The following is a 72,089-nucleotide window of genomic DNA, read 5'->3' as shown; positions in this document are numbered from 1 at the left end:
GTACATGACACCATGCTGTTATAGTCCCTATCTACAAGAAGGGGGTTAGGGACTCACCCTCCATTACAGACAAATCTCTGTTCTGGATAGTAGCAGGAGATATTTGCCAAGGCCATCTTACACCATCTACTGGTCGGATTTAAAAAACATAAAAGTACTGTGGATCAGAGTTTTAGGCTTTTTTTTGCTGATCCAAAAGTATACTGTACTTAATGGGATGAATCTGTATGCTGTATTTGTGGACCTTATGACCTTACGACCACCTTTGATGCAGTCCCAAATAGATACCCTTTGGCAGGTCTTGCATAAAGGAAAAGATCCCCCTATTTAATTTCAACTATCCAGGAGATTTACCACAATAACAAAGCTGTGGTACGTTATGGGTTGGCTTCTGCCCCTTTCAATGTAGGTAGGGGTGTGAGACAAGGCTGTGTCCTTGTGCCACTTTTATTTATTATATATATATATATATGTTACACGGCCCACGGTAGCAGCCGTGTAGTTATGGTTAAGTTGCTAAACTCATAGGAAGAGCACTTTTTTGGTGGCTTATAACTTTGCTTCTCCTGGACAAATCCTCACCAAACTTTGGAAAAAAAGTATATGGGCGGTTCTGACTTTTTTGACCAAGATGGGTGAGGTTTTGTGTGGGAGGGGTCAGGGGGAACTTACAAGGGGGGTCCCAAATGTGCACCAGGGGCGGGGGCTTGGGCCAGAAAGCGTGCTTTAGTGTGTTCGGAGAAAATCAGACAGGTCAATTTTTTGTAAAACACTGAAATGTAGCTCCCAAAAAATTAGTTATATCTGGGTCAGCTCTGCTGACCCATTTTCCTGTTCGCTACGCAGACAGAAGTGTCATTGGATCGCGGTACGGCATGCTGTCGGAGAAGTTTGGATGTGGCAGGTGGTTGGCTGGAGGGAAGCTTACTGTGCGTCAACATATTTTGGGAAAGTCGCCATGATGTATCGGAGCACAGTGCGGCAACAGAAGAGTCTGGAAAATGTACCGTGCACATTGTGTTGGTGGCAATAAGGGAGGGAATGGCTGGGGGAGTGAGAAGTGATTTATATGTGACATATGTGGGGTAGTATTTTCTGTGGTGATTGAGGCAGCTGTCGCAATGGTCCCTTAACTTCTGCCGCAAGCTGTTTGCGGCAAACTCTTTTCGTGGTGAGTGGTGGCAGGTCATTTGCAGATGGGGAGTGAATTGCACATGACATAGGTTGGGTGGGAGCACGGGTGGCGGTGCGCTGCGGATGGAATGCAGTAGTTGGGCACATGGAGGCATGCATGGGTGAATAAAGGTGCAGTGAGTCTGTGGAAGGATTACCCTATTGGGTGCGTGGCTGAAGCCCGTAGGCTGTAGGGCATGCACTGAGGAGCATAGGGCTGCAAATTTCACACTGCAGAAAGGCATTTTTGAATCTGCATCCAGTACAGGGTGGTGCTTGGATAGTGTGTTGTGTGCAGATTGGTTGCAGTAGCGTTAGTACTGCAAACTGAATGTGGGTAGGTTGGCAGTGGCACAGTACTTTGTGAATGGGAGTGGGTACACCTATAGTATGTGAATTAAAGTGTGTATGGGTGCAGGAGAGAGTGTTTTCTTTCCACATTGTGTTAACTATTGCAATTTGTTGCTGCATAGCTACATGGTGGTTTGCAGGTTGGGTAGGACTGCTGGTGGCAGTGGTCTGTATGTCAATGTTCGTAGTTGGTGAAATGGTGAAATGCATGGTGGCATTACGTTGCCGTGAGTGTGTTCAGGGCCTAGACTAATGGATGCTTGGCCGAAGGCCGTAGGCCATGCATTCGAGAGCCTAGGCCTTGAGGACACGAACGGCAGTAATGCATTTTCGATATGCATGAGATAGAGTGTGGTGACATGTAAGGAATGGGTGTGGAGCACATTTAAGCCATTGTAGGCTACTGTTGCAAACAGATTGTGGGTAGGTTGGTAGTGGCACAATACTTTGTAAATGGTAGTGGGTATGCCCATAGTATGTGATTGAAAGGCACAGAGATGCAAGAGAGAGTGTCTTGTTTGTACATTATGGTAACTGTTGCAATTTGTTACTGCATAGCTCCATGGCGGTGCCAGTTGGTTGGAGATGCTGTAGTGAAAAGGCATGCTGTGTGGGCACTGGGTGCAATGCTTGTATACTGTCAGTATGTTAAAGGGTATGGTTGAAGGGCAGCTTATATGTGCTTGGATAGTGTGATGTGTGCACAATGCTTGCAGTATGGGCAATGTTGTAAACATGTTGTGTTTACGTTGCCAGTGAAACAATCCTTTCTGAGTGGAAGTGGGTAAGACAATAGTATGTGAATGAAAGGGCGTAGGGGTGCTGGAGACAGTGTAATGTTTATACATTATGGTAACAGTTGTATGTAATGATGTGTATGCATATGTGCATAGTGGTAGTTGGTGATATGCTGACATGTATTGTTGAATTACGGTACAGGGAATGAGTGCAAGGAGCAGACCCACTGGAGCAATGCAGGTTTGGCAGTGTGTGAGGCACAGGGTGGTGATCTTTGGAGAATGCGTGTGGAACACATTGTCGACATCCTACAGTAGCACAAGTGAGTTGCAAAGCGTGTATTGTGCATTCTATGGTTGTGGTGATAGTTGGAACATGCTAGAGTATTTGGTGTGTGTCAGGAGATGGTGCAGTGGGAAGTTGGGTATTGTGGCCATAGGGTGCAGAGCCTACGTAATGTGACTATGGAAGTGGGTATGGTTGAAGGGCAGTTTATATGTGGTTGGTTACTCTGCTGTGTGCTGATTTATTGAAGTAGGCCCAATGTTGTGAGAGGTGGTGTGCATAGGTTGGCAGTGACATAATAGCGTGTGAATGGTACTGCGTAGGGTTGGTGCAGGCTGCGCTATGTTTGTGGCTTCTGCTAAGTGTGACATATTTTTTCATAAATGGGTGTTTTATGGTTTGGGGGAGATGGGTAGAACTGCTGCTACGTATGTAAAGCTTGCGCACAATGTTAGGTGCCCAGATGGTCGCTTGCTTCGATGTGTAGTTTTGTGGCGGGTGTGGCAATGGTTGCAATGTTGTGTGCATAGCTAAAGGTGTGCTGGGGGCATGTTAGAATGTTTGTGGATGCTGCAATAGTGCCTTCTTTAGCAGCCGTTTCTGGTGGAGGGGCTTTGCAATGAAACAGAACGTGTACTAATAGTGTTTAAAGGTAAATAAGGAGTGGTGTATAGAAATGACAGTGTGCAATGAAGAGGTTTTTTTATGTGATTGGTGCATGCGTGTTTTGAAATATGACAGCACCCAATTGTGGGAGTGCTGCAAAACGTGACCGTGCAAAGGGAAGAAGTATTGTCAGAGCTTTAATGGACCATGGTCCTCACTGTAGATGGGAAAGCGCATGTGCACATCCTCCCATTATGAGCAGGGTGGAAATGGAAATGGAATTGTGGGAAATAGGCAATTAGGAGTTTAGGACGTGGTTCATAGGAAGGGGTGGTACCATTTCATCACAATACTGTGTTGTGGGGGTGGTCGACATGGAGAGACGCACAGTGCTTATCGTCGGTAATACCTTTGTGTACCATCTGCACAGGTGTTGCATGCAAAGAGGTGTTGCTGGTAATTTCGGGTTGGAAGGAGTGGATGATTTCTGGGCCTGTCAGGGTGACTGAAGTTTCAGCGGGATGGTTTGCCTTTGCAGATATGTGGCATCCATAACAAACGTGGACTGTGTCGTTGTGCACTATGGAAGTGTGCATTTGGGTTACATGTTGTGTGGACGATTAATCTGTCTACTGATGAGGTTGCTGACCCCAGTGATGCATATTTTTCCTACTGCCAAGGTGGTTTTCTCATGCATAACACCAAGAGCAGTGTGGGTCCATGATGGTGTAATTTGTCCCCAGCCAGCGGTCGGAAGGTGTGTTATAAACAGAATTATGCAGCAGTTTATGCAGACTGCTGGCATGTTCTCCACCCACTATGAGATCACAAAATATGCAGTGGTCCGTAGAAATGGCATTTATTTGAGCGCCATTGGCAATGCCATTTTCTTTCACACTGTGCAAGAAGCATTGTCCAGAATGTTGTGAAAATGTGAGGACAGGCAAATAGAAAAACATATAAAGAGAAAATACAAAAAAAAGTGCTCGCACGCACGTAAAAAACAAAAGAAATAGCACTTTATACATATACTATATTTACCACCCCCCCACCTTCACTATCATGAAAAGGTAGTGGATTACGTAGTACTTTCCGGATGGCATGTGCCACATCCTGGGTGGCTATGTGGATGTATACGGATGGAGAAATTGTGAATACTTTAATTGAACTTTGTATTGGACGTACTTTGGAATGGCACGACATTTGTACTCTAAATGTGTAACGGTACATTTAAAGTGTTGTACAGCAGTGAAAGTATTCGATGATGGCAGCTTTAATGCGATTGGTGGATTGTGTGTGCCTATTTACCAGTAACCTCATGAAGTGGAGCTGAAGAGAAGGGAAGAAGGACTGTTCCAGTTTTACAAGGGTGCGGCCCATGCGCTTCTTTTGAGAGGCACACATGCCAAAATCTACCTTTTACACCACCTTGCCCAATTGCCATGGCAGTGTGGGGATTAGCCAATCAGGTAGTGTGCGTGTGGTTAACAGGAAGGGGAGGTGAAACGGTTGCACATTATACTCTGCGTAACGAGGGTGGCTGACATTGCGAAACATATTGTGTTGACTGTAGGTGATCCCTTTATCATAGATCTGCACAACTATGCCCTGCAAAGAAACTTTGACGGCAATTTTGGTTCAGAAGGAGTGGATGCATTGTGGAACACGGTGTATGAGTGCCATTTCATCGATATGCATGCACTTTGTACAGACTTCACCATGTTTCCAGTAGTCGATGTTATACATTACAGCGGCATGCATATGGGTTACCTGTCTTGCTTAAATTTGTTCCGCAGACTGAGGAGGTTGCTGGATGTTGTGAGGATGCTTTTTCCCACCGCCAAGGTGCTTTTCTCATCTATAGTACTGCAGAGAATATGGCCTACTCCTCATGGATGTTGTTCTGAGCCAAACAAAGGAAGGAGTCTCATCAACAGTAGCATGTACACTTTTTTTCTCAGCTCGTGGAATGTTCTTCTGCAATAATTACCTTATTATTTGTGGAAATGCAGAGTTTTTCCAAGAAAATTGCATTTTCTTGTCATCCATTGGTAATGTAGTTTTGTTTGCTCGTCTACAGGATGCGGTGAAGAGTTTACTGAACTAATGTCCATAGAAGAAAACACAAAAGCTAGTAAAAACAGACAAAAAAGGTCTTTTTGTAGAAGGATCTACACAAAAAAATAAACAGACTCTTTTAAGAGTCGCCCCTTACTACGAACTTCCCCTGCCCTGGTTGCAAGTTATTCCCATACGACTGCAAGCAGCACAAAAGTCACATGCAGGGATTTTGCAGGTGGCGGCCACGAAAATGGAACAGTGGGGATGGTCCAATGAGTTGCTTAGGATGTGTGTCAATAGGAAGAGGGACTCCTGCTGCACTGGGGACCGGCCCTCGATGTACTTGGGTCCTGCACGTGTCACATTCGACACTCCTCACCATGCTGGCCTATGGAAATGGGACTGTAACGATTGTCCTATCATGTACTGCTCAGGGTGTGTGTCAGAGGAAAGCACGCCAATAGGAAGAAGGGCTCCTCCTGCTTTACTGGAGCGTGGCCTTGGTGGTACTTGGAGAAAGGCACGTGCCACATTATGTGTTTGTGAGCATGCTGGCCAATAGAAATGGGAGTATGGCCTTTGGCCAATTAGGAGCTTTGGCGGTGCGTCACAGGAAAGGGAGTGTACTGCGGCTGGCAAACATGGCAAGACGTCCAGTTTTCATTGTGGGTGATCACTTTGTGGAAGATCTGTGCGTGTATGCCTTCCAAGAAGACATGTCTGGCAATTTCGGTTTGGAGGGAGTGGACGCTTCGTGGAGTAGTGTTGAATCGTGCTGTTTCGGCAGACTGGTTCTAGAATGTCGACGCCTGGCCTCTTTGTCAACTGTACATGTAGTGATCGTGCACTTTGGAGCCTTCTTTAAGGGTTACATGCCTTGATCCCGTGTATTCCGTCATGTGAAGATTATGATGAAAGCAGTGCAGCGTTTTTTTCCTACTGCCAAGGTGCTTTTCTCATGTATAACCCGAGAATAGTGTGGAAGTATTCCAATGATTCCTGTCGCCAGCCAGAGGTCGGAAGTGGTCTCATCAACAGAAGCATGTGTGACTTCTTAAGTGCTGCTGGGATGTTCTACTGTGAGAATGAGAACATCGGTTCGCGATACATACACCTTTTCACGACAAATGGCATGTCTTTGTCGTACAGTGGCAATGAAGTGTTGTTTCGCAATCTACAAACTGCACTGAAGATACTATTGTAAGAATGTGAGCTAACGTTGAAAAGGCACATTTACATATGCAAACGGCGAAAACTGTGTTTCTAGGGCAGCACCTTTAAACAAAACAAATAAAACACAAACAAAGACCCCAAAGTTTCTTTTCAGAGCCAGCACAACTAACGGCGTCCGCTCCCCAAGTTCAAAGTTATTCGCCCAATACCGCGTGCGCACAGCACACAAAGTCCACGAATATCACGATAGTTGCAGGGTGGCGCGTGTTATATATGCGCCTTTTGCAGATGATGCTCATAGAACTGGGCCTGCAGATTCTATGGGATTGGGTAACAACGTTTGTGTATCTGGTGTGTACGGACAGACTGTGCTACACAGTGTATTTGTATATGATGTGAATGTGTGCTATGGAGTAGCTACAATGAAGTGCATGATTTTGGTTTCTCTGTGTGACACTTTGGTGGCAAGCAATCATGCCGATAGTATTGTTGTTGATTGTGCAGGGAAAATTCTACAGCGTATTACACGATTTTCAGTGCCGTTTGCGATGAAGGAGGCACTTGTCCAGTTAATGCTTTTGTTTCCAATCTTTTGCATAAGTTTTTACCGCATTAAGCAGCCTGTGATGTGGGAGCGTCATTTTCTATTTGGTCATGTGCCAATGAAATGCTTTGCCACTGGGAATATGACTTTTCACAGCACAAATACTTTTCATCAGCTATAACGTTCATCTTAGTATGAAAGCCATGGTGATTTTTGTACAATGCCTCTACATTGGTTTGGTGCCCTTCTTGAAAGTATTCATACTTATTTGTAGTTAGTGTTGCACTTTGACTCTCTTGAAAACGCTCTGAAACACGTAAACAAACCTATTTGTACAGCGACCCCATTTCTAACCGATTCCATTACAGTGTTTCCCACACTGCCACACGTCTAGCCGTGCATGTGTGCATTGGCATTTCCATTGTTGATCTGTGCAAGGTGCTTTCTTTATTTACCTTTTGTTCCTTTCCAAGTTCATTTTTTATCTATCACGCTGTTCTCACACACGCCACCGAAGGAACGACAGCAAAGGTCTGGTACAGAAGGTGCAGCACCTACCTGGGTACTATAGGGCATGTGCCAGTAGACAGAATCATTTGGTGGCCCTCACGTACATAGGTGCCACTCATTGCGCTGCTCCCGTAAGGACTGTTCCGACGCACTTCGAAGTACCTTCCCTCTGTACAGTAGCACGTTCCATTACTTGCACAATACAATGCCCTTTGCCGGGTAAGGGACTGTAGTGTGGCACATGGTTTGCTAAGGTTGTTTTACAGCTCTGTTGCCCTACAGGAGTTTCCCTCTTGTTGCCTGTAGCAGTTGTGGGCAGTGCTGTACATGAAAGTAGGATGTGTAATTGTTGGAAGGGCGGTAGCCTACCCACTGGTCCCCTGTGCTTTCATTTCAGTTGACGTCACATACAGTATAACCAATTTATGCTACGCCGTTAGTGTTAGGGGTAGCATTCACGGATATACATACATTGTAGAATACAAGAATGATTACAACAATGGGAAACACAGCTTCATTTATTGTGTGCGACCCATGCAGCTATCGCGCTTTTCTAACCACCACTAAGGTTGTTTGCGCTCTGCATATTCTGCTGTTTTTCTATTTGCCTTTACATGCACTAGTATGTGCATGAGGAAGGCGCACAAGCTTTGCCATTTTGCAGACTTAGTACAAACTGTCCCACCTGCAGTTACATGTTTTCTTCAACTGCACGACCGGCAGGCGACCTCTTGATACTTTCAGTTGCACTGCTGATTGCACACACACTGTATCTGTTTAACGGGTCATGGAAAGGCAACCAGCAGATAAATCAAAGTATTGTGACATTTACCACACCCATGTGACATTGCAGGTTGCTGTTCATTGTTTACCAGTGCCGCAGTTAGGAGTACTTTAGCCACACATGTGTAGGTTTGCAGAGCCACCAAGGAAGTCGGCAGCGGTACTTTAAATGCGGTAGCCTACTGCATGAATCCGTAGGGCTAGCAACAGGGGCGGTGTTACCAGCATACAGTGGATGACCTATGCATGGGACTAGGTGTGGAACGGAAACACGTGCCCTTCCCCCAACTACTTCATTCATTCGAAGATGCAGACATGCAGCCAGTAATGAAGTCCTACAGACAGCTGCAGTGTGACAACTAGCGCAGTGTCCCAGGGAAGGTCCATATTGCTCATCTGTAGTTATCTCGGCCAGTAGTGTGTGGTACAGATTTATCATGCACTGTTAACAGAAAAAGAGTGCCTCCTGACACACTAAACAACATTTACTATGTACATCTGTAATTGCTACGATACACCAACTCCATTCTGAAAAGTAAGGTGTACCACAAATGGATAATACACCAGACAATTTGCCCTTTCCACACGTTTATCATGAGGGCAGGCAAGGAATCAGTGACAAAGTATTGTTAAGGGGACTTTATGGTTATGTTGCCCTACCAAATACCTATCCTCTTTACATAAAACGTTATGCTAAAGCAATGTTCTGCTTACAGTACCATACTAAAAACCTATGAAATTCACTAACAAAAACATTGTTAAAGGAATGTTATGGTTAAGTTGCACCAGCAAAAACCTATGAAATTCGGAGGAAAACGTTTTTCACAGTGTCGTTATGGTTACAGGTAAAACCAAAAAACTCACGAAATTCGACAGTTATGGTAAGCTAAGCAACCATAACTCTATATAAATATATATATATATATATGGAAGAAAGTATTATTTCTTTACTGCAGGACTGTATGGATTGACCAAGAATGGGCCAGGACAGATATCCTTCACTGCAGATGATGCAGTACTTTTGTCCACAACCCCTCACGGACTAAACATTTTGCTGGCTGTTTTCCTGAAGAAATGTGCAGACCTTCACCTAAGTCCAAACGTTGACAAGACAAAAGTCATGGTTGTCAAACCGCAATTTGCAAAAAGATGCAAATTGAATATCGCAGTGGCAGGGCGTACTTTGGAACCAAGTCCTATTTTATGATTATTTAGGTACTAGATCCAGTAAAAATGGACATTGAACTGCACAAGTTGTAATGGCCTGTGCTACTTTGTGGAGGTCTGGTGGGACTGCGCAATATTTTTTCAACAGGCAAAGGAGAGGGTCATCTCTTCTAGCCATTGAACTCTTAAGTGAACAAGCCATTACCGGTCCCCTTTATTGAGCAGAGCATCGGGGCTATGCCAATATAATACAATAAAATAGGATAAAACATTTTTTGAAGCAGCTTATACAGCTCTCTTGAGGCAAACCCAATGCCAATATAGACCTTGATGTAATTTTAGTAGGTGAAAACGCATCCCTCATCCCGATTCTATACTGGGTTAGGCTCTGGAGTACTGAGTGGCTGGAGACATACAGAGACACACTGAAGAATTTCTTGAGCCTGGAGGTCAGGGGTGGACTGGGAACCAAAAGAGGCCCTGGAAATAATTCTCAAAGTGGCCCCATATTGCACATTTTCAGCAAGCCAGACCCTTTTCCTATGGGGACATTTAGAAATGCCACACAAAAGTGGCCCAGGGCGCAGAGGTCTACCGGGAAATCTCCAGAGTTCCCTATAGGCCAGTCCACCCCTGCTGGAGGTGGGGAAAAAATCCCTTTGGTGGAACATGTTAAAACAAACTGCTTATTTTGGATGAATCTAGTCTGAGGAAAGATCCCCACAGTGCGGATAAGAAAACCTTAAATAGAATTAGGAAAGCAGGCATTGTTATGACTAGAACAAAAATGATTTGAAAAGCTGAAATTGGGATCAGATATTTTTGGGTGCAAACTTGAGTTTGGTGCGGAAAGTTACCTTAATTATTTAACACCAGCCTATGCAAGATGGCTTTATGCCAGCTTTAGGTTTGGGGCATTACAGAAACTTTACACATTGTTGGGGGCAGAGCGGGTGCACCTTTTGCCCTTTATGTGGTTTGGGAGAGGAGGCAGCCATTCATTTTATATTGATTTGTGATAAATTGGATGTCTCCTGTTGAGGGAGCAGGGAGCCGCACAACCACTGATCCTCTAGAATTTTGTAAACGGAGCACAATCCCAAACACAGTGATCTGTACTGCCCGTTGCAGAAAAAAAAATATTAAACTGGCTATTGATTTAAACATACATTGATTAAGGAGAAATTGGTTATCAGGTATTCTGCACTATGGGTAAGGATAACCAGTGGGGATGCGAGTATACCCCCCCCAACTATATTGCATTTTGGTTCATTTGTATTACTTGTCATTTTATAAATGGAGCTTTAGGAATTAACCAAATGCATTAAATTGCTCTCTCGATAGATTGCTCATAGAAGAGAAGATGTAACAGTAACATCAGCGACCGATGAACTGCATTTTGTCACTGCTACAGTTAATTCTAACAGAGAAGATCTGCATGCAGACATCCCAGGGGCCCTTCACCGTAGTATTTGCAATGCCTTTCGCGGTGTAGGTGAAGGAATTGTGGTATTGGGTCCACCTATCAGACATTCGGAAGGCACCCAATACCGCAATAATTGTTGACCCAGAATAAGCTGCATGTTACATTCCGGTCCCATTGCCTGAACAGAGAGAGTTATTGACCCACTATCAGTTGCATAGTGTAGAACATCCCCAATCCATGTATTATTGTGCACCACATTCCCTTTCAACCCAGTCCTTCATTGACATTAAAGTGCTTTAGCTGTCAAGGTCCTTTTTCTTATATTTGAAACTCATTCTGGTACCTCTTCTATAATGATAGATGTGCGATTATTTGCACGGATGTCTATTTTTTCTCTCCCTCTGTAGGTGCAACACCACAGACATAATGTAATATATATGTTATGTTGTATATGTTGTTTTTTCCTTGCAGGTTGTATATTGTTTCTATTGATTATTTCGTAGTGGGGTCATATAAAGGGAGGATTAAGGGGATTAGGAAATGTTTTGAGAATGAACACACTTGGGGATAACATGTATTAAGAGGGAAACTGAGAATGAAATAGAGTACAATCAGTTCAAGGGTGTTATATTTGACGGCGTGACCGATGTGCACCCAGAATACCCACATTGATCGAATATTTTTGTATGAATGGTACATTTAACTGAATTCTGCCAGTACCATTTATACGAAGGCAGAAATACTGAACATGAGGAGCGGGGTTTGCAGGGATGTCCCTTGCTCCCCATGTTCGGTAATTTCAGCTTCCGGGGTTGCAGTGGTGCCCCCTGCTTCCGTGACATTGGAAGCGGGGGACACAAAAAAAAGAGCATAAATAGAAAAGGGATCCTGTGGCGAACCGATCCAATCCAACCTGTGTTAGACGAAACTGACGCTGGCCAGAAAAACGGTAAGTAGGTGTTTGGGGGTTGAATTTGGATTGTTTAATCATTTTGGGTTGTTTTACTGAAGTCGAATTGCAGTGAAATCGACTACAGTCAATTCTGCTGCCATTATTTTGACTTCGGTAGAACAACCCAAATCTATGTGCACCACCTTGAATTGGATAACATGTGGTATAATGACATGCGCGATGAGGGGATGGAGAGGTCAAACAAGAGCTGCTATGTATGCTCTTTAATATCTCATGCGATGGGCGCACCCACATTGTTTATACCCCAAGAAATGCTGCCTCTTATAGCCCAGTGCCTGGTATACTTAGCCTCTTGTAGAGTATGGAGCTTACTCCAAGGGCACACTGTCCAAGCAGTAATCATTGACAAGGACGATGAAGAATGTGCTAAGAAGAAAGAACAGGTGGAGTGTAAGGTGCGACCATTGCTGAAGATGGAAGGAACATTGTATTCTAACAATAGATGGATAACATGATTAGTGAGCTGTGCACCGGGGGATTACTGAGGTTTTCTGAAGATGAAAACTGACATGGATTGTACTAAATGAAACACAAGTCAAAGTAAAGAGGCCAGCAGAGTACTCCTTTTGCTTTTGAGGAATTGGCACTGTACCCATAGGAATGAACAGCCATTGCAATAAAACATTATTGATCCCTGATCTAACTGAGGGCACAGCAGCATTAATGGACATGTACTGGCTATGTGGACAATATATATGTTTACACCTCCCTCAATCATGGAGCAGTGTATGCTCACTGACTATCCTACACACTGTGATTCTAGTAGTTCCTGATTCTCATCTATCAGTTATAAATGTGCCGTCCCCAGAACCAACTAAGCCCCCGACCGTTAAGCATGTTTGTCGATCACTACAAGGTCGTCATCAGAAGAGATCTAATTACCTGTCCTAAGACTCATCTGGGAAGCTAAAAGAGATTCCGGATCGACACCAGTTGTTTACCAAGACAAAAAACCTTTTTTGCCTCCCTTCTGGTGCCAGATATCCAGATGACAGCTAACATAAAATGGCTGCAAATAACTAGATGGGACATTATTTGCATGGTGAACCAGACTCTGCAGGACCTCAATCCAATAAAGAGCGAGTTGAGAGCCGTTAGCATCATGACTCTCCAGAATCAATATGTTCTGGACTTGCTCACAGCTTTGGAGGGGAGCGTTTGCAAGAAAATTGCACTCTCTTGCTGCACACACCCCTCCAAATGATGCTGACCATGGATAATTATCCCATGCGACTGGCACCCTCCATAATTTGAGAATTGCCAGGGAGAAAGAATCTGGAGTGAATGCAGATGACTGGTTTGGTACCATGATTTCATGGGCCCCATCGTTGTTAGAAATGGTTATGAAAATGCTGGTTCCCATCATAGTATTTTTGCTGGTCATCTTTTCCTCCTGGCAGATGATCCTAAATTGCTGCACAAAGTCTCTGCCAATGCTTTCGATTAGGGCAGGTGAAGCTTCTCCTCTCACAAACCATAAGCACACCTAGCCTGATAGATGGGAAAGAGTTTTAAGGCCAAGAACTGTAAAAATAGAGCAGCCTTTGGAACCCCAAAAAACAATTGACCTGTACGGCAAAACCTGGACATTCAACACTTTTACAAATTGTAGGAGTAAATTGTCAGTTTATGCAATCCAGTGCCCATGCAAACTACTTTATATAGACAAAAGTGATCACAAAATCAGACAAAGGATCTGTGGTATATTTTCAAGCAAAAAATCATAGCCATAATGACATTTTTTGGTTTATTCTCCAAACTGCCAATAACCCTTTTAGAGGTGGCAACAGAGACCTAGCCCTTCGTAAACTAGAACGATAGTGGATTTATCAGCTAAATTCAGTGAAACAATGCCTAAATGTGTCTATTGAGTAGAATCTCTTTTTTAAGTGAATCCCCCCTTTTTCTCGACCTTTATTTCCTAGATACCAGCATGCTCTTTGTTCCAGAAACTGCCAAAAAGACAACATCAAGTACTAAGTGACATGCTCTCTCTCTATTGTTCTGATTTAGATGTCACCATATGTCCACCTGATGACATGCAATGCAATGGACCTTTCATAAATGTAAAGACAAAGTCAACCTACGCCATGAAAATGATTGTTTGAGCCAAACCACCGTTCTAGAGGCGACCTAAAAGACTTTAACATTAACTTCAGTTTTTTTGTTACATAACAACTCAAAGTGCCACACTATGAATAAGCATTCTCCTGTGTTCACCATTTGTCGAACTATGTTTTGAAGGAGTACTGTATCGTGGCACAACATGTTTGTACACCAACTGAAAAGGAAATACTGGTCCAAGTGTGGTATGTATTAATAAGGTATAACGTTATACCAACAGAAAAATATCCCATTGTGCTCTTATTTTGCATTTTTTGTTGTAATGTTACTCGATGCAAATACACGTTTTAAATACCAAATTGCAAGGGTTCCAGTAATGACTTTTTCAATTGACCCCTCAGTACTTGCAACACAACAACCAGCTCCTATTCACCCATTTATGGTTTTACCCCATTCCCAAGTAGTCACCCCTCCTCGAGTAATACATTGCGGCAAAATAAGCTGTCTCCATCAATATGGCCTTTCCTAACACAGAAGCGCCAGAGTACACGCGCGATACGCATGCATGTACCTTTTTCCACTACCCGTCAGCACAATAAAGTTTTCTCCATTCAATTGGCCTTTCCCAACAAAGTAGCGCCAGAGTACACTCGTGAAACGCATGCGCATACTGTTTTCCACTACCTGTGAGCCGATCAAACTACAGCTCTCTAGCCCCCTGAACCAGATAAGCCGCTCCCAGTGCTTCCCACACTCGTTCTCTAACCCACACTTTGGTAAGACCGCAACTCGGGCCCGACTTAACTGTCATAATCCACATGCAGATCGCCAAGTCTATACGTATCCGCCATTAAGCACCTTCACTGCCCCATGCATTTCTAACCACCGCTCTTCTTATCGGCAACCTGGCAGGTTTTCTACTCGGGTTCCAATGTCACTCATAGAACCGCTCCCGCTCTAGCACAGCCACTCATTGTTAACAGTCTCCTTCACGTCGGCATTTTCAGGTCTAAGTTGATCCCTCAAGGAATTACCCATATTAGTAATTCACTACTCACAACCTAGTGATCACGGTGCACTCTTTCTGGCACAACAATCACTGCTATCCATAGTGATACATTAAACCATATCACTCCGTCTCTTCTTTCTCAGCTGACTTCCACTTTGATTTTAGATGGTAAAGTGGATCTACATGCATAACGCTGTGATCTAATCCACCGTGGCATTAACTCCCACCCTGGTGAAATGTTCCATACTCACATTTCTACTATGATTCACTCATTAACATCCACCAATCAGGTAATCATGTACCTTTTTCCTAGATCCCAGCCACAGCAGGATCAACTATCAATTTCAGCAGTACCAAGAACGGTGCCCGTCCATTCAATCTGTTTCTTGGGATGACATTACTAAGGTAGGTCCCGGTCCTGCCAAATTTCTATACCAGTAACATCCTTGGTCACTCCTCCCTGACACACATCATGTCATCCCTCTCTGCAGCAACCTCACACTACCTGCCTTCCACCAACTTTGTCCTGATGACAGTACGGTCCCTTCAGACAAATGGCCCCACTACAGCATCATCTATTGGCTATTTGCATTCTGAACCAGAAACACCTATTGTGCATTGTGTCAACAACAATTGCGTACAACTATTAATGAGTAGTACATGAAATTGCACAAATAATCCTGCTACTAACCCTTACAACAATGTGTAGCTAATTGTGTCTTTATTATTTTTCCTTTTGGTCTATGCTTTTAAGGCCTCATGTTGAGTTATAGGCCTACATTTTTTAGATGTTTGTCCATTATTAATTAAAGCCTGTTTTTTGGATTCATCATCCTTATTCCGTGACCTCTTTTCCTGGCTAGTATTTGTTAAGCCTAGCTTTGCTGCTTCCCGTACCTAGCTTCAATGCGTTCTTAAACAGGGGTAGCTTTTGACTTTCTGTTTCTCCTTTGTGTAAACCCAACCTCTAAAGTCAGGCCCCCCTCCAACAAAAAAGAGGGTACCCCCTTTTTGCCCCTCCTATCTTTTACCATTATGAACAGTGCAGGTGCTACAGGCATCCCCATTCCCACTGAGCCCTATGGGGCTCAGATGGGAATGGGGATCATCCGATTCCGGGACCCACGAAAGGGCAATTACTGGGTCCGGCAGGGCCAGAATACCCTGGTAATTGCCCATTCGGGGGTGCCGGGCTTTCTTACAAGTTTGGAGGTAGCCTTGCCAGTTTTACCGGTAATGCTACCTCCAACCTTGTAATGAGGCCCAGTTGCCTTAGTTAGGTCTGACACATATTAGCTACTCACATATAGCAACATAGAAAGAGCCACACATATATTATTGTTGTGGTTGCAGAGGTCATAGATAGGGCAGTACTATAGGCCTAGTATTTAGTCGATGTATTGTAGTGACGTAGGATAGCGTGATGTGTGGGATGGATTGAAATAAGTGGAAGATGGAGTCAGTAATGTAGTATGGTAGAAGTGAGGTAATTTATTAGCTTGGTGTAAGTATCACTTTTTCTGGTGTTAAGGCCGAATACACAACGAAAAGCAGAGAACACATGCCTTTGTGTGGAGCTGCGGCTCTGGTAGTTCCGCTCCAAAGACAAATCCCCTTTCCATTCCCCAGGAGAGAAGTTGGATCAGAGACATTCATGGTGCGCAGATAAGCACTAATTGTATCCAGCTGCAGGTCCTGAACATGAAGGGAATGCAATGTTAGTTGGTAAAAGAGAAGGAAGGGATACACCCTTTGAAAGACACATGTATTAGAATAGGGCATGAAACTTTGTAATGCCAACGAGCCAGGCAAAGATTTGGAAACACTACTGGCCCACCCCGGTGCAGACACTCCATATGATTTACACATAGACACACAACTTAAACCATCAAATCCTTGAAATTAGAGCGGTACCCTGGTCACGTCATCCCATGCCACATGGAGTTGGGAGGAGATAAGGTGGGCCATGTGTGGAGCATCTTGTGATTTGGGATAGAAGGAGCAGAGGTCATGCCAATACATTTAGTACAAGGTCGGGGGTGCAGTTTATGTGTGCAATGTTGTCTGGGTTAATGAAGAAGTCTATTGTCTTATCAAAAGCAGGGTTGACCTCACCAAGTTAGTTTGATTGCATCTGGAACAGGAGGGTGCACATCACGTGATGGTTCCATATTTATGAACATATTTCTCCGGTTTTTGGGCTGCAATCCTTTCAATTGTAAATGTAGGACAGCACCATAACAGGGCAAAGGCAGCAGAGCAGAAAGAGCATGAGCCTGCCACAGTAGGATAGCATGCCAGAGTCAGAGCAGGCTAGAGGGTGCAGGGCTATTGCAATAGCAGGAGAGGAAGTGGGGTCTGGTTATGTTCTCATCAGAGCAAGTGCAGGGCAGAGGCATGACAGCATTGAGGCAGAGTCATAGCAGCATCTTGTAAGGGCACTGCAGAACATGGCGAAGAGATTAAGGCGGAGGTGACAGGAACATTGCAGGACAGGAACAGGAGCAGAAACTCATAATAAAAATAGGTCAATTACATGGAAACAATGTGACCACCGGTCCCTGCCAACTCTTAGGCAATAGAGAAAGCATCCCATCCTCCAATCAGCACTGCTCATCCTTTCCTAAGCACTGAGAGCAGCCCGAGGTCATGAAGAGCTCATTACGGATGCTCTAGTTGCTCTTGGCAGTGGGAAGACAAGTCTCCTCGGGCCAAGCTTGAGTGTGCTGAACTAGACCAGCTGCCTACCTCGATGATGGGACATTTCATGCATCTTAATGGAGTAATGAAAAACCAGTACATGAGTTTCAGATAAGACATGGAAAAAAATGGCAGAACCCTATAAACTGTGGGACCCATGGAGCCATCCTCAACAATCACTGGTAATTCCATAATGCTCCTTTGTTTGGTGCTGTCTAGTTGTGTTTGGTAATATCATTCACTGAAATGACTTTTTAAAGGAGTTGTCCATTAAACAATGTCACAGTACCCAACCAGGCATCATCGAACAAGGGAACATTGGCTTACTTAAACAAGTTGTACTGGCAAGGTGGGCTTTACCAGCTGATTACGACCTGGGTTTCAGGCGGGCAGAGGCTTGCTGGTAAAACCTGCTCAGTATTGCAGGTGCCCACTCCGTATTGAATGTGCCCACTGTTAAGTATTTCAATCAGGCGATACACCCTGGTCTTAGCTTAGTATGCAGCGCGCAGCTAAAATGATTATTTTATTATGTCTATAGGTTCAATATTCGGAGTGATATACCACTCATATCACTCCCCTTCTCAAAATACCCCAGGTCACAATGGACCAGGAATCAGGCTGGTTGGTAAAGGTAATATTTATTTATTTACAATTCATATCAAACATATGCTTTATAATAGGGAGCAGCAATCACCAATGTGGTGAAAATAACGGATAAGAAGGTATGTAGTGCACTTAAATTCACTCTTTAGTAACACAAAATATAAAACACAGAGAAATGAACACTTTTGGTTTGTTTGGAAGGATAGCACTTAAGTTAGGATTTCCCCCTGCAATATTCCTCAACCCTCAAATAAGCAATTCTAAACAGATATAAGGAAGCAGCAGGTATTGAGGAGTAAAGAACAGTAAACAGAATTTGAGTAAAATCTTCCCTCCCCAAACAAGAGAGAAAAACGGGTTTTAAATCTGACACTTTTAAAATGACATTTGAAAATCCTTAAAGCAGTATACATTTCTATGGGAGCAACATTGACAAGATGTGAACAATCATGAGCTGTAGTTTGAGCAAAAGGAAACACTTTACATCTTAATGGAAGTTTGAAAATAATTTAAATTGAAAATCACACGTGGAAAACTTTGCAGGATTGCGGATTTCCGCCTAAATTTAACCAAACGGTTTTTAAGAAGAACGGGTTGGCATGTAGCTATAGGTCTTAAGTACACTCCTGAGTTGAAATTAAGTCTCTATCTGTTAAATTGAGTGAGTTATGTAATGTTGAATGAGAGGCGTTTTTGGAAAATGAAGGTGCGAAAAAGAAAACAGAAATCAATTTTTACAAGGATAGTTATGCTCTTCACTAGGGCATTCAGGCCAGATTGAAACGCAGTAAGCTCAAGAATTGATCTGCGGAACCAACCCCAGCAACTCTGCTCTGGTGGACTCAGTCCGATTACCCGAGGGAGGATTAAGGGTTTGGGATTTCACAATTATTTAATTATTTAAAGAAGTTACCACTAGCGCAAAGAATCAAAGGCAAGGTTTCAAGAATGGTTCTGATAATGTTACAAGTTCTTAAGGTAAGGATAGGATGACTCCGAGATTGGGGTGGAACAAAACAAGGCAAGGTATGCTATGATTTTCTATGCTTCCTATTAATACTTACAGTCCACTTTAATTTAGGATTTTGGACCGTCAAGGGTTCTGGTCATGACACGGATCGGGTCTAACCAAGGACAGCAAGGCACATCTGGCGGGATAGGGTCTGGTGGGCGGGTCTGCTCACCGGACTGCTCTGGTCTGGAGACTGCACTGGACTGCACTGGTTACTGGAGACTGGAGATTAGTGGGATGGCATGCATTAGTTTGCAGTAGGCACACATTTATTAGTAGCAAGCCAGCTGGATCGGAATGCTTCCCTTAGGTTTTGGGGATTTTTAGATTTTGAGGACTAGCCGAAAAAGAGTTCAGCAATGCAGAGGCCTTGGCTTGGTAATGAAATCAGGAGTCAGGAACAAACAGGATGGAGAAATCCAGAACAGGGAGCCACGATGAAAATCAGGATGAAGTCAGGAATCAGTGTCTGTGTGCTGTGAGATTGCCTTATTTATCATGCCAAATGACATCACTAAATTATATGGCAGGGGCAGGTTTACTGTCCACACCCCTAATGCTAGGATTGGGCAAAAGCATAACCTCTGCCTTGCTTTTCGCTGATTGGATGACAGAGAAGTATGTCATGTTTATGGGATGATTTTTACAATGTCTGGAAACCTCCCATAGCTATTGGGACCAAAATCTAACTTTCCCACAAATACATATTTATGTAGTTATGACCTCTAGGAAAATCAGATGCACAGGTTACATATTTTATGGGTTACATTTCAATCCAATTCCCAAGTCTGTAGGACCTGGTTTAGTCTTTCTGCGACATTTTGACAATTTTAACCATGAAAGATTTGGCCTAACATTTCCCAATTTTGTACCTAGATGCGCAATTACCCCTGGGATATGTGTACACAATGTTATGTTTGCAATATATTAATACTTCCCACACAATCGGTCTTTCTTCATAACTTCTTTTCCTTATGCAGTACTGAGTCCTACCAAGTCTTCAAATGAACAGCATAAAATTAGATTTAAAACAACCAACTTTCAGATTTTTCTTCACATTCTTGTGGCAAGGTTAAATGTCTTTAAAGTTCAGTTACAAATAGGCTTTTTAAACACCAAATGTCACTTGTCGGGTTATTTTTTCTTTTTCCCAAGTGAAATCAGTTGTCAATCCCTTTGAAGTAGAATGAGTGGCCTCTCCCTTGTGATTGAAGTTTCCTGCCCCTCCCACTGGAAGGGTTGGTCTGAGCCTGCTATTGTCTTAGCCTGTGGCAAAGACGAATGTCTAATGTGACTTGAAAAGCTCAATTTTCCTGGGTATTCAAAGCCTCCAAGCTAGCAATTAGCCTTTCCTGTGCCAGCAGTTTGAGGTGTCACCCTTTTTCAGGGCCAGCAACTGCCAGAGCAGGTTTTCTTTCTTTTAAGTATAGTTTACCAACTCAGAATGGGTTGAGCTTTGAGTTTCGCCTTTTACATTTTTACTTTAAACCTATGGAATTATACAGTTTATAGGTGGATTTTGAACAGTAGCAAATCCTTTTACATTCTTAAATAATCAAGCCTTTACACAAAAATATACTTTAAAAATAGGCGATTTTGCTCTTCATTCAGGAAAAAGCACATTAAACATATTTCTTTAAATTTGGTTTTCATCTGCAGCCAATACACATCAGCTCTAGTCCTTTCCTTGAGTGCTGGAGTTGTTTGTAGCATGGATAAATGTATCAAGCATCTGTTTACAGTTTTTCTCTGGGCATCTGATTCTTTAGATACTTGTTTCAAAGAAATAGCTGTGTTCCCCATGGAAAATGAAAAACACAGGGCCTGGTTGATTTCTCAAGGATACATTTGTCAGTAGCTGTCATTCAAACGAGGCCCAGTTCCTCTGAGACTCAAGACTGATCCTGGGCATTGCAGGGCTCTTTTACCACAGTGGTTCATAAGAATTGAATGGATTTAGCGCCAAAACAGCACTTAAAGGTTGAAAAGATGACATTTTAAAGAGGCATTTTGGGTTTTCAGCACACTGATGCTGCCTCTTTTACTTCACTCCATGTAAAAGGTTGCAGAGCACTCTGGCATACTCCTGCAGTTCCACCCCACCTGAAATGTGTGTTGGCAGGGCAGAGTAGCCATTTTCTGGTTATTGCCAAGCGCAGTTTGGAGATCTTGGCGCGCACAGGTGTCAGCGCAGCCATTTTGTGCTGTTTCTGGCATTAATGAGTGGGTCAAAATATCCCACACCACTCTGGATAAATGGGTTGATTCACCTGAGCGCTTTGCTTGAATTTTTGTTTTTAAGGGAGTTGGGCTTTGTATAGAATGCATCCACTGCATGCCCCTAAAAATCTTATAAAGATGGTGCAGAGTGAGAGGAAGAAGGCCGGACGGTGCAGCCACAAATACATGGTGGTTAGCTTGAGAGATGCCAGTGGCCTTTATGGAATGGTGTATTTTCCATACAGTAAATGTTGCATTCCTGGCCACATGGCTACCCGTCACCAATCTTGCAGATGCTAATGTTGTATATTGTTGGTTTCATATATATCATTTGTTTAAGACATTTGCTAGAGCACAAACTGCATTTGAAGTGCTTTACAGCAGTTTTAACAAATTATAACACTACATGAAAATACATGCATAAAACAAGTAAAAGATACACTGCAATAATTACAACACAAATAGAGCACCTAAATCTCTGAGACGAAACTGCTTACCAATTAGGGTTGATGTGAGATGCAAATAAACTTGTAGTGTACCCCAGATCCATGAAACAACACAGGAGAAGGCTTGAATGTCTTTCAGAGACTTCTCGACCAATGGAATTTCCAATCTGGCGACAGAATTGCTGGTTGCTTCATGAACACTGTCACAAAAGATCCATTTACAGGAAAGATATATGTGGTATTCAGTCAATAAGCTTAGAAGTAATAAAACATATTTTAACCTCTTAAGTGCCAAGGACGAGTATGCTCGTCCAATGATAGCCTGGCACTTATTAAAATGTATTTGAAAATCAAGGTTATGCCAATAAAGACAATATAATATTGGGGAAATGTGTTCACGCAACTGCAAAGTGGGCAGCAGTATTAAATGCTTAACCAATGGTTAGAGTGCATCTAGGAACTCCCATGAGGAGAGAATTGCCCATATCAATGCGAGATAAACGCCGATGCTTGCACTACTGAGAGATAAAGATCAGAGGGAATACAAGGTTCCATAGGGAACTATTGGAGCATAAACTCACCATAGAACCTGTTCTATGTTGGCTACGATTAAGGAAAAATCCAGGCACTATTTTATGTCATGTTATTATTAGAACTTGCTTAGCCAACCCACCTTCAAACTCCATCCCATAGCTCCAATATATTCAATCCTCCATTTTTAGCAGATTAGTGCACTCAACCACTTTAACAATCCAACCTCTGGTGGTAAGAAACATTTTTGAAGTTTAAAAGAGCACCTTTTGACTTTTTGAGAAGATTCTAAAGAAAAAAGAGTTGTTAAACATCTCTAATCGCCATCATATTAATGTAACATTTCATGTTTTTCAAGATTATCTGACATGGACCTATTGGTCAAAGGAGAGGTGCCTTATTAAGAGGGCAAGATTTAACATACAGTCTTTGCGGACAGTGCCTATTTCATGGACCAACGCGAACGGCATGAGTAGCTGTGGATTGCTCTGGGCTTTAGAGGAGGACCGGTTGCATTTCCTCCTTCTCTACCCAGCATATCCCTAATGTAGAGGCAGAACTTAGACGCAGAATGCTGGCCCCAATTTTGGCTGCATCTTGTATCCGTCAATGTCGTGTCACTTTATATTATTTATTAAAAGCGATGTCCCCACGAGTAGACTGGGCACCATTGACATATTTTAAGCAAACTTTATATTTTAAAGGTAAACGTTTAACATAATTCTGTTTTTTTCAAATTCATTTTTTTACATTTTTCTTTATAGGACATTGAGCTATATCTGGGATATGGACAGCGGGCAGATTCCTGGTAAGGCAGGACAAAAGCGTGTCTTTCGGTCTCTCTATGTTGTCATGATATTTTAAATACAACGTGATGTTTTTTTATTGTCATGCGTTTCTTGCAGGCATTTATTTGTGTATTTTGAGTATTCAAGGGGGGTCTGGGAATCTCTCTACCAGCACGAACACAGCCTATTGGCCTGTTCTTGGTTCTACCAGGTCTTTAGCTCACTGTCCCTTTCCCTTCCCTTTCACAGAGAAGAAATGTCCCCGCATATCAGTCTTTCACCTGCCCAGGGGCAGTCCAGCACCGAAATGCTAGGCAATTCTCCTCTGAACAAGAGTACCAACAGCAACCCCATACACATGTTTCAGCCTTGTTGGGCATCATCAGTAAGGTGAAGCTGTGTCTCTTTAAGAACAATGAGCAAGGGGTCCACGTCTGGATCGTCCTGGTAACTTAGGGTGAGACCCAAAATTAATTTATGCAAAACAAGGGGGGGTCTGGGAATCTCTCTACCAGCACAAACACAGCCCAATGACCTGTTCTTGAGTGAATAACCTCTGGGAGAGACTCTACCAAGTCTTTAGCTCACTGTCCCTTTCACAGAGTAGACATTTCCCCGCATATCAGTCTTTGTCCTGCCCAGAGGCAGTCCAGCACCGAAATGCTAGGCAATTCTCCTCTGAACAAGAGTACCAACAGCAACCCCCCCTCCTCTTCTCCGAACCATTGACCTGTCCTTAACTTTACAGGGATTATATTAATTAAAAGCAACAGCAGGGTATTCCAACCCCATACATGCGCCCCCAGCATATAGTGAGTGTATAAGTGAGCATGCACAGTCCAGTGCTATTACATGAAAATGGGGCGCATTGCACAGGGTGCAAGCGAATTTAACAGAAGTGGATGAAGAGCATCAGAACGTAAAAGGCATGCAGGGCGAGAGACGAGACAATAATTGTTCCTGACAAATGGATAGAAGGGCAAATATTATTGAAACTTAATGCAAAGGGTATCAATGAATGTAAAGAAAAGGCAAGCAAAGGTAGAGATAGATCAGAAGCAGAGAAGGAGAAGAAGTTGGAGGAAGAGAGAGAACAGGAAAAATGAAGAAAGAAAAAGGAAAGAAGGAGCAGATGAGAGGAAGACAGGGAAAGAGAAAAGACAGGGGAAGAGAGAGAAATAGCAAAGAAAAGAGAGGAAGGAAAAGAAAGAGAAAGACGCTGAAATGAAGAGAGAGAAAAGGAGAGGAGTTTAGAAAGACCCAGTATGGAAGTTGATAATCTCCTTAGTAGCCACACATTATTGGACACGGGAGAAGATGACATTATGAGAAGGAATAGTGACAGCCTAAGCAGGAACAGAAGTGATGGCACAAGTATAAGAGAGAGTTGGGGAAGTGGTAAAGGTATTTGCTAGAGGAGGTCAGGGATGTATTAGAAGAGGTAATGAGTGGGACATATGGGATAGATCCCCTTAGAAGACTAGAGTTTGAGGATAGAGAGGAAGAAGAAGAAACACTGTCTGTCGGAAGAGGAAGATGATGAAGAGAGCAGGGAAGAGGAAGCTATACAAGCCCCATCCACGGGCACGTGTGAAGGGAGAGAGGTAGCTTGGTCTGATTTACGGGAACCAGCAATAAGGCCAAAGCATATTAAATACCCATGACTCCCGGGGACGACATCCAGAACCCCAGAATGAAAAACACCTAAACAGGCTAAGAGATTTGCCAGGATGCAATGACGAACATGCCAAAAAAGAAAAAGGGTGCATTTGCACCCGCACGCAGAACAGGACTGACACAATTCCCATTGTTACAGAACGGTAAAGGACTGGTCACAAACAGATACAAATAATTTAATTAGCAAATCACCATTGCTTACAGCAGGTGCTGGGAAGTGGTTTTACGAGTTAGAACAAGAGACAGCTGGCATGACATTAGCTGTGGGAGACATGAAAAGCTTGTTTGCTGCTCTATTGAGCATACAATCAGGTGACATTTGGAAATGAACAAGGTATGCTCGGGTGACATTCCAATTATCACACAGCATAAATTAGATTTTTTATTGGGTAAAGCATAAATGTTAATGGACTTGTTCAGGTTCAGAGCAGAGGGCGCCAAACATTTGCATTGCATCAGGTGTGGCTAGTTACGCTCATGTGTCTCCTCCCCCATGCTGAGGGCCGTTTAGCTGGATTCGGTTGGTGTCACGTTGCCTGTTATTCACTGGAAATGTAGGGAGAAAAGGTGGATTGTGAACATTTGGGTTAGAATCTGGGTAAGGAAGGATGTGTATTGCATACTAGAAGCACTTTTTAGCAGAGTGCAATTCCGTGGATGGAATTATTGACCTATGTTTTACATATTATCTGTTATATATTTGGTTAAAAAATCGTATAGTACTATTACAAATATCTGTACTCTCCAATTTGTAATTGGCGAGTATAGTAACAAAACCGGAAAGACTCTGTATTGTTGCTTTGTTGATTTCTGTAAAGCTTTAATTTATATATCCCGACCCATTTTATGTCAAAATTATTTTCAAAACTGGGAATTTATCCAAAATGGCTGTATTATATATATATATATATATATATATATATATATATATATATATATATATATATATATATATATATGTATATATATATATAGCATATATATATATGATATATATCTATATATATATACCATATATATATATATATCTATATTCAGTAAAAAAACTTTGTTAAAGGGACGTTATGGTTCAAAGTAAAACCGAAAAACCCCTGAAATTCGGCAGTTATGGTAAGATAAGCAACCATTACTCGCCCCGCCACCGTGCACTGCAAACACTAACACCCAGGACATCAAAGATGACATCACAAATGTCATTGATGACATCACTGATGACATCACGTGGCTGGCTCTCCCTTTTTTTCCTTTCCTGACATATCTAGGCCACATGATTTTCTTCAGTAACAGTCAGGAACTAAAAATTGTAAATTACTATATTCGTAGACTTATCTTTCAAGTATGTTCTTAGAATAATTCCCTTATGGTCCAGTCATATCATATGAAACAGATACATAGGAGAAGTCACAACCTTGAAAGACAGCAATCCTTTTTGTGCATTAAAATTATCAGTAGATTTATCAGCACTTTCTGATACTTTTGATGTTTTTTTTATTTCTGTACTTTCCCTGTATATGCTCATATTTTTATATGTTGTACTCACACTATTTTCCTTAGGGTCCAGACACATCATGTGATATATATAGATAGGGTAAGTAACGGCTTTGAAACAGAGCAATCATTTCTCTCCATAAAGGTAATCAGTTAGCTTATGAACACTTTCTGCTACTATTGCTGTTTCTTTTTCCTACTTTAATTCCCTTGTATATATTCATATTTGTATGTGGTGTTGTCTCTTTGTGATTTGTGTATAATAATGCAATTATGTAGTAAGTGGGTTTTATTACCTACTTATTACAAGTTTCACTGTACGCAAAACTCTAATATGAAAACAGTTATCATTTCAATATTCAACATGGCAAGCTTATGAATATTGCACCTCCATCATGTATGCTGCACACAATGCCTATGTTTCTACATGAGTACCTTAGTATACTGGATTGAAGTTAATAATAGAATGCTATTTATATCAATGCATAGCTTAATGCACTGATTAGCACTTGATATTTATTCCAATAATCTTTGACACTTTTTTTATTAACATTACACTAAGAATCCCTTGTACAGACTTTTCATGAAAGGTAAATGCACATGTGATGTCATCAGTGATGTCATCAATGACATTTGTGATGTCATCTTTGATGTCCTGGGTGTTAGTGTTAGCAGTGCACGGTGGCGGCGCGAGGTTGCTTATCTTACCATAACTGCCGAATTTCAGGGGTTTTTCGGTTTTACTTTGAACCATAACGCCCCTTTAACAAAGTTTTTTCACTGAATTTCATAGGTTTTTAGTAGCACAACTTAACCATAATATCCCTGACTTCATATACATGTAACATAGAACATACTAACCCCCTCGTAGTGATTTTCATGTCCGCGGACTACCACCATGTCCGCGGACATTTCGAAAATCTGAGCGTGGTGAATGTAAATTTAAATAGTGTGCCCCATTTCCACTTTGAAGTTGGCTCTGCAAAGCAACCCTCACATTCCAAAATAGAAAGGCATTTCCCGTAAAAGATAAAGAAATACCATCTTCTTTAAAATTAACAGCATTACTGGCATCAATATTCTCATTGTTACAGAAGAACTGTAACGCTCACCTGATTCTCGCAGAGGCGCCGGTCTTGACTGGGCGACTACCGTATCTTCAAAGGTGATGTGCAGCACCCGGTTGGCTCTTTGGGCTGGACCTCTGTGCCCTGTATGCCTGACGTGCAGAGTAAGATGTCTTAGGTAAGTGAATGCCGAGCTCTCCATCTGCCTCGGGGCAGGGTGCTGTAACCAGTTTCTTCACTGGATAGGTAGCGCAGGCCTCTTGACTTCAGAGGACTGCTGTCCGTCGTTTACTGCACGAACGGTAAGTTTCGAGCAACTCAAATGTCTTTAAAGTCTTTAATAATGATGTCTCTTGTTTTGCAGGGTTCCGGCGATGTCGGATGACGGGCTGAAGTGAGTTGAAGATGGAGCCCGTGTGATGAATAGAAGCGCCTGGAAGCACGTAAGTAAGCGCTTGTTGCCAGCTTCACGATGCGCTCTAACTGTCTCTTTATTTTGCAGGTACAAGTTCGGAGCGGCTGCAGGGTGCTGGGATACCCACTGGGTTAGATGTGGAAAGGAGTAATGGCACGTGAGTATTAAAGTTCCCCAATGTCTTTAAACGCACCTTGTTTTGTCTTTCAGATGCGGGATGCAGCGCCGACGGCCTCCGGAGCGTGCGAAGAGTTGGTAAGCTTTTGTCTTTCAGATGCCGAAATGCAGTGTGAAGACCTCCGGAGCGCACGAAGAGTAGGTAAGCCTTTGCCTTTCAGATGCCGGAATGCTAACCTGTTCTTTCTTGTCTTTATAGGTGTTGCTGAAGACTGGATTCAGGATGGTAAGCCTTTTTCTTTCAGATGCCGGAATGCTAACCTGTTCTTTCTTGTCTTTATAGGTGTTGCTGAAGACTGGATTCAGGATGGTAAGCCTTTTTCCTTAGGCCCAGGACCGGATGCAGAAGACACGATGAGCGTTCTGCTGCAGAGGGTGCAGAATAACGCAAAGCAAGATTCATCCACCGGGTGTGGTTTAAATAGCCTCCTGTAGTGCTTAGGTGTCTCCTTCCACAGCCACGCCTAAGTAAGAAAAGAGTTCCTGGTAAGAAAAGAGTTCCTGCCTTCCAGAAGAGTTCCAGTGTTCTGAATCTAGGGAGTGGCTCCAGCCCCACCCAACAGGAAAAGTAGTTCCAAACAGAAGAGGATCAGAGGCTCAACTGGCAGGCAAGTAAGCAGCATGGTCTGCTGCAGGTAAGTCCACCCAAGCATTATGAGCCCGGCGCTTCCAGCGCTGGGACTGGGCACATTTATGAGCCTGGTGCCACTGGCGCCAGGACTGGGTCCAAAAGGTCCCAATTGGGACTGGTTGGCACTCGGAACCTGGGTTATGGATCTGCTTCCAAGGGAGTTGGGAAAACCCTGACCTTTTGGAAGCAGAGATCATGACAAGAACATACCAGCTGTAAGCATGAAGGCACACATGCCTCGGTTGATGACACACCTAGCAATGTTTTGCTGAGGACAAAAAACGGAACTATTGTCCCATATTGCCCTAGGTAGTAATCCAGAAAAAATTACTTTCGCATTTGGAAGGATCTTTATTACGGCTTGAACCAAGCGTTCCAAATCAGCCAACAAAGTAGGGGCACTGACGTTGCCCAAATGGAAAGAACCATAGTGCAAAACTACCACATGCGGACTGTTCATCGTGGCCATATCCTCACAAATTTGTACAATTCCCTGTACATTGCAATCAGGCACAGTGCTCCTTACCACCTCCACTCCTTTGACATCAAAGTTCTTAAGAACGTGCCTGCATTCAGCGTACTGCTGTAAACCATGCACAAACATATCTCCGAGCACCAACACCCTGACTTTCTCCACTTCTGCCATCTTCACCACACACAGTCTCTTTCAACACAAATCCACAACCTCAACATCTGATTGGCTGATCCGTTCAGTCTTCTTTCCATGTTGGATTTCCTGCAAAAACCCGGATGTAGCACGCCCTGTCCACGAACAGCCGTGGTGTCCGCGGACGGCGTCCACTTTACTCTCTGTGCCATTCCCTCATTGCATACAGCTAAGTAATCACACAATACGAATAACGTCCTCAGAACATCCCCATTTTGTGAATTTTTGAACATTTTAGGACAATTATCATTTCGTTATTCAACATATTAACATTACAAATATTATACTTTCATCTTGTACTCTGCACACAATGCTATCTTTCTCCATTAGTAGCTCAGTATACTAGATAGAATCCCATAATACAATGCTATTTATATCAATGCATCGTTCAAAGCACTAATAACGGAATGATATTTATTGCAATATCCTTGACACTTTTTTCGGAACATTATAATAAAAATCCCTAGTACACAAATTCCATGAAAAGTACATACACATGTGATGTCATCAGTGATTTCATCAATACCATTTGCGATGTCATCTTTGATGTCCTGGGTGTTAGTCTTAGCAGTGCACGGTGGTGGCGCGAGTTATTTTTCATAGCTTACCATAACTTGCTATTTTCAGGGGTCTTTCGGATGTACTTAGAACCATAAAGTCCTTTAAACAAACTTTTTTTAATATCACGCAACCAATATACAAACATGCCGTGCAAAAACCAACTTCTACAGGTGGCTTTACACAGAATGTTGCAAAGTAAGAATTTATGCTCGTTCACAGTGAAGGTCCGCTGCTACCATTTTTTTCTCGGGCCCCGGAGAGGCTCACGAAGCGGACTATAAGATTGTATTGTGTTTTGACCTTGACAGACAGAGATTTTGATGAAAGACTTCTCTTGAAGTAGTGTTGCTAAAACGTAAGAGAAGATAAGTATGAAATTTCTGAAACGAAACCACTTTTATATATTATATCACTATGTGAAAGATCGTTGGCACACGCAGAGTCATACTTTGGGTCTGCACCACTCGTAGACAATGGAAATTGCAATTTTACTGAAAGCAACCCTTTAGATTATTTTATACCAAATATAATTACAATAGCGTAGCATTAAAGACTGCTCAAGTTGAACTTGTTCGTTGAAAGTGGCATAATGTTTTCTACCGCGCACTATCACCGCCGAATTGATCCCCTGTCATTTAGAGGGCTCTGAAAAAGGCAGACGACACAGGGTGGGTTAATATAAATAATTTAACTGGTCTATAGGCGGTCAAGCGCTCTACTCGCTGTGCCACTTCACTGTAGCCTGTCAAGTGGCACAGCGAGTACAACGCTCGCTTTGACATCCGTGCACAGCTTGCTAACGCAAGTTCGAATCCCGGCATGACCAAACTCAGCCTTTCATCCTTCCGTGGTCAATAAATGAGCACCACACACCGTGGTTAATAATAAGCACTGCTTAGATACCTCACAGTTCCTAGCGCTATATGAATGGGAAAATATTATTATTTTATTACTAACATACTCCGTTGCACTATCTTCGATAGCAAATAGTTTCACGCCCTAATAAATAAAATGATGATTTTTAATGAAGATCGGCTGGTGAGACTAATTTATGTTTTTTAAAACAGATATGTGGCCCCATTTTGCCTATGGCACGATTTACAGACTCCAGCGGATGGGGTGTGCAGGTCCAAATATGCGCCTTCATGACCCTCACCATTTTATGGGACAATCGCCAAGGACCAATATGCCCTTACGCAGAACTAGCGGCTACAAACAACATACCAACCAATAGGGTGGTCTAATGGCTCGTTGTTGGAGCAACCTTCCGATTATCAGAGCGACCATTTACTGCTTTTCTCATAAACCAACAGCCTATCTACCGCAAAGGAACAACGCGTGGCTCCAAATAAACTTTTGCTGATCGACAGCAGAGACAATAGCAAATCGCTAAATATTCACTAAACATTTCATGTGAAATAAATGTACTTTACCAAATGTACAATCCTGCTGTTTACTTTTAAACCACAGTTTCATATTCCAAATTGTGGCGCACTGAGTTGTAAGCTGATCTAACACCCTCTGTACTGCAAAGGAACATCGCGTGCCTCAACATGAACTTTTGCGGATCGACAACAAAGACAAATGCAAATTGCTGAATATTCTCTAAACATTTGATGTCAAATAAATGTACTTTACAAAATTCCCAATCTTGCTGTTTGCTTTTAAATCACTGTTTCATATTCCGAATTGTGTCGCGCTGTGTTGTGACATAATGTGTGTTGTCTTCCGGGTTCAGTGTAAAGTCACTTAGGACTGGAGAGGACTGGGCGCGTTCGATGACACACCCTGTAACGTCACGGAGAGAGGTGGGGATTATGAATGCTTTGGTAATATCAGGCTTAGGGGCGGGAGATATGATTTAGTGTCGCAAAAGCAAGTCAGCCAGGTTAATAGCGCCAGTCATAGGATTATCACATAATGTTGGCGCACACCAGCCGGATTTATCGTTTCTTTAGTGGACAAAAAGTCGGTTGACGCCCATAGGAAATTGTACTATTAGCGGACAAAAGGAGTGGTCTTAAAACACTTTCACCCTGACAACGAACAATACAAACAACGTTCTCAGAACACCCCCATTTTGTGTAATTGCAACCATTTCGGGACACCGCGAGTGTTCTTAGAACACATTCAACTAGACAGATTACAATACGGACAGCGTCCTGAGGACACCCCCAGTTTGTGTATTTACGAACAATTAAGTACACCGCAAGTGTTCGTAGCTCATTTTTACCTTCCTTGCGAACACGAACAAAAATGACACATACTCCGTCCTCTAAACACCCCACCATTTAGTTTATTTACAAAATGTCAGAACAGCCATGTTCTCCGCGGACAAATCGAACGCAAAAAAAACGTCTATCACATAAAAAAACAAAACATTGAACCTATCTCATACTCCCCCACTCTCCCCAAACACTCTTACACACACACACAGGGCACTAAATACAATTTTTTATCCACGTTTCACCGCGCTGTACGCGGTCGACAGCGAATACAAGATGGCGGCGCCACAGAAAATCTGACGCGCTCCACACCCCTCGCTGTCCAATCAGCGAACACGTCACATGTCCGCGGACATGACGCAAGGCCATGGGTCAATCGGGGTGCTGTCCGCGGAGCGAACAGGGAAGTCCGTCCACGAAAAACACAGATATCACTAATTTTTTTGCCTTACATTTTGGTCATTTTTTTAAAAACTACTGGACGGATTTACACTAAATTTGCAAAAGCACGCTTTTGGGACCAGGCCGCCGCTCCTGCCACAAATTTGGTGTAAATCCGTCCAGCGGTTCGGGCTGTAGCCGTGCGCAAAGTTTTTTCCCATTCAATTTTTATAGGAAAAAAAAAGTTTTGGGACCCCCCCTATATCTTTTCCCCCCCTGGATGAATCCTCACCAAACTTTGCAAAACAATTCAGAGTGGGCCATATACTTTTTTTGCAAAGTTTGGTGAGGATTCGTCCAGGGGGAGCGAAGTTATAAGCCGCCCAAAAATTGCTCTTCCTATGGAAACACCAACTTAACCATAACTACATGGCCGCTAACGCGGCCATGTAATATATATACCATATATATTATATAAAGTATTTGTATACAAATACATCTGAATTCAACTGGCGACCATACTGACCACTTTCAAGCCAACAGAGGCTTAAAACAAGGATGTGTCCGGGGCCCGATCCTATATAACCTTTACACAGCTGACCTGGAGCAAGAATTGCAACAGGCCAAAAACGTCCGTGCCAAAATGAATGGCGAACAAATTTTGTGCCTATTGTAGGCAGATGACACAATACTTTTGATCAAACACCAATTGGGCTTCAGAGGACGATAGACACCTTGGTAGAATACGCAAAGAAAAGTGGATGACCATCAACATCACAAAAATGATGACCATGTGTCTGAGTAACAGTACATTAGGAAAAAACCTGTTTGTATGGAAATTACAGAATAGCGAATTGGGGAGCACCAATGCTTTTACATACCTGGGATTTTCCTGTAAAAATAAACCCATCAAAACTGTATTATGCAGAAATCATCATGGAAAAAATTTGGAAAAAATGGTTGGCCTTGAAAAATTATGTAGCACATTATGGGGGTCATAACATCGAGGATTTGCTTGAAATCTATCGTATTAGCATAGTTCTGACAATATTGAGGCCCTTTTCATATGCATATGCACGCTAGCTGGACACATTTGAAGGCAAATTACTTCGCTCTGTAATGAATTTACCAAATGCAGTCCCAGTGGAAGCATTAAGACTGGAGTGTGGCTTAATGTCACTAATAACAACATGCCTAATACGCAGAACATTATTATATGCCAAATGCCTAAAAACAAATAACTCAAAGGAATTATATAAAACCTTGGGTGGGCATGACGATGGAGGTAGGAGCAAAAATGTGCTCTTCACTGAATTACAATCCACTGTGCTGGCACATTTAACTACATTGGACTACGAGCCCAATATATTCGACTTTGGACCCAATCATGAATACAAAATTTAAAACAAGTCGAAGCGTTGGGACCGAGCCAAGAATGTTGATAGGCTTCATGACAAAAATAATTACAGGGAATTCTCATATAAGAGTTTCCCCTTTTTTATCATGCACAGCTATTTGATTAAGCACTGCTTTATTGGGATAAAGCGTTTTATTTTGCTTTTGCAGCTAAATTTTCTCCCAACAAAAGCGGTGACAAGACCTTGGGAAAATTCTCCATTGTCTGAATGTTACTGTCGACTGTGTAGGGTTCAAGTTGAGAATAGTCGTCATTTACTGTCGGCTTACCAAGTGTTGATGTCTAGCTATATGAAAGGATATTCGAGATTTGTTTCTAAAATCGAGGATTTGTCTGGTGTCAATTTTGGTCGACTATCCTTGGAGCCAAATATGTAGTAATTACTGCTGCAGCATATGCAGTATGGAAGGATTTATCGAGGAAAATTGACCAAACTTGAAAACTAAGAAGAACACGGAATAGTAATGTAAATACAAGCTGATTGTTTTATATATTTTATAGTGATGAAATTTAGCAACATTGATCTTATATTTGTATTTGTAATCACTTTTTATACATGTGGTTTTATGTGACTTATGTGCCAAAAGTTGTTTTATAATAACGCAGTGCACAATAAAATAAAATTAAACATTAAAAAAGAATTGGTTAAAAAGGATGAGAATGAAATCTCTGCAGTTCAAATATATCACAGTAGTTGTTGTGACCACGTCAATAGCAGAGTGGTGGCCAGGTACAACACATTCACAAGCATCACATGTGTGTTATAGACCAATATTTCATAACTACTAAATTCATGTTTTTTTATCATGGCAATTGCCCTGCACACATTTCTTTAGTAACTTCCGCCAAAATAGAGTGATTAATACTTCTCTCTCGTTGTTGGTTCCTACCTGTAGCTTATTGTGTTAAGGGGTGGGGAGGCCTGCACTCACTTGTATCCTGTTCCGTTTGATTAGTCACTCACGAGTCAGGCCACCTGATAACAAAAACAGATGGCCTTCACCCGTATCTTTATCTAAGACCCCATAGGGAACCATTGTGAATGTTACCATGCCACATGGCAGGCTGTGTGTACAATTACAATTAAACACTGTGTCGGGCAGCTTATATTTGTGATTGTAACCACTGTTTGCCATGCACGCATTGGTAAACATTGTTCACAATGAAAATTGAACTCTGTCCAACATGTGAGAATGGCGGGCAGCGTTTAATTGTAATTGTGAGTGCAGCGTGCCATGCCTGCATGGCAAGCAGTGCTCACAATTAAAAGTAAACGCTGCCTGGCATGCAAGCATGCCAGGTAGCGTTTACTCACATTTTCAGGCAGAGTGCAAGAGTGCAAGGCAAAAGGTGGTATTCTCACGTGTACACCACCTTTTGCCCTGCACTATTTAACTCCACTGTGCAAATTACCAATATATGGCAGGGGTTTGCCTCCTATGCGTATGTCAACACACCACGGTTCCCACCAACAAATTACGCATTTCAAGGACATGAACAGCAGGGTGGTTTAGCAACGGATAAAAGATGCAGAGATTGAGAGTAAAGATGGCTCTGCAGCGAATGTAAAGTAACCAGGGAGGAGAGGTAAGAGTGAGCGACACCATGGATAGTATACCCTTTACATAGATAGTGAAAGAGAAGACAAGAGTCAAAGGATAGTAAAAAGTGACAGAAGAGAGGAAGAAATAGAGGAGCATCCAGGCAAAGAGAAAAGAAGACAAATAGCCGAGTTGTAGAACTAGGGAATAATAGTAGGATATGAAACTGGGTGACCCATCAGAAGTGCAGAACAGCAGTCCAGATGATAGAAGATTAAAGAGGTCTTTAGAAGTTTTTTAGCATGAAAAGAAAGATATACCTGCAGGGCAGGGTTGGAAATGCCGACCTGTTGAAATGTTCAAGTGTGATGGATATTTAATGGCTAACTAGCATGTCTAAAATATCCTCACCTGTCTTGTTGGATGAACTGCCTGCTACTGTTTAAGTCACAGATCATAAGGGACCCCGGGGGGCATCCCAAAAAGACAACAATGGTGCACAGTAGAACTGAACAAAACCAAAGTCCCCACTCATGTTAGAGCTACGGCGCCAGTTCACTTGGTCTTCTGTAATTGCTGGTGATACAGAATGTGCAGTTTGCTTTAATGCAATGCCCTGTTTCTCAACGAGCCGTCTGCCACCCAGTGCATTGTGCCTTATAAATATTCAATACAAATTTAAAATGTTTCTGTCATGGAAAAATACGCAACGAAAATGCTCTACTGTGCTGTACTGCAGTGTACAGCACCATTATCTGCCAATGCATAACAAAGTCTGACTTACACTGCATTGCACCATTTCTAACCAAGAGTTTGCCGAGCACACGATGTTACTCCACTGCTAATGTCACCCCATGGAGTGAGGACAGTGGAGATGTCAGCTTTCCTGTGAAATGCTTCAATGATCTCACACGGAATTTAAATGGTCTGCAAAGCAAATAAAGAGCACTCTTCAGTATGCACGTGTCTTGATCCTTAAAGGAAAGGAATGGTTCGCCCAAAAATTTGTATTTCAAAAATAGATCGGCAACATTAAAAAAAAACGATTGGCGTTTTTTTTTTCGAAGTCCCTATGTAAAATTTTGAGCAATTCAAGCTCAAAGATAGCACATGGGGGCATCCATTTTGTGAAATCGAGGCCCGACGCTGTGCTCGCTTTGGCTTTTGCGGCACTAATGAAGGAAAAGCCAGCCAGCTGTAGTAAACAAAAGCTACCACTGGGTGGCTTTTCCTTCATTGGTGCTGTACGCGGAGCACGGGGACCGGAGACTACAGGCAGAAAAGCTGCAGCTGCATCTCGTTTTCCGGGCTGGAGGAGCCCGAAGTCCCTATGTCAAATTTTACATAGGGACTTCGAAAAAAAAAAACGCCAATCTTTTTTTTTTTATGTTGCCTATCTATTTTTGAAATAACATTTTTTGGGCGAACCATTCCTTTAATGACCCTGTTCTGTGGGTGCACTTCCCTTCCGTGTTTTAATAGATGATGTTCCCAATGGCAAAGCGACCTCAGCCTGGAGCTCATCATTTTAACTACTGTTCAGTACTAGAATACTGGAGAGTGTTGTGTGTTGGTCTAGTGATTTTGGTGCGTGAGCGTCATCCCCTTTAATAAAAGGGGCTCTGTTGGCACGTGGGAGGCAGTGCAGCAGAGCCCCAGGAAGCGGCAACTCGTGTCTGTGTCAGTGGTTGGTGGGCTTGGGTGCCACGTGATCGTGGCCTGGTGCTGCATCGCGGCCCAAGTGCTCTTGGAGCCGCGACTGCAGACACGTGGGGTGATCCCCAGACCGTGGAGATCCGGCCCGATGATCCCGGCCGGGCCTGGTAGGATGTTCCCTACTCTTGGACTGCTGGGTGCCCCCAGCGTGCCTACCCTGTCGGGTGATCCCGACAGCATCAGTGGCCCGCCCCGGTGACCGGAGGCGGGCCACCACAGAGAGTACTCCTGCACGAAGAAAGAACATGGTCCTTAATAAGGGTCCCTTGGAGGAGCACAGGAATCAGTGAATTAAGTCTGGACACCTAAATTATCAAGGCCACTTGGCTTTTGCTTCCTAAGTGCCCATGAATCGCCAAACTGAAAATTGCCTGTCTGCGGATTGAAAGAGGTCAGAGCCCAGTGGCAATAGAACCGCACATGCAGCAAAGTGCACTTTGAAGGAGGTAAACATGATTCCATTTCAGTGAACCCTCCAATCAGAATTATTAAAAGATGAGAGGAAGACATCACTGTAAATGTACATGCAACAACCGAGAGGATGTAGAATAACTTTGACTACTGAATCAATATTTGTATGTGTCATGTTGAGAATATGGGCTAAGCACCCTCTCACATCATTATGTGGGAAGGCCCATGTTTGGGCCGGGACAAAGGAAATGACGTTGGCTAGCGAGGGGGTGGGGGTGAAAAGGAAAGTTAGTTATCGCAATGACGGTGTGCAATAAAGAAACAAGTTTCCACCGGTCGTCGTGTGTGCATTTTATTTGAATAGTGAGGGCCTCGGAGCAGGTGAGGCAAAGTCTTACATTGGTGACGAGGTGCTACACCCAAGCAACAGTAAAACTAATAGGAGGGTAGAGGGTAGATCCCCCCCTCCATCACTGAAGCGGTACAGTGCTACTAGAGCACCACCATCATGTCCGGAGACCACGTAGCATCCACGCCAGGCGGAGGGCCAGCGGGACCCACCCTTCCTTCCAGGGACGTCATTTCACCCAAATGCCAGGGGTAGCGGAAGTGACATCACATGACCTTTGGCCTCTGATGACATCACAGGAAGTAATGTAATTTACCCCACACACACACCTCGAAGTGATACCCCCCCACATCTCGAAGTGGCATCACGAGAAGCGATGGAACACTACCTTTCACCCCTTGACAAAACAGGAAGGGACATCACTTATTGTCCCTAAGTACACTACGAGAAATATGGTTGCAATATCACTATAATGTTATGTACATTTCATAGAAGAATGGATCACCATATGTATCATTAATATCAGTGTGTATAGGACCATATTACCAAATTATTGTGAATGCAAGCAGACGTTCAAGGCGAAATGATAATGATATGTTATTATATAGCACTTACGCTTAAGCGCTTATACATTCAAAATCACCCAACCTGTGTTGGTTCTCATTTATCGACCTCAGAAGGATGAAAGGCTGAGTTGAGGTGTTTATGAACAGGCTAGATCAGTGACTCACCACCTGAAATGTGCCTGAAATAAACCTTAATGAATCTGCCAATTATTGGATAGAAATCCAGAAAGACAAATTATGTGTTATTCCTATTCTCCCTTATTTAGCATCACTGCTCTAAATGGCACACTTGTGGAACCCCGTTTTTTTTTGTTGAGAGGCCTGAACAAGGATGCCACTGGCCACAACCCATGAGTTTACATTAAAAAAAGTTAAACAAAAAAGTTTTTTTAAAAAATCTTTTTTTTCTAGGGGTAGCAATGGAGACCACAGGGGTAGCAAGGAAGACATCAGGGGTCGCAACTGTGACCCCTGGTTACCCCCAAATGACGTCCCTGCTTCCTTCGAGCGGATGCTCCCAAATAATACATATACCACATTCTATGTAGGAGCCATAGGGCTCACTGATGACGAGAGATTAAAAAATACACACATGTTTCACAGATAGTTGTTTATTTCTCACATCCAATATAGCAGAGCTCAACAGAAGCAATGAAATTCAGCTCTATAGATATATGGCAGCAGCTTACAGGCATGATGCACACATTCCAATCACAAAGTTTGGGTTGGAGGTTTACAGGTACACTCTCTGTACCCTTGGTAATAGTGATTTATCTACTTAGGAGTGGCCAATGCTTTAATACAGGGGTCTGAAACCTGCGGTTCTTCCGATGTTTTGGACTATGAGTTCCTTGATCCCTCACGGTTGGCTATACAGGATAGAGTGGATGGTAAATATGGTGCAAAACATCTGGAGAGTCGAAGGTTGCAGACCCATGTTTATGTTATACAGGACGCCCGTATTTTCATAATTCTAAAACACATGAAAACATTAACTCTGGAAAGGTAATGTTGCCTTAACTCCCTCCCTCTCCCTCCCCCATGCCATACAATAATATGTGTGAGTGAGACAGTAGGGGCACTCCATCAGTTGTGGTGGAACCGTGTTAATGTTGACAAGTTGGTCTATTCAAAGGCTAACAATGTATTCCATATGCATTCCAAGGTCTGATGTAGTAACTGAACTTCTTGAGATGTCTTTCTTTTCTATTTAAACAATATTCCAATTACCAAACTCACATGTTCTGACAGCCAACTGAAGATGCAGGTAAGTGTGTCAGATCTTCGTAATATGCACTCAGCTGGACTGCAGTCATTTGGAATGAGGGGTCTTCAGCATTTGACAATCAGCGGTCTATAAATATTGATGCATTGGAGAACTAAATAATTGTCTGGAAGCCAGAGCGTGTGCAAGGCCATTGATCCACATATCGATTGCTCGGATAAGTACCTCCCGTTCGGTGCTGATGACGTCAAACCGTACAACAAGGACTAATGCCGGCCTCATCAATTGCAGAGATGAATGTGAGGTGCAATTGGGCGATGGAAAAAGAAATTATAGTGGGAAGAATTGAGAACAACCATTGACAAAGCCAGTCGTTTTGGTGTTCACTGCTGTTCTTTGCATTTTGCATTGACAAGCCCCAGGGTGCAAGGAGAAGAGTGCAGAGTTTGAAAGAGGAATGTGAGAGGGGATACAGGTGTGCAAGAGAATGAGAAGGGGAATAGAGCAAGGGCGGAAGCCATTGATAGAGGCTGCCAATGATGTGGAGAAAGAGGAAATATGAGCCAGAAAAGTTGAGAGTGAGAGGGCAAGAAATAAAGCGAGAGTGTGAGAGGAAGGATGAGAGGGGTAGAGAGATGTGTTATGGTGGGTGGGGTTAGAGAGAGTAGGGCTGGCTCTGACTAGAGCGAGGGGCAAGGGTTGGTGGTGTTAGAGTGGAGGTATGGTGGGTTGTTAGGGGTTGACAGAGTGGGCGGGTAGGTCGCGCTAGAGAGAGTTATGTTAGGGTGGATGATAAGGGGCACGGAGCATGGGGGTAGGGTGGGTGGTTGAGGATAGGGAGTGTGGGGGTAAAGAGCATGCAGGTAGGGTGGGTGTCGGAGGTAGATAGAGTGGAGGTGTGGAATTGGGTGAAATGAGGAGCCTGGAATTGTTATCATTAGGAGAATCATAACACCCATTATTAGAATCATAAGTACTATCTGTAGAGAACCATTACCCATTATAAGACTCACTGTTAGAGAATCATTAGAATTACCATTGCCTACATTGTTACTCTTTGCTATGGAATTGCTATCCATTATTGCATTCTGTTTAGTTCTATTTAGTACATTATTGAAGCAGACACCATCCACATATTAGACTGTCACCTTTGTATGCATTTGCAATATGCTTTTAGAATCATATTGTATGCATATAGTGCTTGCCATTTAGAATGATGAGAAACATGCTGCCACTTTGCACTTTGCCATTTGAAATAGAATGACACTTGCATATATTTCAAGTGGCATGATTATGCTTTAGAGACACGGTATATTTGCACCGTGATATGCTATGCATCTATTTTTGCATTAGAAATAGCGCTTAGGCTGTGAGAGAAACTAGAGCAGAACGAATGAGGCCTGGAATGACACACACAGGGCCTCATTACACGATAGGCGGTGAACCATGGCGCAATTAGCGCCATGGTTCATGCCGGTAAAATACCGGCACCGCCTTGGTGGAAAGGGGAATTACCGCCCCATTCCAAGGTTGGAGGGGCGGTAATTCCTCCTTCCACCATTGCCCTTCCCCATTCCCATTTTTGCCCCATAGGGCATAATGGGAATGGGGAAGGCGCTAATTACAGCACCGGAAATTGTGGTACCATAATTAGCTCCCTGGGTCCCTTTGCGGGTTGGTTTTTAACGCCTGCAAAAAGCAGGCGTTAAAATTCCCAACCCGCAAAGGGACCTAGTAGTAAGGCGGTAAGGATTTACCGGTACCGGTAAAATACCGGTACCGGTAAACCCTTACCGCCTACCGTGTAATGAGGCCCACAGTGTCATATTTGGAAATGCACGTAGAGACATTTAGAATGACACATATGTATGCTTTGTAGAGACACATTTAGAGACTGACACGTATGTATGTATGTTGAGTATGTACTTAGAATGAGTCTGCAATTTGTTAGTGCTTGCATTGCGAGAATAGTGTAAACGATAGAAAGCATTAGGCTGGCATTCAAGAGCCATTTTCTGATGGAGAGAGACAGAAGCGCACTGGGCTCAGTGCGGAGAATTGTTATGAATTACACTGAGAAAGTATTCGTACGGGGCCTAAAAGAGCATTTCGTGATGCCCACAGAGCCTACAGTGGAGAGAATGGGGTATGAATGGGAAAATAGATGGTGTTTTTCGCACCAGACTCAGATGGCCATGGGAGAGATACGATGTTGCTTTGACACAGAACATGCCGTGAAAGTACCCGCGACAAGAACACGACAGGAACACATAACACAGACAGGCAGGCATAGCTATATGCTGACACAGAGAGATACATTCTTAGTAGAGTAACCATAGAGATATGTGCGTCAATTGAAGAGTATAACCGAGTGGGGAGAGGAGACTGCACTAGAGATCGAGAGAGGCAGAGAGTTGGCTGGAGATGGTGCTTGGTGCAGCAGACTGATGGGCCTTGATGAGATCGATGAGGCAGAGAGAGAGCTTGAGAGAGCTTGGCAGTTGGCAGTTACCAGATCTTGAGGCCTGGCAAAGACAGAGCTGGAAACAGAATGGGAAGTATGGTTTTGGCCTACACTAAATTGATTGATTAGGACAGACACTCACATAAGGGGAGAAGGGGAAACCAGACAGGGATTTGTAGAGTGAGAGTGGGAAGGATGGTGTGGATTGGTCGTAGGGATTTGTCCATAGAGGTGATGGATGCTAGTGCTTGCATTAGATTGCATTAGAACCACACACTTGCAGCACAGGCTTGCATTAGAAACCTAAAAGGCTTATAGTCATTGCATGATAGCTTTGCACCAGAAGTATAAAAGGTGAAAATTAGTCATAGCATTAGAACTGCCTGCATTGTCATGCATTATGCTTAGCTGTGTGTGTATAAATAAATGTATCCCATTGTTATAATTGAATCGATTCATGTGTTATCTTTGTGTTGTGTCTCATGTTATTTGTTATTCTGTTGTTAGAAGTAATTTAGGAATAAACACAGTGCACATAGACCAGAGGGGGGCAACACGATGGTTAGGGATTTGGTTTTTACAGGCTGACAGAGGAAGTGTGGGTGGCATGGGGTAGAGGGGGTGGGGTAGGGTGGGTGGTTGTAGAGAGAGCAGGGTAGGCAGGTTTGCTGTAGATACAGTGGGGGTAGGGTGCGTGGGGGTAGATAGAGTGGGGATATGGTGGTTGGGTGTGGTAGAGAGTGTGGGCAGGCTGGTTGGGGGGTAGAGAGAGTGGGGCAATGGTGGGTTAGGTAGAGAGAGTTGGGGAGGGTCAGTGGTTGGGGTGGAGAAAGAGGGGGTAAGGCAGGATGTTCTAGAGAGAGTGGGGGTTGGGTGCATTGGTGGAGGTAGAGAGAGCAGTGTTAGGGTGGGTGGGTGATGGTAGAGAGTGGGATAGGGTGGACGGGGTTAGAGTGTGTGAGGGTTGGGTGGGTGATGGTTAGAAAGAGTGGGAAAAGGGTGAGTAGCTATGTGTAGGAAAAGTGGGGATAGGGTAGATGGGGTTAGAGACAGTGGAGGTAGAGTGGGTGGGGGTTAGTGCAAGTGGATGTAGGATGGGTGGGGGTAGAGGGCATGGGTTTAAGCTGGGTGGGTAGAGGTAGAGAGAGCAGGGTTAGGCTGAGGGGGGGGAGAGTGAGTGGGGCTATGGTGGGTGGGGTAGAGAGAGCAGGGGTAAGGTGGGTTAGTGGGAGTAGAGAGAGTAGGGAATGGGTGCATGGGTGGGGGAGACAGTGGGGGTGGTATGGGTGGATGCTGGGTGGGTGGGAGAGATGGAGTAGGGGTACGGTGGGTGGGTGTAGAGAGAGTAGGGATAGGGTGGATGTGATTGGGTAGAGGGTAAGGGAGTAGGGTGTGTGGTGTATAGAGCATGGGGGATGAGTGGGTAGCTAGTGGTATGAAGTAAAGTAGGGATAAGTGGGTGGTTGTAGAGAAAATGTGGGTAGAGTGGGTGGGGGTAGAAAGAGTGGGGGTAGAAGGAGTGGGGATAGGATGGGTGGTTTTGGTTAGCAAGAGTGGGGTTAGCGGGTGTGGGGGTAGGGAGGGTGGGTGGGTTGGGATAGAGGGTGAAGTTGCACAGTTGGTGTGGTTAGAGAAGGAGAGTGGGTTTAGAGAGTGTGGGGTGGGGATAGGCCAAGAGTAACAGTAGAACAATTGAAGAGATGTGAAATAAGTAGATTGGGTGGTAAGAAATAGGCGAGACCTGCTAATTTCATAAAGCTGAAAGCTACAGGATCTAGATAAAGTGGAGATGTAAGCAGAAAGAGATCAGGAAGAGTCAAAGGTAACCAAATTATGGGCAGCAGAGAATGGAGGGAAAGGGATGAAAGGAGGAGTAATGGGAGGAGGAGTAGCAGAGGCAGGGAAGAAGATAATCCCGGTTTTGACAGATTCAGATGAAGGTAGTGAGCAGACACCCAACCTTGGTTAGCAAGGAGACATGAAGAAAGGGTAGATTGCAGTAACGGGGTGAATGAAGAAAAGGATAGGAAGATCTGGGAGTCAGCCACACAAAGAAAGGAAGTCCAAAGGTAGAAATTATAGAAGCAAGTGGGGATAGTAAACAGAGAAAAGAGTAAGCAACCTAAGAGTAAGGAACCTTAGACCTAAGGGACCCCTAATGGAGTACACCATAGGTAAGACAGTAAGCAGAAGATTGCCCACACCAAGAAACAGAGAGAGGAGTTTTGAGCAGAACTTTGCATGTGCACATGTACATGTCTCTTGTACATTGGAGTGAACTGCCTTTCATGCAACACCAGTCCTCAAGTGCCGTAACTTATGTGTTTCTGGTAGACCAAGGAGTTGTACTTTAGTATGAAAACATGTATTATATTACAAGGTCCAGATGAAGATTTTGGGCCACTTTATTTTTTTCATGTCTCTTCACCCTCGCATTTACTTATGTATGAGTGGTGTTGATCACTATAAATCTTTGTTTGCTATGAACGCATACTTTAATTCAGGAATTAGGATGGCAATTCAGGAATTAGGATGGCTTGGGAGATTGCCTACTTTCACTGAGGTCTCCTTGGAGTTTGTGTCATCTGATTCCCCCTGAGGCAGTTTAGGAGAGTGGTGCTGCACACGACGCATGATGGGCCTCCATTGTTGGGCAGGTGTTTTGGTCTTTCAAGTGGAATTCTATTCTGGAGTCCCCATCCGTTTCCCTGGGTGATTTGTTCCAGGTGGGTCATGGCTGCGAGAGGCACCATCGGGTCTTCGGCGTGGATGCATCCTCTGCTGGTGGTTATAGGGAGTCCTGCTCAGAACGTAGGATATGGCTCACCAGAAGTGTTTGATCCAGCAGTTAGTTAGGGCAGTGAGGGTTCCCCATGTGCTTGTAGGCCGTTGGTGAGGTGTATTATGGCTCGTGCCCAGCTGTCGCAAGCCCATTGTAAGGCGAGAGCTGAGGTCCACCAGGTGTCAGCCATAGTTTGAATGGTGTCAGATGAGTAACCGAGTAGCACTTTTCTCATCCTCAGCAGGGCATAGGATATCTGAAATTGGTTAGCCTTAAAGAGGTCAGCCACACGTGGGCGCGTGAGGAAAGTTGGCGTTTGTCACAGTGTGATTTCAGCACTTCAGAGGCTGCGCATTCTGGGCATGAATGGGGAAAGAGTGAGGTAAATAGTTTTGGCATCAGATAGAAGGCCAGGAACTGAAACGAGAGTCCATAGCCCACCACTGGAAAAAAGAGTAGTCAGCTAGGTCTAGGCCCAGGTGAAGATGGCAGAAGAGAGAAGAGGTGTTATTGCATTTATCTATAGATGAAGATGGAGATGGGCAGTTGACTGTGTGGATAAAAGATGAAGGGCAGCTATGGAGGGAGAAGGTGGTATTTGGTCAATAGGGGCACAGATGGGGGAACAGGTCCAGGTTTATGTAGTTGTAGGTGTGGAGAAGGAGAGTGTAGGCAATATAGGTAGGTTTGGGGCAGGAATACGTGGTGGGGATGCCAAGGGTGGGCATGGCTACAAGCACACAGAAGAATGGTAGTGAGAAGGAAGTGGATGGTAGCATGTGTGTTGATATGAGTGGGGTTGCACCTAAAGGAAAAGAGGGTGAGGAGGTTATGAATGAGTTGAAAGTGAACCGTTTTCATTATATGGGCATTCAAAAGCCTTTAAGGACACACTTGATGCTATCAGTGAAGGAGAAGAATTGCAAAGGGAAATCTATGGAGGTGTGTGAACTCTGTCACATGGAAATGAGGTACAAAAAGGAGGAAGAGAAGGACCTGTCCAAGGGTCCCAAAGTCCCATTGACAATATATAAATCTGTAGAGGAGCAGCTGCACACCACGGCAGGAGACCCCACCACCTTCCTTGAAGGAATATGAAAAAGATTAAAGAAGAATATCTAGTGATGTCATGAGAAAGTGTGCAACATGTTTCAAGATACTGGATGAAGAACAATGTACGGATTGTGAAAGGCGAGTAGTGAAGTAAGTATTAATTGAACTTTCAAGTATAATGAAGAAGATTACATGCGCATGAAGCATAACAGAAAATAACCATTCAATAAATGACAGATGCTGAAACGCTAGGTAGATTAAGTCATCATAGAAGCTAGCTATAAGTAGTGAATAGAATGCAGGCAAAGCTGCTATTGCACAGAAACTGGACACTGGTATCATGAATTTAGTAAGCCAGAGCCCATGAAGTGGGAATGGAAAACTGTGTCGCAGCAAGAATAATAGGGTCATGGAGTTACATGGCAAGGCTGTCTGGCCTGAATTCAAGACTGAAACAACCAAAGTCATTTAGCTACTCTGAAGAAGAACAAGTATGCAGTGGATGAACCTTCTCACGTTAAGGTGCACGAAAAATACAAGGGATGCCAAGCATTAATTCATTTAAAGCATTTGAAAGTTGCAAAATGGACCAAATCGTGGTCTCCTGTCACGTGAACCAAGGATGAAAATAGAGTTTGAACATGGTGTTCCAGACACGATAGCGAGTGCCCTCTCTCCCATGCATTCTCAAAGGCAAAGATACTCTGCAACGCCAAGTACAAAGACAATTTTATGGCAGGAGGCATGGGCGATGAGAGATGCTGGGCTAATTGGGTGGTGAGGTAGCTACATGTCCTATCTGCTTGCAACTGGGTCTGGGCTTACGTGTTGCTAAATGAACCAAATGTTCCAGGCATGGCACAAGCATGCTAAACAATTGTATTAGTCCATATAATGAAGGACCTTATAGTTTGAAGACCAATGAGAAACTGTGTAGCTAATGTTTCTGAAATTACATGTTCTTCGAGGTAGGAATAAGTTGTTCACCTGATAATGAACAACCAATAAAAATCCTAGCTCCTACAGAAAAGAATACTTAGATGTCTCCCTTTACCAATTCTGACTCTTGATAGGTTTTTTCACTATTACCGTTTAGTGTGACGTCACTCTGACGTGATGTGTTTTTCACATAAAAACAATAATCTGTGTATAGATCATTGAGAGACTGAATGTACAGCCATTGATGTTCATTGTAACCTCCCTGTTATAGATAATTGTTAATAAAACAGTATGGTTCCGTTATTTGGACTCAGAATTATTCTGCTGTGATCTCATCCATTACATATTGTGGGATGTTCTGACCCAGTAGGCTGTGCCCCACAACTTCACTGTGTGCTGTTTTCATCAAAAACAACAGAATGGCCGCTGAAAAGCCTTATATGCGCTAAAAATCTCTGAGAAGTGCGCAGGGAAACCTGAAAAATAGGCTGCCAAATCTATTTTTGCCTATGTCAGTGGTAAACAGGAGACCACACTGCCAAAACCTATCATTGGGTTGCCCGCAGAGTGAAATGAAACTACTTGAAAAGGCAGGGCTACATTCCAAGGAAATCCCAGAAGTGCTTTAAAATCCATTTTTCCTTGGCCGTTGAAAGTGCAAAATCATGGTTCCCAAACAGCAGAGAAGAGCCAACATCCTTGTGGGGTGTTCACCATCACCTTATTTAAGGAATCCCCATAAGCACAATGTCAGGAGAAACACCTTTCATCATAAAAAAATCCACGTTCAAAAGGTGCTTGCCTGGGAAAAATATGTCAGATATGGGCTTAGTACCGCCGCTCGCCTGTGTCCAAGCTGTCATTACTTATACTGTCAGTTTAAAACTTGTGTCTTAAAATCATATTGTGGAAAAGAAAAGACTTGCCATCAAAAGCCATATAGGTTGTTACAATTCATTCTCTATGTTTTAAAAAGGCTGGAATGAAGAGATTTGTGTGTATATTTGTTGAAAATGTGAATTGTATTTTAGAAAAGACCATTTTAAACAGTGTTTTAAAAGTGAACTAATGCCAGTCACACTGGACTTCAAAGACATTCCACAGCTTCTCCCAAACAAAGGAATCTTCCTCCTGCTCTCTGCTCAGGAACTGGCATTGAGTTGCTAATGGAGGTGGGAGGGGATTTTTGCCTGTTGCTCTGAGTAGAGACAAAAGACTCCCTTGACTGAAAGGAAATGCAAATTTGTGTGTCAACAGAAACCAACTGCCAAAGGAAGAGAGGCTCAGGTTGCTCTGGCCCAGCCAAACCTTGGAGGTGGGACTAGACTGATATGTGTATCTTAAACTCCAAGGAAATATCTTTTTGGAAAAAGACTCATAGAATATTGTTCCAAACTTGGAAAAATCTGTAATTTATAGGTTGTTAATATGAAAATGCTGTTCACAGTTTGAAACTGCTCTGAACCCTGTGCGATATTCAGAGACAGGACCACTAAAATGTTGATATTGTAGCAATTGTGATAAGGCTAGGAATATGAAAGTTTACAGGATTATGCCCAGATGTCATGCGCATCTATGTGGAAAAATGTGTACAGATCTGACACCGGGTAACCAACCAAAAGCGCAAAAAACTGTCAGTTTTGAACTGAAACTCTCAAGAAGATGGGACTTGGACAGATACGTGCTTTAATAAATCTGTGATGTGAGTATGTATTATTAGCAAGTTGGTATTGTAAATATGTTTTATATGAAAAAGAGATTTTCTGTGTAGAAACAAAGGGGAGTTTTTTCCCTGGATTGTAAATTGCAGCATCACTATGACACTAGATTTCCTTCTCAAATCAGGAGAGGGGAAATACTCTGACCAATCGGATTCCTAGAGGTTGGGCTTAGTATAATCACCCTACCCAACCCTTTGGGAAATACATAAATAGGGACTGTTCAGGACCTAGACACACACACACATTCACCCATCAACTGATTTACAGCCGAAGCGCTCATCAGGAGAACCCAGATCCAAGACTCCAGAACTCTGAAAGCAGAAGACCCAGTTCCAAAGCATTCCTTATAGTTTTTCTGTAATCGAGTTTCTCGCGCGCTGAAAAGTTTGCAGCGGATTTGCATTTGGCTCAATTTCAACACGTGCAAAATAGCTATTCTTTGTATATGACCTCAGAATTCAGTTTCCAATATGCTAGTTATTCAATCATCATTGCTAGTGTTTACCTGAAACTTTCCAAAAACAGCTCCCACTAGTTTTGAATCCCATTTAGAGAATGAAATTCATTTTTCAGTATTTTTCCCATTCATTACAAAACCACATTCAAAAGCATTCGATCTGTTTTGAAATCATTCCTGTTTCTCTCTGCTTGCTGGGAGAATGGGGACTGAAACTGTATTGGTTGAGATTGTATATTCCTGAAACCTATTTTCTCCCCTTCCATCTCTATATTGCATATTAGGGGGGTAGTATCAGGGGGAAAGAGTGATTACGTTGCATTTGATTGAACACACAGAAGTATTATTTCTGTGCTGCATTAATTTCCTATCATTGCATTTGACTGAACCCACACTAAGTTTTATTCTATAATACATTATTCTATTATTCTTCTCATCCATACTCCTACTGATTAAAAAGGTTGTTGATTGTTATATCACCCGTTGGTGATCATTGTATAAATATTAATAGTGTGATATCTAGATATTTTTTAAATTCATAAAAGTGTGATATATATCTTGTTCATATCCATCAAATAAATCTTTTAACTTTGCAAAACAACCTTCTTCTTGGTTCAGTGAGACCGGGGGGGATTCAAAGAGAGAGGCGTGATATAAGGGTACATCATTCAGAAATAAAATAACTTATAGACACAAATATATAATTAAGGGTTCCAGCTGGGCATCACACGCTAGGCATTGACTTAGATGTGGTGCTGGGTTGAAATCACTTACTATATGAACGTTCCTGAAGGGCCATATGCTCACGTGGTAGCCGTGCGGATGGTTTAAAAATCCAGACTAGTTCTAATCCAGTATTTTTTTTCCTGTGGAGAGGGGCCGATAGAAATAAACTTGCAAGAAAAATCGAGATGGTGGGCAGGTCCCTCTTTGAAAAAATCCCTGCTCTGTTTCCACGGGCGCTCTGCGGACGCAAGGCAAAGTGGTCGGTTTGAAGGAGGAGTCAATACGGAAGGCCTCAAGTCGATTAATGAATGTAAGGAGACTAAGGGAAATGGCACTATAAAGGATCGGGATTGTGATTTTTTGAGTAACAGAACATTTTGTGTAGATAAAGATAGCACCTAGAAATTCTAGTTCAAGGGAATTAGAAAAAGACATTTCAAACTCCAGCGGGAGTAGTGATAATCGAGAAAATGCACGGTCAGGACCGGAAAAGGTGATGTCTTAAACCCTGTGCAGGGTAAAATAAGTAGAGAAGTAGACCCCTTATTCTAGATGATTAATAATGCAGGTAATGTGATCACAGGGTTATTAATTTGTAACGTGTGAATATTTTAAGATGTGTTTCTTGTGTGAAGTATTAAGAAAATACACAACTGTGAAACATTGGAAGTAATAGTGTTTGAAGTAAAAGTGTAGTGAGCGATTGGTGGAAATCAAAATACAGATAGGTTAGTGAAGCAGAAAAGGATTGAACAGCGATTGATGGTGCTTGCTCATATTTGTTATTTTAAAAGAAAATAAGCTAAATGTGCTGATTTGAGTTGAATTTCAAAGTTTATTTAATGATCTGGTCAGTATCGACAGTCAATTGAGACTTGATATTATGGAGGACACTCCTCTCATGCATCTTTGTAAGACCCTGCCAAAACATGTACCCAAGCTCAAACAGTACAGTGCAGAATGGGTAAAGGGCACAGTGGATACCATTTTCATGCCATGGCCACAAGTGGGATCATTGTGAAAAGCGATACTAGTACACATTACCACATATATGCACGCTGCGTACACAGGGAAGAAATTAGAGAAAAGGCTGGCAATTTTAGAACTTTGGAAGATGTATCCAGAGGAGAAGGAGGATCCACCACGAGAGCAGTGGATGCTTAATCAGCAAAACGGAGAGGGTATTGAGCTCACAGCTCCTCTTACCTTGCCCAAAATTAAAAGTGCAAATACAGAAGAGATAGCAGTTTATCCTTTAATGGAGTTGAAAGCAGCAGCAGGGTATGGTAACCCGACATATGAACCCCCCGCTTATAGTAGTGACGACAGTCCAAAAGAGAGTAAAAGGAAGGAAGACGCTTGTAAGTTTATACGAGATAAGGAAGAAAGAGGTGACAGGTCGAATTTGTCAACAGACATAGATTGAGAAATTAAGCGATGGAAATGAGAAAAGGACAGTGTGGATGAGGTAACACTAGTACAGAATGAATGGAGGGAAGGGCACATATTACTCAAGTTAGATGGGAAAAGTATTGAGGAAGTTAGGCAGAAGGAAGATAAGGACGAACAAGAAACGAAGCACAGGGAACGAGAAATGAGATTGAGGGAAGATGAGCAGGGAAGAAAAAGCAGGGATCAACGGGAACAGTTATACAGGGAGGAACAAGAGAAAGAGAAAAACAACCCGAAGAACAAAGAATTTAAGACAATAGGCCAAGAGTGATAGAAGAAAGGGACAGGAAGGAAAGAAAGAGAGAAGAGGACACAAAGAGTGAAGGACAAAAGGTTACAGTTAAGGAGAGAAGAAGAGGAACGAAGAAGGAGAGAAGAAGAGGAACAAAGACAAGGAGTAAGGAGAGTAAGGAGTGAAGAACGACGGCAGTAGGAAGAAAAAGCTAGAAAGGATGCAAGACAGCGAAGGAAAGTAGATGAAGAACAGAATAGGAGGTAGAAAGGTCTGGATGCCACTCTCGTCGTCAAGGAAAAAATGAGGATGAGCACAGAAATATGATGGGATAGAGTGAGAGAGATTCTCCCAATAAAGGAAGTAATGCAAAACACCCAGACTAGCGCCAGAAGAAGAAAGATATGATGCAGAAGGCATTGGAGATAGCATCAATAAGGTCTATTAACAATAAAGATGAGATTGCGAGCATGGAACTCGAGGGAGCAGTAATGGATCCCAGATACCGCAACCATGAATTGAAAAGGAAAATATGCTCACTAATGAACACCGAGCAAAGTCCTTAAGTGGACTAGATTTAGACTGAGAAGAGGATGATAGTAACACTAGACGGGGTCTAGAAATGTCAGACGGGACAGAGAGTCAGGTCATGAGACAGAAGGCGAGGGTGCTCGCTTCCCCCTGGGAAGCCAACAGATGGATAAAGAAGTAAGATGTTCGGACCTGGAACATCCTAAAGAAAGGACGCCAGATCCCACCGCATATCCTGAGCTTACCCGAAGACAATTACATAATGAGAAGGGAGATTCTCCACCATATGTAAGCAGTTCAAGGTTGCTATCAGCAAGAAGACGGACAGGGATGATTACCCCTGCCATCGATAGACTAATAGTGGGATCCGACAATGAGATGGGTTTCATACAATTCTTCTTGCTCGAGAAGGGGGAGCAAGACCGCAATATATTCCATGGCCACAGATGGTTAAGGATAACTTAAGATGCAAACTCCCTAGTTTGACTTTGGGGGCTGGGAAATGGATATACAAATTAAAGAAAATGACAGGAGGAAACACGTGGCCATAGGAGAATTAAAAGGTCTCCTAGCAGCCATTCTTGGAGAGAGCTGCGAAAAACCCAGCGCGAGATGAAGTGGCATTTCGTAATTCTAGGGCAGATGTTTGGAGGGCTCTCAGGGTACAGTATCCTGATACATCAGATATGGGCGCAATTATGATGCATAAAATGAAGGAAGATGAAGACCCTATTGCTTATATTAAGGATATTCTGCAGAAATGGCAGCTTGAAACTCACGAGCCATGGGAAAAGACAGTGGCACTATTGTATCATATTTTATGTCAGAGTTTACCAGAACCAGTACAAAAGCAGATGAGAGTGGGGATGGAAGCGAAGACATGGGCTGAGATACACTTGAATATAGTACACCACTGTTGGTTGTTACAAAAGAAGAACAAAAAGAAGGGGGAAAATAGAAAAATTGAGGAAGATAAATTAGTTCAGAGAAAATTGTCAACATTTGCCACAGAAGCGGCAGTATTGACAAGCAGAGAAGGAATAGGACTACAGGAAGCGACAGGTTCATCGCAGGCGAATAATTCACGCCTGGTCAATCAAGGTGGGTATGGGTTTGCGCCATGAGGCAGAGATATGGGTTTTAGAGGAAGAGGGAGATTTCAGAATAACCAAGGTGGATTTCAGAACACACATAATGAAAAGCAGAGTGCTCAGGGAGGATATAACCAAGGAGGGTTTGTCAGAGGGACACCCCCAGTGTTTTGGAACTGTGGAACAACAAGGCTTATTGTGCGTGTACAAAATGGCCAGTTTTCAAGAGGGGGGACAGCTTATTCACTGCCATACAGCACACAAACAAGAGAGGGCTTGCCCAAGATCACACATCCTATCAGGCACAATGGCCGCAAGTCCAGAAGGTACAGCAGCAGGGACAAGTAAAAATGCACCCAACGCAAGGGCAGTCACAACAAGAACCTATGCAGACACAACAATGTGCGAATAGAGGACAAGTATTGACACCTAGAATAGGAGGTGTCACTGTGGTAGGAGGAAAGCCTTTCACAGAGACAGTAATGAGCTTATACTCTCAATATAACAGCGCACAGCATGACTTGATGTGTTCAGTAGTATCTGTGACACCAGACCCCCAAGAGTAACCAAGGGTCGTTGTAATGATAGGGGGCAAATCCTTTTCTTTTCTTGTAGACACTGGGGCAACTCATCCGTGCATACGGGAGGGAAAATATCAAATTTCGGGAATTGCCATGAATGTGCAAGGGTTCTCTGGAGCTACAAATTTAGTTCCTTTTACTGATAAATTACCGGGCTCCATAGGGAAATGTGAAATGTGTGTTCCTTTGTTATATTCACAACAGACACTAGTTAACATTTCAGGAATCGATTTAATGACAAAGCTTAACATGACGATTTCATTTAAAGATCAAGGAATAGTGGGCTCCACTCCAGGAATACACTATTTGAATGTGGTAGAGATCATACTGGTGTTCACAGGGCAAGTGGCACTGTGAGGCATCCAGGTAGATCTGGAAGTCTTCTTATATGGAGTAAGCATTTTATTGACATGGCTACCTGGTCTGGTAGGAAAGATTGTGAGGCTACCTGATGAATTTTTTTTTAGACCACAAACACCTATGGACGAGGAAGACAGACAGTCTATTCCTAGTTGGAAGCAGCTATAGTACGAGGAGAGATGGCTATGCTTAAAGGGGTAGATGACGAAGGCAGATCATGGAGAACGGTGATATCTCTCGAAGAGAGGTACAGATTGACTGAGATAACTGAGCATGGAAACTGCTCTCCTGAACATCTGTGAAGATCTGCTCTCCAAACTTGACTCTAACATTCCCTCTGTGCTCATCCTCCTTGATCTCTCTTCTGCCTTCGACACAGTCAACCATACCATCCTGCTTAACCGTCTCTACGAAAACCTAGGTATCACTGATCAGGCTCTGGCCAGGCTGACCTCTTTCCTCTCAGATTGACCCTCCCAGGTGTTACGCTCACCTGGCTCCCAAAGAGGCGTCGATCTGAAATGGACAGCTGCGGTCTCCACCAATGTGACGCGTAGGGCCGAGATGACGGACTGGACTGGCCCACCTAGCTTTGTTTGCTTGGCCCCTAGGAATATACTTCTACAAATGGAGAAAGGGGATTAACCACCCGTGGAGTTGAGCGTAAATCCCCCCACCCCCGCTGTTCTCCCCACAGATCAGCTTTGATGTCCCCTCTTATAGTCTCACCTGATGGTTTAAAAAGATGAGCTCTCCATCCTGCATTGAGCGCAGGGGCACGTTAATAACCAGATGCTTCACTGGCTTGAAGAAATAGGTGAGTTCCAGAACAATATTGACTCCGAAAAGTATGTAGTTCGTAAGAGTTCACATGTCTGACTTTCACTCTTGTCCGATTCCTTGCAGTTTGCAGCTTGACCCCAGCGAAGAGTTCCTTGTGGTAGCTGACGAAGTTCAGGTAAGGATTTGGCTTATCCTACACAGTTCAATAAAATAAGGCCAGAATGTAACCTGTTGCTTGCTCCCCTATTCAGGTGCGGAGAGAAAATATGAAGTTCGGGAAATAATGCCTCCGGTGGTAAAATGAGGTAAGTCTATTGTGCTGAGAAGAGTTCTCCTTGTTCGTCCCTTTGTCTCACCTTGTTGTCCTTTTGTTCCCCTTAGGGGCCGGGGTACGGCGAGGATGCAATGGAGACGGCGCTGACCCGTGAAGAGGAATAGTACCCCCGGCGGTAATCAGGTAAGCCTGAGGGGGTTGTTACTATTGCCTCTGTTTATTCCCTTGGCTCACCTTTGTTCTTGTGTTCCCCTTAGGGGCCAGAGTGCGGCAGGAACGTGCAGAAGGAGGCGGTGGATCGTGAGGATGCTGCGAAGGCCGGTGAGTTCAGCGCGGTGCTGCAGCAGGCGAGGCGGCGCGTGTAAAATGCTTCTTTCTTCCAGCTCGAAGGAGCGGTGGATCCGGAATTCAGGTAAGGATCGAAGGTTTTGCTCTTATTCTAACCTCTTTTCCTTCTGTTCCTCACTTTTTCTAGGAGCTGCTGACTCAAGGCTGGCGTGGCAGAAGACTGGGTGCAGGCTTGCAGACACAGTGAGCTTCACGCTGCTGGATGCAGAATAACGCGAAGCGTGTGCTGCTCTTCGGGCGTGGTTTAAATAGCCCCCAAAGTAGTCCCAGGTAAGTATTCCTCCCCAGCCCCACCCGAGTAAAAAATAGTCCCTTCCAAGCCTCATTTGGCTTGGATCTCTGCAGCATGGTCTGCATCTGGTAAGCTTGCAGCATGGTCTGCATCAGGTAAGTTCTACTCTATGAGCCTGGTGCCATAGGCGCCAGGACTGACTCTCCATATGAGCCTGGTGCCATAGGCGCCACAACCGCACCCAAACAGCCACTAACAGGGTTTTTTGGGCTTGCTCAAAATAACGTGATGCCTGCTTCCGGGGTTGCTGGACCTGGTCTGGTTCCCCGGGGGTAGGCATCATGACAGCTCTCCCCCCAAGGCCCCTCCTAAAGTCGTTCTTCTCCGTGGTTTTGGTTTGTCTGGGGACTTTCGGTGGACTCTTTTCACCAATCGAGGTGCATGCACGTTGTCACTAGGTTCCCAAGACCTTTCCTGTTGTCCGTAACCTTTCCAGTCGATTAAATACAAAAGTTTTGACTTCACCATCTTGGACTCCAGGATGTTCTTAACTTCAAATTCGGGTTCCCCGTCTATGAGGATGGGGTCTGGTGGCTTGGTTAGTCTTGTCCCTGGTTGCACTGGCTTCAAAAGTGACTCATGAAAGACGGGGTGAATCCGCATATTAGCAGGTAATTCCAACTTGACGGCCACCGGGTTGATAATGGCCTTAATAGAGTAAGGTCCCAAATATCTAGGGTTAAAGGTCCGTGATATGTGTTTTGTGGCCAACCATACTTGTTCCCCTATCTGGTACTGTGGAGTATCACTTCTATGCCGATCAGCATCTTTCTTACATTTCTCCTTCGGCTGTTTTAAATGTGCAGTTGCCTCCTTAAAGGCTTGTGTAATCGTAGCGTGTAGATGGTCCACTGCGGGCATTTCTAAGTGTTGGGGTGAGTCAAGGTCTGAGGTTCGAGGGTGGTGCCCATATAGGGTATAAAAGGGGCTTTGCTCAGTTCCAGAATGTACTGAATTATTGTATGCATATTCGGCGATCCAAAGAATGTCCTTCCAATTACTCTGAGTCTGATGTAACATACAACGCAGGTATTGTTCAAGAGTCTTTTTGGTCCTTTCCGTTCGACCATCGGTCTGGGGGTGGTGACTGGTTGATAATCTCACGTCAATTTGCGCCAATTGACAACATTTCTTCCAAAAATGCGAAAGGAATTGACTGCCCCGGTCAGAGACCAATACGGACGGAAATCCATGTATGCAAACAATGTTTTTGAGGAATTCTTTGGCCAGGATTGAAGCTGAAGGTAGTCCTTTTAAAGGAATAAAGTGGGCCATCTTGGAAAAAAGATCCACAATAACTAGGATGGTGCTAAACCCATTACAAGGAGGTAGATCGGTAATAAAGTCTAACGATAAGGTGTGCCATGGTGTAGGCGGAATGTCTAAAGGTTGTAAGAGTCCAGCTGATTTTTTCTTTTGACTTTTGTTTTGGGCGCAAATGCCACAAGACATCACAAATGATTTAATATCCTTTCGCCAGGTAGGCCACCAGAATTGTCTTTTCATTTTAGCTTCAGTTTTTGCAATACCTGGGTGCCCCTCCATTAGGGTATCATGATAACGGGAAATGACTAGCTCTTGTAGTTCCTTGTGTGGCAGAAATAGCCGCCCTTGGTAATAGGGCAGATCTTTGGTGACAGAGTAGTCCGGGCTTTTCTTTACCCAGTCCTGCAGGGCTGTAGGATCAAAGAGTTGCTGGATCTTTACCTGAAAGTCCTCTAGTGTCTGTAGAGTAGTCATGCCAAAAATCCTTTGTTCGGAAATTATAGGTACTGGTTCTGGGTTCACTTCTGCCTCTCCCATCCCTATTCGGGATAAGGCGTCTGCTTTACCATTCTTACAACCTGGTTGATAGGTTATCACGAAATCAAACTCGGTAAAGAACAATGCCCATCGAAGTTGACGTGACGATTGGGCCTTGGCTGTTTTTAAATACTGTAAGTTCCAGTGATCAGTGATCACAGTAATGGTATGCCTGGCACCGAGAAGATAATGCCGCCAAGCCTTGAAGGCGGATTTAATGGCTAATAACTCCTTGTCGGTAACCGTATAGCTTAACTCGGGTGCCGAGAACTTTCTGGACCAAAATGCTACTGGGTGAAGCTGGCCAGTTTCAGGGTCCTTTTGAGACAGGACAGCTCCCATGGCTAGACTGGATGCATCAGTTTCCACTATGTATGGAAGTTCAGGGCGCGGGTGCTTTAACACAGGTGCAGACGTGAATTTCACTTTCAGCTCTTGGAAGGCTTTTTCAGCTTCTTCAGTCCACATAAAACGTTTATTTTTTCGTAAGGGTGCTGTGATGGGATGTACGACGTGAAAAATCTAGGATGAATCTGCGGTAGAAATGGGCAAAGCCGAGCATGCTTTGTACTCCTTTAATTGAACTTGCTGATGGCCACTTAAGGATTGCGTCCACCTTTCGTGAGTCCATTCGGACTCCCTTTGGGGTCAGGATAAACCCAAGGAATTCACTTCTGTGGCATGAAAAACGCATTTTTCTAGTTTTGCATATAGTTTTTGCTGGCGCAATTTCTCAAGGACTGCTCGAAAGTGCTTCACATGGTCAGATTCTGAAGAGGAGTATACCAGAATATCATCGATATACACAAAAACACAAACGTCAATGAGTTCACGAAGGACATTGTTCATGAAGTATTGGAAAGCTGCTGGTGCATTGCACAACCCGAAAAGGCATCACCTGGTATTCGCATAACCCATACTTAGTGCAGAAAGCAGTCTTCCATTCGTAGCCCTCTTTTACACGTACCAGATGGTATGCCCCCCGTAGATCTAATTTAGTGTATATACAAGCGTCCTTCACTTGGTCTAGTAGTTCAGGGATCAGAGGCAATGGGTATCGGTTCTTAACAGTTATCTGGTTCAATGCGCAGTAGTCTATGCACGTTCTGAGGTAATATTCCTTTTTGGGCACGAAGAACAAAGCTGAAGATGCAGGGGACTTGGATCGGCGAATAAAGCCATTGGCAAGGTACTGGTCTAAGTATTGTCGTAGGTGAAGGTTCTCAGGTTCCATAAGGGCATAGATCCTGCTACAAGGGGGTTGTGCACCGGGTATGAGATCAATTTGACAATCGTACGATCTGTGAGGAGGTAAGGTGTTTGCCTGTTCCTTTGGGAAGACATCCTGGAATTCTTGGTATTCTGGAGGTAGTTGCATGACTGCTGTGGTTACTGTGGCCAGGCCTGCATTCTGATTTTTCTTTGGGTAACAGGTTTGTGCACAATCTGGGAAGGTTATTCTCTTCTCTCACCAATCAATACAAGGATTATGTGTTTCCAACCAAGGTATCCCCGGTATTATTTGGAACTGTGGGGCTTTGATTAGATCAAACACAATAGTCTCTCGATGTCCATCCTGACACAATAGTGTCATCTCTGCGGTGGAATGAGTTACAGGCCCAGAGGCAATTTCAGTTCCATCGACTGTGGTGATGACATCTGAGGTGGTTTTTCGGCAGAGAGGTAGATTCATCCTGGAAGCCAATTCATAGTCCACATAGTTTCCTATGGCCCCGCTATCAATGTATGCCCTTACTTCGTGCATACCCGATGGCTGCCCTGGATCTACGAGGACCATTGGTATGATGAAATGCGAGGTCTGAGTATCCTTCTTCAAGCTCGGCAAGCGGACCCCTACACTTGTCCGGCATGGTTGTTTCCCGAGTCTGACTCCATATGGCTTTTATCAGCAGCTCCTACCACCTTCTTGGGTGGTTTTACAGGGCAATCCCATAGAAAATGCCCAGAAGTTCCACAATATAGACACAATTGCATTTGCCGCCTCCTTTCTCTTTCCTTCTAGGTTAAGGGTCCTTTAACCCCTCCGATTTGCATGGGTTCTGAAGCATCTGCTCCTTTGGGGTTAGCGTGGGTTTTAACCAACACTGATTCTCAAACTTGGGTCGATCAGCTTTTCTGTTCTGAAGTCTGTGATCTAACTGGATCACTAAGTCTATATATTCAGCGCAGTCTTGAGGTGGGTTCACGTCTTGAGACAAGACATCCTTGAGTTCTCCTCGAAGCCCTCGATGAAATAACATGATTCATTTTACCTCAGGCCATCCAGTTTCCACTATCAACCTATTAAAGGTCGCGATGTAGGATAAAAGGTCCTGGTTACCCTGTCATAGGTACAAAAGTTCGTTATCCAGGGCCTGTCCTTGGGAGTGCCGGGCAAATAGGCTTTCCATGCTAGTTTGAAAGCCCTGAAAATCCCGAAGAATTGGGTCATCGTGAGTAACTAGTGGAATTGACCAATCAGCTGCACTGCCACTGAGATATGACACTACAAAGGCTACCTTGGTTTGATCGTTTGGGAAGGCTCCAGGTCTGCATAAAAAGTGCAAGCGGCATTGGTTCATAAACACGACAAACCTTTTGGGATCTCCGGCAAAGCGTTCAGGTGGAGCTAATGGAATATTTCCTGGTAGGTTTATTTGCACAGGGTTACTCGATAACACAGGAGCTGGATTTCCCCCGGAACAAGGTAGGGGTGCTTGTCCAGCCTGGCTTTGTAATAGCTGCCTAGCAAGGTCATCAGTTCGCTCCTTTGACAAAATCAGTTCTCTCCTAAGAGCATTGGTTTCTTGACGGGTGGAATGCACTTCAGTCCTCAGTTTCCCTAGTAATTGTGCAAATTGGTCAGCCTCTGAGGTATCCATAACGCCCGGGTGAGAATTTGTGGGTAGGCTTCGCGTTCTGTTACGCTCACCTGGCTCCCACAGAGGCGTTGATCTGAACTGGACAGCTCCGGTCTCCACCAATGTGATGCATAGGGCCGAGATGATGGACTGGACTGGCCCACCTAGCTTCGTTTGCTTGGCCCATAGGAATATTCTTCTGCAAATGGAGAAAGGGGATTAACCACCTGTGGAGTTGAGCGTAAATCCCCCCACCCCTGCTGTACTCCCCACAGATCACCTTTGATGTCCCCTCTTATAGTCTCATCTGATGGTTTGAAAAGATGAGCTCTCCATCCTGCATTGAGCACAGGGGCACGTTAATAACCAGTTGCTTCACTGGCTCGAAGGAATTGGTGAGTTCCAGAACAATATTGACTCCGAAAAGTATGTAGTTCGTAAGAGTTCACATGTCTGACTTTCACTCTTGTCCAATTCCTTGCAGTTTGCAGCTTGACCCCAGCGAAGAGTTCCTCGTGGTAGCTGACGAAATTCAGGTAAGGATTTGGCTTATCCTACACAGTTCAATAAAATAAGGCCAGATGGTAACCTGTTGCTTGCTCCCCTATTCAGGTGCGGAGAGAAAATATGAAGTTCGGGGAATAATGCCTCTGGCGGTAAAATTAGGTAAGTCTATTGTGTGAGAAGAGTTCCCCTTGTTTGTCCCTTAGTCTCACCTTGTTGTCCTTTTGTTCCCCTTAGGGGCCGGGGTACGGCGAGGATGCAATGGAGACTGCGCCGACGCGTGAAGAGGATAGTACCCCTGGCGGTAATCAGGTAAGTCTATGGGGGTAGTTACTATTGCCTCTGTTTATTCCCTTGGCTCACCTTTGCTGTTCTTGTGTTCCCCTTAGGTGCCAGAGTGCGGCGGGAACGTGCAGAAGGATGCAGTGGATCGTGAGGATGCTGCAAAGGCCGGTGAGTTCAGCGCGGCGCTGCAGCAGGCAAGGTGGCACGCGTAAAATGCTTCTTTCTTCCAGCTCGAAGGCGTGGTGGATCCGGAATTCAGGTAAGGATCGAAGGTTTTGCTCTTATTCTAACCTCTTCTCCTTCTGTTCCTCCCTTTTTCTAGGAGCTGCTGACTCGAGGCGGGTATGGCAGAAGACTGGATGCAGGCTTGCAGACACGGTGAGCGTTACGCTGCTGGATGCAGAATAACGTGAAGCGTGTGCTGCTCTTCGGGCGTGGTTTAAATAGCCTCCAAAGTAGTCCCAGGTACTTATTCCTCTTATTCCTCCCTAGCCCCACCCGAGTAAAAAATAGTCCCTAGGTAAAATAGTCCCTTCCAAGCCTCATTTGCTTGGAGCTCTGCAGCATGGTCTGCATCTGGTAAGCTTGCAGCATGCTCTGCATCAGGTAAGTTCTACTCTATGAGCCTGACTCTCCATATGCACCAGGACCGCACCCAAACAGCCCCTAGCAGGGGTTTTTGGGCTTGCTCAAAATAATGTGATGCCTGCTTCCGGGGTTGCTGGACCTGGTCTGGTTCCCCGGGGGTAGGCATCATGACACCAGGTCCAACATGGGTCCTTCCTTTCATGTATCTTCCTTTCTACCTGTGGTGTTCCCCAGGGGTCTAACCTCTCGCCCTGGCTTTTCAACCAATACCTGGCAACTCCCTCCCACTGCATTGCCACTTTCTGTTCAAATATCCAGTGCTGCGCTGATGACACTCAACTCATTTTCAGGCTGCACTCTGCCACCTCCTCTCCCTCTCTCATCTCTGATTGCCTAACTGCCATTCAATATTGGTGTGCCACCAACGATCTTGGTCTGAATGCCAGCAAGACAGAGATCCTCCTCATCGGCACACCTTCACCATCCTTACCCTCCCTTTCTGGCAGGCCTCCCTTGGCCCTCCTCCTACCCCTGCCTGCGAGGCTAAGAACCTCAGAGTCATCTTTGACTCCACCCTTTCCTTCGCCGCCCACATCTCTGAGGTCTCTAAAAAGTCAAACTTCCTACTGCACCTTCTCAGAGGTACTCTGCCTTTCCTCTCCTTCCCCCAGAAGCTCATGGTATCCCAAGCTCTGGTTCTCTCTAGGTTGGACTATTGTACCAGCCTCTTTCTAAATCTACCTGCCTCTACTCGCCGCCCTCTGCAACTAATCCAGAACAGGACTGCAAGACTTGTCCTTGGCCTCAAGCCCTGGGATTGTATCTCTCCAGCTCTGAAAATCTCTCCATTGGCTCCCAGTGGATGCAAGGATTAAATTCAAAACCCTCTGCATTGTCCACAAGGCTTTCTGGGGCCTGGGTCCAAAATACCTTCAGCTATCCCTCTGCAAATACCTCCCCTCTCAAGCTCTTTGCTCCTCTACCTCCAACTCCCTCAGGGTTAGTCGTATTTCAAAGAAACGAGCTGGGGCCTCCCTCTGGAACAGCCTCCCGTCCACTCTAAAACTTGAGGAGAACCATCTCCAGTTCCGGAAGCACCTCTTTTCTTCTGCCTTCGCTCCCCCTCTCCCCTGCTGATCTGTTCTCTCTTGGCACCGTGCACCTGGCCACACTCTGTCTTCCGGGCCCAGGTATCTGCTCACCCCGCCATACCCATACAGCCCCCCCTTTTTCTTCCTGCACTTATCAGACCTACCCTGTCTGCTGCCTTAAACCTAGCACTTGCAAATTGCTGGCTGCACTACTACTGTTTGTTGCCTTTATTATTTATTTATTGTTATTTATCTCTTTCTCCTCTGCTTCGCACTTTCCACTTCTCCCCCCTTCCATGCACTTTTCCCCTCCCCCTCTCCCATGTACTTGCGCGTTCTCAATGTCACTGGGCCTAGTAAGATCGCTGTTTTGTTCTCCCCGGTTGCCCTCCCTTGCCTTGTCACGCTCTGAAACACATGTGTACGAGCGCGATAGAAATAAAATATCAATATCAATGACATGTTCAGAGAAGAGGTTATTGATGATGAAGTGGTGTTCTTTATAAGTATTTCATACTGGATAAGGATCAAGAAGAGAGAAATTCCACAGCAAATGCCAATAATGAAGCAAAGGCCCTCATTTTTACAGGAAGACCTCGAAAAGGTGCCAAGTGTCCTAGGGACCACAGGTCCCCATAATGTAGGTTTATTTATGGGAATAAGGCAGGATCAAATGAAGTTTAAATCAGGATCAATTTTACCTCGAGCAAAACAATATGAAGAATCATGGTATTCTAGTACCATCAGAGTCATCATGTAATACTGCGGTGTATCCAATTGAACAATCTAAGGGGGGTTGTGGAGATTAATCCAGGATTTGCGACCTCTTAACCAGATTGTAGACGCAGAGTTTCCTTTAGTTCCTAATCCTGCAACAATAAAGCTGGAAGTGATTAGCCCATATTTCTTTTGGACTGGAATTCAATGGACACTCCTTAAATGTTTTAGCAGGGAGTGCTAAAAAGACTTGCAGAGGAATTCCAGAGGTTGAAACAAACTTTTAGAATATTTTTGAAGAAATTAACATTGAATTGACATCATGCCTAAATGTCAGTTCTTGATTAGAAATTCTAAAAGGAATCAGTATCCAGATACATTTTGTGGAGCATATTTGTTCTAAATTGATAAAATACATGATACTTGCCAACAGTGACACACATCGGTTTGTGGTTGCTATTTTTGTGTTTATATTTCAGTCGTATCCTTCTCTTGTCAGAAAGGATGTTAATATCCAGACTTTTTTATGGGATCCCAAAAACGGTCCAGTGATAACAACATTCCTTCTTGCTATATTTGAACTGATTGTGCAGTTACAAATGTGAAGGAATTAGCTATTTGTATTAAAGATGATTCATGAGGAGGGCAATGTGGTTATAGAGAGAGCATTAACTCAGAAAGCGTTAGGATGGCATATCAAATGGTTCCCCAGACTTCTATTCATAATATACATATGTATGTGTATTCTCTTTATCTTCCTGTACCTTACATTTGAGAGCCTCTATTATCCCAATGGTCCCATTGAAGAAAGAGCTTCTCTGATTTTCCCTTCTATGACACTAATGACTACAATTTCTTTGATCTCTATGGGTATGTTAGACAACACTAACGGGACACAGAAGACGATAATTCAACTAACCTGGGGATAATATGTGGTATCAGCACATGAAAAAGGGGGGGAAGAGCATCCAATGAGAATTGCTTTGTCTGCTTTCTTCATCCCCTATGCCATGAATACAGGAAGTGTCAACATCTGATGCCAAATGCCTTAGCCATTTTGCAGCATGTACTGCGCAGCGAATAGTCCAAGGGAATGGGGCAACCCTGAGAAGGAGAGCAAGGCAGTCATTCCCTTACAAGATGACTATATTAAGACTATTCAGATGGAGAAGGAATCTGGATGGACAAATAAGATGCTTGTGTATCCTGCTGCAGCACAAGATAAGGTTATCATCGAAGAAATGAAGAGGATGAACTGTTCTGATATGACAGAAAAAGCTTGGATGCCTGGATGCTGGGAACGATCACAGCTGTTGATCTATGGGCAGGTTAGTACAAGCAAAGGATGGGAAGATGGAATGATGTCCTGCACAGCTCATTTGCTGGGGAAGGAAGCAGTACAAGGAATACAGAAGGTGAATGATGAGGTCTTGGGCTAAATGCTCCAAATTATTGACAAGTGTGGTAGACAAATCAGGCCCAGTGACCGTAGTTCCATTGGTTAATGCAACAATGTGTTTCAGGGGTCATGGAAAGAATTACATTGGACAGAATAAAGGGTGCAAAAACACAATTGATGTTCACCGAATGCGAAAAGGGACAGCTGTTCTGATGGATCAATATTGGGACTGTGGATCTGGAGCATATGTGAAGTGTGTTCCCTGGTGTTTGTCAATGGTCCGGCATTGGTGATTCCTCAAAGCGATCTAAAAATTGATAAGTACCCAAAGGTGGATGACCATTTGAGAAAAAAAACATCACTTGAACTTCGATGAATGAAAAGGGAGAATGATTTATCATCCAAATCAATAAAGGCTTATGAAGCTATTCCTGATGAACACAAATTGTTCAGTAAGACTGCTATGAAAACAACATCTATATTTATTTCTTGACATCAAACAGCAGTGAATGCCAAATGACTACAGAACACTAGGTGGGAGCTTCTCCAGACAATCAATGCTCCTATAAAAGGATTTAACGCAATAAAAGAAGATTTGGGGGCCATAAGACTGATGACCCTCCAAAACAGTTATGTCCTCTATATGATCACAGCTATGTAAGGAGGCATTTTCGCCAAAATCGGGTCATCATGTTGTACATTCATGCCATCTCATGATGGAGAAAATGAGACCCTGACCAAGGTCATATCAATGTTGACAGACTTGCATACAAAGGTGGTGGAAGAAACAGATGGCATTGAAGATGACAGTTGGATTTGCATTCCTTTTCTCATGGATTCCTCATTGGATGGCAAATGTATTGAAAATCATTGGAGCAATACTGATGTTGATCATGTTTGGATTCTGTGTGAGTCAGATAATAATTGCAAAATGTCAGAAAACAGCACAAAAGGCAGTAAGAATGAATGTCATGATTGGTGCCAGGGACGAATCAGAGCCAAGGAGCTGACTGATTAAGCTATCGGAGAATACATAAAGGCTAGCATTGTAGCCCCTGAAGGAACGAAGTTCTGGTATCCAGAGGATCATTAAAAACAAATGGGCCATTGGGTCTATTGTATTCCAAATGGACAATGTAATTACTTGACCTGGAGTGTGGATGAACACATTAAATCGGCAGGTACCTTGAGGAGGCTGATGAAAATATGGACACCCAAGAAACACTTCTTCAAGAGAAAGTAGCAGGACATAGAAAGACTTGAGGAGGTGGTCGAGGACTCGACCAGCTGGGGGAATGTAGAGGAGCAGCTGTACACTTCTGCAGGAAACCCTGCCCCCTTCCTCCCCTATATTCAAGACATGAGACCGTACTGTGTTTGACACCAGCCATTATGCCAATACCACAGTGAGTGTTTGGTAGAAGATACCCATTAAGAGAGCCCTATCAAGCGTACCCCCGAAGGGAAGATAACCTGAGGGAGGAGCTCCCTGAAGGAATATGAAAAAGAGTGAAGAAGAAGAGCTAGTGACATCATGAGAAAGTGTGCAAACGTCTTGAGACACTGGCTGAAGAACTATGTATGGATCATGAAAGGCCAATGGTGAAGCAAGGATTAAGTGAACTTTCAACCTGGCGTGTTGCCCAGAGCAATTTCCAGTGGTAAGTGACGTTCATAAATGTCTAGCTATCAACCTTCAGTGTTGCATTTGTCAGCACAAGAGGGATCGGTATGCCAGATGTGAGCTCAAACCTGCTTTGCCTAGAGATCCAGCTACACCTCTCTGATGACATCCAAAAAGGCTGAAACATGTCTGCTGTTCCTTGTGGTCTCTGCAGAAAAGCCTATATTCTGATAGTCCTTTAATAGGTAAGTGCGCTTCAGGCAATCTTTATGAATCTGTTTGGTTTGTCCTTGTGTTTGTTAGTAGTTGTTAGGCGTGAGATGCATTATGCATGCCTCAAGCATCAAGGGAGGTAGAGTTCCAGAGTGAAGTGGGATTTAATTGTTTGAACATAAGAAACATATATGATTTGATAAAGAAGACTATGGGCCTCATTAAGACAATCCCGCTAAAAACAGAGTCATTAGCGGCATGGGGGTAGTAGCGGGTCCGTGCTCCCTTGACGCCGCTAATAGCAGCTGATTACGAGTGCGCGAGCATGCCCGAACCCCCATGCCGCTAAAGGCCTTCCAACTCCCAGATAGCGGCATCACGGGACCCGCCGATACTGCCTCCGCCAAGGAGCAACCCCTTAATAACGACCCGATAATAACATCATGCTAATACCGGGCTCGTAATATCGGACCAGGAAGTACCGTCATTGCGTCGGAATGGAAAATGCACCAGTGGCCATCAATAAAAACACAATCCATTGCCAACCTCCCAATCCGACAGTGCTACAGAGGAGAGAGCAGTGCCATACCACCCAGCATGTCGAAGGCTACCCGTAAGACAACCCTCCGCCTGCGCAAGAAGCGCTTCTCCGATGAGGAGCTAAACATGCTGGCTGATACCCTTGCAGCCCATGCAGAAGAGATTTTTGCTAACAACCTCAAAAGGGAAGTTCAGATGTGCAAGAAAGAAATCTGGGAGGAGGTTGCGCGCAAGGTGTCAGTGGTTGGCACCCTCCGCACAAAGACTGTAAAAAAGGATGGGACGACCTCCGTCTCAGGGTCCGGAACAGCCTGTCCAGCAATCGGGTGGGAGGCCATGGCCACAGGTGGGGGTGCCCACTCACCAGTGAAACTGATGCGCTGGGAAGAAACCTGCAGCACGACCATCCAAATGGAGTCCATAGAGGGCTTCGGCGAAATGGTGACGGGTGCCACGATATCAGGAGATGGAGGTGAGTGACCCTGCAAACCCCAGTAGGCCAAACCATGACGTAGTACAACTGATGTGAAAGTGAACCAAGCCAAGGCAATGGATGACCCATCATACACACATATACAGATCCATGTCCAGATGGAGGCCCAAACCCTGCCACAATGAAATGCATTCTGTGTGCCAATCCCATTACCAACAGACACACAACAAGCAGGGACCATTTGCATGTCATACATCACACAAACCTCAATACAATGGCATGCCACCTGGTACGCATCTGTGCCGGATGGAGACACCACGGCTTATGCCAATATGCCCCCCCCTGAAACTACCCTGTGTGACACACCTATAAGATTGCAATGCATGAGAAATGAAATACTGTACAGCACCAACTCATGCATCTTACATTTAACACCATCACTGATACCCTGCATCGCTTCTTCCTCCACAGGCACTGATGCAGAAGGTGAAAGTCAGGACACTGCCCCAAGGCCATCTACATCCAGGGCCAGACCACAGGGCACTGACCATTCCCACCTCCGGGGCAGCACCGCGGCCCACAGTGCAACCCAAGGAACGTGCACTGCCAGGCAGGTTCATGAGGAAACCACAGCAGAGGACGAGACTGTGACTACTGAGCTGCCAGCAACAGCTGATGGGGAGGCTGCCACAAGTTCAGTGGGTGAGGCAGCCACAGCCCCACTCAATTATGTGGATGTGGAAGAAGAGGAGTACGAGGACCCTGATGGCACAATCCATGTGGAATGTCCCCGCACCCCAAGCCCCCCATCCACCCCCAACACACCACTCAGGGCAAACTGTCCAGCCCATGCTGGATTCTGCGGTTCTACTGCACAGTCCAGATCTCACAACCACCTTGGAGGCCAGCCCTGCAATGGCCCACCCAGCCACAGCACCCTCTACCTTCACAGCCCCCACTGATATCGAGGCACGCCTGCCAAGGGCAGAGGCCCGGCAAGACTCGATGATGGAGCTAGTGCTTCAATATGTGGCTGATGGTGAGGAAACAGGCCGAGAGATCCGTGAGGCCAATGCTGGGACCATTGCGGCCATAAATTCAAGTGCAATCATGATCCGTCACAGTTTGGGGGCCATCACACAGGTCCTAACCAGCATACTCCAACCACATGCAGCGCCAACAACCTTCACCGGCGGTGCAATTCCCATCTGCATCCACCCCATCGTCCACACCTGCAAGCTCTGCACCCTTCAGTCCTGTGCGGGTGACAAGGCGCAGTGCAAGGCAGTCAGAAATGCTGCCCCCGGACACAAAAAAAGCCTGGAAATAGTGTGGGATGACAATGGGTGAGGGGGGAGGTGGTTTTTGTGGTTTAGAGGGGATTAAGGGGTTGTTTATTGGGGGCATGGGGTGTTTATTGGGGGTATGGGGTGTTTATTGGGTGCATGGGGGGTTTGGGTGTTTTGGGGGGGTGTTTGGGTGTGTGAGTGGTGGATGGAGTAAGCACTATTTTGTAATTTTTCTTAATACACCCGTTGTGTTCAATATCATTTAATGCCTGGACATTGTTCATTTTGTGTGTGTCCATTCAATTCATGACAGTGCACAGTGCCCAACTCCCCACACACCCTATGTCCATGTCCACACGGTCCCAGTGTTCAGTGTAGCACTGACACATAACCATCAACGTCCCTGTGGTTCAGAAGTAATCGTCAATCAGTGATTGGCATACAGCACGGCCATCTTGTGCATCATGTACTGGCAGGGGTGCTGCTTCTCCTCCATCATCATCCTCATCATCCTCACCCGGTGCATGCCTTTCAATGTCAGGTGGCAGTGGTACATTTCTCTGGATGCACATGTGCAGCATGGCACCGACCATGGTGATCTTTGCCAGCTTCTCAGGCCCATAAAGGAGTGCTCCACCAGACCTGCTTAGGCAGCGGAACCATGCCTTCAACAGACCAAAGGTCTGCTCAATCACGACACGAGTACGGGTATGTACCCGATTGTACTCCTTTTTGTGCCTGTTACGCGGGTTCCGCACAAGGTAAGTAGCCACGGCTTCAAGGGATAGCCTCCATTACCTGCATGGGAGCACAAAGAGGTATGTGTGAATCAATCTAAGCTGGCACCTTTAGGATTCACGGCCATGGCCGCAGCTATTTGGTGTTGACATGCACATGTCCCTGTATGTATGCACACAGATTAATTTGATGCATTGTGTACTGCAATATGGTCTGCTAGTGTGGATTGCATTGTACAGATGATGCAGGGTGTTCACTTGCATGCTGATGTGGATGTACTGTGGATACGGAACAATGTCTTGCCACCCATAATTGCAGTGTATGCTACTCTGTACCTAATCACATTAGCGGCATTGGCACAGTTGTAATCATGTTTAGTCATTCATCGCTTGGCATACCCATGGTGGCCTGCTTGTGCGTCTTGTATGTTGTCATTGATGTACTCATTGGTCTTATGTATGGCATTGATGTGTCATGTTCAGGTTGGGATGTTCAGGACAACAGTGTTTCACTCTGAGTACATTGTTCACTCACCGCCCCATCGCACCCAAGTGGAGTATGCATCCCCCCATCCAACCCAGGTGGAGTATGCATCCCACCATCCCACCCAGGTGGCGTATGCAGCCCCCCCATCCAACCCAGGTGGAGTTTGCACCCCCCCACCTGCCTACCCCGATGCACTGCCATGGTCTAGTCAGGCAGCTTACCGAGCAGCCAGGCACGCCGTCCAGCATGTCGCTCCATGTAACAGGATAGCGTGGAGTTACCAGCACCAGGGCATCATGTGTAGATCCGGGATATCGGGCGCAACAATGTGTGATGATCTTGCTGGAGTCACATACTATCTGCACATTGATGGAGTGGTATTGCTTGCGATTGCGGTACACCACCTTATTGGAATGAGGGGCCACCAATTCTACATGGGTGCAGTCGAGGGCACCAATGCAATTGGGCATGCCTGTCAGTGCATGGAAGCCTACTTTGGTGTCAGTGAGCTCCTGGCCAGCCCGTGGTAGGTAAATGCGGATGCTTGCGTGCTTCAGGAGGGCATCAAGCACTTGGGTCAGCATGCGGGGCAAGAGTGGTTGTGATATGCCATGCAGCTGCCCTACTGTGTGCTGGTAGGTGCCTGTGGCCATGAAGTGGAGCACAGACGCCACCTTTAGTAGAGGGGGATTTCTATCAGGCTGATGATATTGTCGTGTATCATGTCCACTATGGCAGTGATGGTGTCCCGGTCCAACCGGTACAGGGTGTGGATCTGCTCAGGGCTTAGATTGAATGGACTGGGTCTGATGCGAGGGATTGATGGCTGCCTACGTGGTACCACTGGATGCACTGGTGGAACTTGCTGGGCCTGTCTCACCCTCCTTCTCCTCCTGCGTCTCTTCTGTGCTACCTGTTGTTGTAGCTGTAGTTGTTGTTGTTGTTGCTGTAGTTGTAGCTGTACAGGCATGTCCTCCAGCCCCATGATTGCAACAGCTAGTAGGATCATTTTGGTGTAGGAAGGGGTGTGGTGTGTGGGTGTAGTCCTTTTGTACTGGGGCAGGCTCCTTTGGCTCCCCCTGTGGTGATTGTGTACACCTGTGGCAGTTGCCTGCACTGCAGGTTGCTATTTGCAGGTGGTCCGCGATGCCTGTATTGCTGCCGTCTTGCAGGTCCTAATTACCGCCTTCGGGATGCCGGGAAGTGCATGCCCGTGTAACTTGTGATGTCCTACTGTTAGCGGCATCCTGGTATTGGCACCATGAAGGGGCGCGTGTACGCACGCATGCCGGTAAGAACGGGCGCGGTATGGCGGTATGGGCGGTGGCGGTATTGGCGGGTTGTCGGGTCGTAATGGTCCGGACCCATTAACGATGCCGGTAATGCCTTTGCGCCTTCCTTTTTTCATTACTTCCATACTCGTAATGAGGCCCTATGTATTTGTTTTCTAATTTACCCAGTAAACTCATATTTGGAGTGTCAGTTAATTGTCATCAACAATGGGGAAAAGGAAAATTAATGGTTTGTGAGGCCACCTAAAATATCATCCACATAAATGGATAGCTTGACCTGCTTCTAACCATTTGGGATGAATTGGTTGTTATCTGAGGCACTAACATTCATCAGCAATGTTCTAGTGCTAACATTAAAAGGTTTGGGGACTGTGGTCAAACCTGTCGAGATTGCTAGAAGCAACCATGTACATAAATCCAGCACATAAGGCAGGTATACAGAGACGTCACGAGCCAAGCC

This window comes from Ambystoma mexicanum, chromosome 3q, assembly GCF_040938575.1.
Source record: "Ambystoma mexicanum isolate Mex_15411 chromosome 3q, UKY_AmexF1_1, whole genome shotgun sequence".
Taxonomy (NCBI): domain Eukaryota; kingdom Metazoa; phylum Chordata; class Amphibia; order Caudata; family Ambystomatidae; genus Ambystoma; species Ambystoma mexicanum.
The sequence above is the reverse complement of the archived record's forward strand: the minus strand, read 5'-3'. Positions refer to the sequence as shown.